The sequence below is a fragment of the Lycium ferocissimum genome, chromosome 1 (genome assembly GCF_029784015.1).
Source record: "Lycium ferocissimum isolate CSIRO_LF1 chromosome 1, AGI_CSIRO_Lferr_CH_V1, whole genome shotgun sequence".
NCBI classification, from domain to species: Eukaryota; Viridiplantae; Streptophyta; class Magnoliopsida; order Solanales; family Solanaceae; genus Lycium; species Lycium ferocissimum.
The window spans coordinates 16,818,672-16,890,760 of NC_081342.1; the positions used below are offsets into that span (position 1 = coordinate 16,818,672).

A 72,089-nucleotide genomic window follows, 5' to 3' on the forward strand; every position below is an offset into this window, starting at 1 on the left:
CCGTACAATTCAATCGTTCCAAAAGCAGTTTTCGGCCAATCATTAACTTGAAACAAGTGATGCAACAAAAATTGATAAAAGAAAGCAAGTGACTTGGTGATTTCCTTTCTTCACTTTTTAATAAGTCGGCCATGAAGGTGGCCGAAGTGATGGCAGCAGAGGCAGAACAGTGGAAATGTAGTAGCAGTCATTCTCTTGCACAAAAAATTGGGTAGGCTCGTGGGTTGTTACATGTAATCCACAATAAGATTGTGTGCTTCATGAATGTATCTTGGTCTTGAAAATTATCCTTTTCTCTTTATACATTACTATTCTACTCTCTTATACCTATTAGTTGAATTTCGGCGGCTTGCATATTCTTCTTCTTTGTTGGTTGGATTTATATGGAAGAAGGTGGTGAAAAGTTAAACATGATTTTCGTGAGATGAGAGTAGTTTTAGGATGTTTAATCTGTATTTTAGAGGAAAAGGATTTTGCCTGCATTTATAACTGTAACTTCGGATTTTGCTGAATAAGTAGTGGGTAAGGAGGAGTTAGAAGAACGCGAAAAGAGAAAGAAAAAGAAGCCATTTTTTGATCTTTAGTTTGGAGAAACTCTCCATGGAACTAAACGTATGATTTTGTGTAATATATTATCTTTAGTTTTAGCTGGAATGCAAGGTATTATATTATAGTATAAATAAGAATGGATTTATATATGGTACAATTTTAAACTTTTAATTATTAGGAAAAATAGTAAATGACAATTTTGTATATTGCAAAGTCCTTTGACGAAGGGTAAAAAGTTCAACAACATTTCTAAGCTCTTTTGTGCTTTTAATATATGTAGATAGATATAGATTATGGTCACATGAGTAGTTATACAATAATTATTTAAAAAACAATATTCGGATTTATAGTAAAATAGATGCATTGATATTATACTTCCATTCCAAACATTTTTTTTTTTTTTTGGAAAAAGGGTTAAATTTGTTCATGCACCATTCAAAATTATAACTTTATACTCTATCAAACTTTTGGTCAAGTTTTACTCCTAAGAAATTAAAACCTAATTGTAGTTAGTTAAAAGTTGAGAAATAAATAGAAATTGTTTTTCTCGAAAAATTTAACATACTTACCTATTTCAGTTAAAGTTCATTTAATGGTAAGCCCAAATACAAGAAGATTCACTATTACTTGGATGTGAATGTGCATTTTAAAGTTTTTTGTTAAATGACAAAAGAGAATTTTGTCTGATATTTTAGATCTTTGAATTAAACTATTTATATCTTAATATCTATCAAAAAAAATTAAAAACAAAAATGAAGGTATTATATTGCAATAAACGGCTAACATGTTATTACTTGAAAGATCCTTTCCCAAGTTATATAATAAAACATGCTATACAGACTTTTTACATACAAATCTATAAACTCTAAATATGTAGGAATGACTAGTTTTATAATGTTTTTTAGAGCCTTTGACTTGTGAGAGCATAAAGCAAATGTTTTAGTAACTTTTACTTTGAGCAACCTATTTAGGGCAATTTGCAGGATTGCCTTTCACTGGGGGTAGTTTTTAATTTTTGCCTCTCAAAATGGTGGTTTTTAACTTTTGCTTTTTAGGTAGAATTTGTACATGGGTAGAATTTACAAATTTCTGCCTTTGCTACAGAATTCTGCCCATGCAAATTCGGGCAATTTGCAGGATTGCCCTTCGCTGGGGGTGGTCTTTAATTTTTGCCCCTCAAAATTGTGGTCTTTAACTTTTGCCCTTCAGGCAGAATTTCGTTGAGGAAAAATTTAGAAATTTCGGCCTTATGGCAGAATTCTGCCCATACAAATTCTGCCTTGCATGGAAAGATTAGGCAGAATTTTGCAACTTCTGCCTTGCGGATTTTTATTTTTTTTTTACTGAGCTGGGGTTCGAATTCACAACCTCGGGGTATTAGGCGAAGGGCAAAACTTAAAGACCACCAATTTGAAGGGAAAAAATTAAAGACCACCCCAAATGAAGGGCAATCCGCGCAAAAGTGCAAATTCTGCCTTAAGACCCAAGGCAAAATTTGCATATACATAATTCTGCCTTGCGATTTTTTTTTTTTTTTTTTTTTTACTGAGATAGGGTTCAAATCCACAATCTCGGGGTATTAGGTGAAGGGTAAAACTTAAAGCCCACCAATTTGAAGGGTAAAAATTAAAGACCACCCCAAATGAAGGGCAATCCGCGCAAAAAAAAAAAAAAAAAAAAGATCCATTAATCCATGGCATCGGATGTGTACGGCCCACAATAATTGAAAGAAAAATTAAAAAATTGAAAGAAAGAACTAAAAATTATGAACTTAGGCCAATAACTTATATATTCATCTTAATTCCGACTCCAAAGGACCTTCAACTAATGATATCAATTCTTCAGCAATCCCTCCAGTTTCTTGACTGAAAAGAATCCATGGCACCGGATGTGGATGGCCTCATCTTTTCTTGGGTAGTTGTGTGCAACTCCAAGCATTCTTTAATAAAGCTCCAATTACCTTTGTTTTCAACTTCTTGAAGAATTTTTTGAGCTCCTTCTATGTCACCAACCTCAATCATGACATTAGCAATTTCAAGTTTGACATATAGAATGGCATAAAGATCTTGTTTCTCATTCATTTCTTTCCCCACCATTCTTTCCAAAAACTTGATAGAAGCCATTTTTTGATCTAATTCTTTGTTAATCCCATTGTTTTCATATTTTTTATATTCATGGACCAGATTTTTTGCCCAATGACAATGCTGCCATAGTTCTTTACTTGATTCTAACTCAGAAGGACCTTTGACTATAGAAATTAGTTCTTCATCAATAGCTCCAATTTCTTGACTCAAAATATCCCTCTTAATTCTTCCAATAACCATTTCAATTTCTTCAACAAAAAATTGTTTAGCGACCGGATTCATATTACTCCACCTTTCACGACCCTTTTCATCGATAGAATTATACGAGCGAAATTCATCTTCATCCATAATGGCCTTTGCAACATTGTGTATTTCATTGTCACTCAACAATTGACTCATCAAAATTTCCTTTACCTTCTCAATAAGAACGTCTCTTTTACCAATTCTTTCTTCAAATGTTTTAGAAAACCTTTTATGCATTAGATACTGAAATTTAGTGGGAGAAATTATTAGTTTCGCCATGAAAGCAGAGAAAAGAATGAAACAAAGAACTGAGAAGAGAAGTGTTTGCAGAAGAAGAAAGGAATGATCTTTTGTTTTCTTGAATACAAGAAAGAAGTGGGAGTTTTTTGAATGACCAACTATATGAAAAAAAAAGTAAACATTATATCCGGATATTATTTGTGTTACTATGTATATTATTGTTTTTATAGCTACTTTATACGTTAATTCAACTTTTGGAAGGAAAAAATATCAGCTGAACTTTTTTTCTTTTTCATTTTTTTTTTTTTCAAAATAACACTTTTTTTTTTGGAAAGCGTTAAATTTGCTCATGCACCATTCAAAATTATAACTTTATTAATATTTTGGTCAAATTTTACTCTTAGGGTGTGTTTTTATGGAGGAAAATATTTTTTAATTTTCTCACATTACATTGGTCAAAATTTTCGTAACATATTTTATTTATGAAAAGAATTTTCTTAGAAATGAGGAAAATACTTCTCTAATGAAAGTAGGGAAAATAAGTTTATAGAAACTTTACCAAGGATTAAAGTTTTTATCGCGTGCGACACTCTCTCTCCTTCGATGTTCTCGGCGCACGTTAGTTAACCTGCGCCGTCGTGACCATGGCAAAGAGGGGAAGAGGACGGCCGAAAAAAGGAACAAATTCAAATGTTTGGTAGTGCTGCAAGAGCGATATTGCAGCAGAGAACGGAGACTCGAACCAACATTAAGAACTAAATTCTTCGAAACCCTAGCTTGGAAGCAGGGGCGAATTTACCCATTAAAAATGGGTCACGTGAACACATGGTCACCCGACCAAACTCGGTATATAATGTATATAATCCCTAAAATATATCTAATATTAACTGAAGGAACATATGGTCAAACTAAACTGAGTGGAGCACTAGTTAAGTGTTAGGTTTAATCCTTCAAGGTTGTGGGATCAAACCCTACTAAATGCACTTTTGCGTCCTTTTTTTTAAAAAAAAATTGAAGGTGAACCCATCCTGTCAAACTAGACCTAGTGGAGCATTGTTAAGTGTTGGGTTTAATCACTTAAGGTTGTGCCTACTAAATGCACTTTTGCGTCCTTTTTTTAATTTTTTTTTTTAAAGATGAACTCATCCTCTTGAAATCCTGGATTCGCCTCTGCTTGGAAGGATCGTCAGCGATAATAAATGAGAAGAGAGCAGCAACGCTGGAGGCACCAGCTACTCCACATAAGCAGGCTACGCCGGAGCCAATGAGTGCAAGTGCTAGTGGATCAGGAGTGCAGATAAATGTGGGTACAGTGCCGATGACTAATGTATTCGTGCCTGAAATGAGCACGGGGACAGTCGTGGCTTACATAATCCGCCATTCTCAAGAAATGGGAGTGGAACGCCTGAAAGTGAACCATCCACAACAAAACCCACCCCAGCAGAAAAAGGAAAAATGGTGGAAAATGATGAGACGACAGAAAATCCTTGGGTGAACCTCTTCACGAAGAATGAGCTGCTGAAAATGGTATGTTTCTTGCTTATGATACTCCAAAATTAGTGAATGGTAGCCCAGTGGTCCAATTAGACAAAGAAGAGGTGGATTTAGAAACTGAGATTTGAATGAAAGCGCTAATCGTGTATGTAGTTGGGGAATTACCTGGGTATAATCCTATGAAACGTTATGTGGAACAAACACAGTCTAGCGTAAAATGCCCTTATCTCTATCTTCACGAGGAATGGAACTATATCGTTAAGTTCCATACTCTGGAGGATATGTTTGACATACTATACTCAGGACCTTATGCTTTGAATTACAGACCAGTTATTCTTAAGCAATGGTCCCCTAATGTTGCTTTTACTTAAGAATTTTTGGTGGAGATCACACTATGGGTAAAATTCCCTAAATTGCCAATGAGTTGCTGGGGCCATGTATCATTGGAAAAATAGCAAGTGCAGTGGGGGTCCCTGTATATGTTTATGAGTGTACAACAAGTCAAACCAGAGTTTCTTTTGCAAGAATGTTCATAGAGGTAAATGTAACAAAATCCCTTCCTCGGGAGATAGTGGTCCAGAATCCAAATGGTAGAACTTTGGATTTCCTTGTCAGTCCTTTAATGCTGCAAAGGACTGAGATATGGTGACCCTACGTCTCCTTTCCCTTTTTCCATCTTTATGGAGTACCTCAGTAGAAGTTTAACAGGACTGAGGAAATCCAAAGAATTTCAGTGTAACACCTCGTACCTTTAATGAAAGTTTTGACCACGATCCTAGACTTAGAAAATCAGATAAAGAATGTGGGAATTGAGATTTTTCCGTTCGGTCGTGATATGGTGGTTTACGCCCATGAACAGTGGTCGTATTCCAATTTACGCCCATGAACGATGCCGTAAACTGAAACCAAGAATTTCTGAACATTCTGGAATTTGACATTTTGAGGTCATATGGTTAAATACGGACTGTATTTCACTTTACGGCCCGTATTTCAAAATTTCTTTGGAATTTGAGAAAACTTCCTTGATGAAAGTTGTAGAGCATTGAAATACCTTTCCAACGGTATCTTACGGTCAAACGGACATCTTGTGCAAAGAGTTATGGCCATTTTACTGAAGAGACGCAAAGCAGTCCATATCGCAAAATACGACCCGTATGGCAGGTTTACGACCCGTATACTGAAAAATACGGCCAACACAGTGTTGGACGTAAATTGCATTTTCCCAGGACAGATATATTCGTCCATACTAGTTCAAATCATTATTTTCATTCCTTCAAGCCCTAGAACGACTTCCTACCCTCTTCCTTCATCAAGAACACCAAGGTAAGCCTATTCTAATTATTCCAACTAAATTCTAACACTTATCCTTATAATCTAAACAAGATATTATCATTCAAAAACTAGGGTTTTCAAGAAAACCCATCCCAAGGTTCAAGCATTCAAGATTTTGGAAATCCTCTTCCAAAGCTCAAGTCTTTAATTCAAAGTTTTGGAGCGACTAAGGTATGTAGAACTTCCATCCACATGTGGGAATCTCTACGTTCTTCCCCATGCTCCGTTTCTTGATATTCATGAAGTACAAACCCTAGGGCATTAAACCCAACATATTGGTAGCCTATAGTTATGTATTTATGTACATGAATTTTGTATCTATATTCGTCATTGTATTCCTAATCTTCCATTATGGTTATTAGGAACCACTAGCTTAATCCATGAATCATGAATTCTTCCTCATGTGTTCTCATTATGTTATATGAAAATTTATGATTTTATGTAGCAAGTCACATGCATGTTTTCAAGACAATTACTTATATAATTATGAACTATTGTTATTACTCATGAATCAAGAACATGTTTGCAAGACTACGACAAGTTATTTCATGAAACCATGTTACAAGTTATTTCATGAAACCATGTTACAAGTTATTTCGTGAAATTATGATTACAAGTTATTTACAAGTTATTTCACGAAAATCATGGGCTTCTTAGCCAACTATATCATGTTCATGTTTTGGGATTGCTTAGTTAACCGAGAAGGCTCAGATAACTGAAACTACGTTGCCACCGTAGGATAAGGGTTGTCGGCAAGAAAGGCAACACCTTCGTTATGCGGTTTGGATCCTTACATGCTATTATTACTTAAATCTCATATCCCTTGGCAAGGTGTGAGTGTTCTCACAGTAGGGCGCAAGTACCGAGATCATGTTGTCGGTTACACTAGCATTCCCACGTTACAAGAAGTTTTATATGCACGTATTTTTATCGAATTACCATTTTTAGACTTTACTCACGTTTCATGCTCATGTTGAGTTACATTCGGTTTTAGGTTCATGTCTGCCCCATACCTATGTTGTGCCATGGTCTTCATTTCGACGGTTTTTACATACTAGTACTATTCACCATGTACTAACGTCCCTTTTGCCGGGGCACACTTCGCGGTGCGAATACCGATTTTCGAGGAGCATACGCACTGCGCCGTGGGATCACCTCGGATTATCGCCTTATTGGTGAGCCCCACTCCCTCGGGGTTCAACATGGAGTCTATATTAGTATGCGGTTTATGGTAGTCCGTGGCCATGTCACAGGTAGTTAGTATTCGGACATGTTTTAGAGGTTTCATAGACGAGATATTAGTTCACGAGAGTCGATTATGCTTTCATGTTTGCGGACTATTACGTTTTCATGAATTTTCATGCTATGAGATAATTTCAACTTTATTCCGCAAAATATATTTTCATGATTTATTTAAATTGCATCACATAGATATATTGTTTGATGCCCATGTTGACAAGCAAGCCATGAGGTTCGCTCGGACACATGCAAGCAAGGCCCGAGTGCCGTGTTACGCCCAGGCCATGGTTCGGGGCGTGACATTCAGTTTCACCCTAAATGTGCTGAACTTAAGATCACTCATTTATATTTTGCTGATGACCTCTTAATGTTTTCTAAGGGTAAACTAAGCTCTGTGTCTGAATTGCATAAGAGTTTTGATATGTTTTCTCAAGCTTCTAGGCTACATGCTAATTTGGGTAAAAGCTCAATCTATTTTGGTGGTGTTGATCATAATGAGCAGGAGAGAATTCTGCAGAATCTTGGATACTCAAAAGGTTCTCTGCCTTTTAAGTATCTAGGAATCCCTTTATCCACAAAAAAGTTAACCCTTATGCAATGGCAGCCTCTTGTGGACAAGAGCACTGCAAAAATAGCTTCTTGGACTGCCAAAAACTTGTCATATGCAGGTAGAAGTCAACTTGTACAAATAGTCCTTTTTGACACCAATCTTGTTGGGCTCAAATCTATATCAATCCTTCTAAGATTACAAAGATGATTGAAGCCTATTGTAAAAGCTAATTATGGCCTGGGGCAAACACAGTAACAAAGACGACACTTTTTGCTTGGAGTAGAGTATGTGCACCTAAATCAACTGGAGGACTGAATCTTAGCAATATGCAAATATGGAATATAGCTACAATCTCTAATACCCATTTGGACCTCTCCCATAAAGTGGATAGACTATGGATCAGATGGATCCACTCTTACTACATTAAGGGGAAACAATTCAATACTATGCCAATCCTCTAGCAAGCTTGCTAGATGATAAGGCAAGTATTTGCAGCAAGAGGGAACTTGGAACAAATAACCAAACCAATCAAGCCTGCCAAGAGTATTATCAGTCAATTCTATCAGCAATTGCTAGGGGATTTGCCTAGGGTGACTTGGAAATGTCTCATGTTTATGAATGATGCTAGGCCCAAGGCTAGGTTTACTATGTGGTTACAAGTCCAAAACAAACTCCTCACAACTGAACAAACTTGTAAAATGAGAAATGGAAGTGGATAAAAAATGTGTATTGTGCCAGCAACAAGATAAAACAAATGATCACCCTTTCACGGAATGTGAATGTGCACAAAGAGTATGGATAAGGTTGATGAGATAGATTCATAAACAGATGCAGTGACAACATGTTGGGATGAGTACTTGCAGTTCATTATCACAAACAGTAAGGAAGAGACTCAAGCTGCCCAAATTTTACGAATGATATTTGCAGAGTATGTACATGGCATATTGATTAAAGGAAACCAGAGGATTTTTTAGAAGCAAGCTCGAGATTGGAATAGCATAACAAGAGAAATTGTCATAGTTTGTAATGTTAGGGCTTCATTTAGAACTTATAATGTTACTAGTAAGGTCTTTTTCTAGTTTAGATGCTCTAGAGTTAGCATAGTATGTGTTAGATGATTGCAATGAGATAACAGACAGTGTATTAGCCTAGTTATGGTCCTTTGTAACTGGTTTTCAATTGGTGATTAATGGAAAAGTTAGTTACAAAAAAAAAAAAAAGTAGGGAAAACAAGTCACACAGATGACATTCCATATTAATTGTCCCGTCCTTATTGTCGAACTCACCTCTACCCGTAACCACCACCTCACTATTTAACCCCACCCACCACCCCACTGTTTAACCCCACCCTACCCAGCTACCACTCTTGAATGCACCTTATCTACACCACCCCATACCTCCACCAGAACACACCTCATCTTCAACCACCTCTATCCCCACCATCCACTCCACCCCCACACCAAACCTATCCACCCCCTCCCGTATTCCCAACACCCACCCCACACCCACCATCAACCTACCCCAACCATCCTATCCCTCTTCCAATTTTTCTATCTCATATATTTTATTTTACTTTTATAAAAAATTATTAAAAATGAGTATTTTTTACCCCCACGTCTTGGGTGGTGGTGTGGGGTGAATAGGTAGGTGGAATGGGTGGTGGGTGGTAGATAGAGTGGGGGTTGAGTGTCCAGAAAAGTGTGGCTGATTTGTTCTTTTACTATATCTGTCGCTCTCTCATTTAGTCAATCTTGATAGTCCGAACACAAGAAGTGTCTTAATTTTTCTACTCTCATAGTTGATGAGATCCAAATGGAAAAAAAAGAAATACGACTGCAATCACGAAATAAATTTAAAGCAAATGATTTTCTTAATCAAACTTGTGAGTATAACTCTGTGTCTCCCATGATTCTTGTCTCTAATTTCTTTTCCTTGATTCGAGGGCTGAAGCGACATATGATGAATTATATCATTCTTTGAAATCTGGGAAGACTAACTGACCTAATCAATCTTCTTTTACGAGACTTGGCCAACTCAATCAATATTGAGGTCCTAAGGAACGAGTCATTCGCTTTTGTTTGATCAACCAATGGCTATAATGACCCTCGCGAATTGAGCCCATCAGGATTACGCATGGGCGAGCCTCGATTGGGCATATTGATGAAAAAATAAAAACTTTCCCGTCGCATCGTTAACTGGTGTAGGATTGAAGATCAGGTCCGTCAAATCCCAAGTTACCTCTCCTCTCCTCTCCTCTAAGGCCGATCACATCCATTTTTGTAGTCCCTCGTCTTAGAGTACAACACCAACCCAAACATAGACCGAATTAGGGGTTGGATAGTAGGGTTCCATTGATCAACCGACAGGGGTGGATTTAAAGAGGGCTGAGGGTGTTCACCCGAACACCCACGGCAAAAATTTACAGTGTATATATAGGATAAATTTTCTGTATTTATGTGCACAGATTAGCTTTTGAACACCCTAAATAAAAGCAAAAGACTTTTTTTTTTCGAACCACCTGAATGAAAATCCTGGATCCGCCATTGTTAACTGAATATGAGAAAATAAGTAAGAAATTCACTTATTTTTCAAAAATACATTTTCCAGGAAAATATTTTTAATCAAAAACTTTTTATCCTCCATACCGAACGCATCCTTAATCAAAATCAAACCTACTCATAATGTCAAAGTATAATGAAAATTTGAGAGATAAATATAATTTTTTTTTCTCGAGAAAGTCGAACACATTCATCTATTTCAGTTGAAGTTCATTAAATCGTAATCTAAAGTACGAGAAGGTTCACTATTAACTAGTACTCTCTCTATCTCAAATTATTTATCGTGGTTATTAAAAAGAGTTATCTCAAATTATTTGTCATTTTAAATGTTCAATGGATGATTAATTGTTTTCGTCCCATTACCCCTAGTATAATTCTGTCATTAATAGAGATGACACATAAATTGGAGTAAACATTTAATAAGGTTAAAGTTAGTCAAATACCCTCTTAATTAATATTTCTTAAGGGCGTGTAAAATAAAAAAGTAACAAATAATTTGACACGGAGGGAGTAGATGTGAATGAGCCAAAAGTCTAGTAGCTAAAAATAAAATTGAGTAATTTCGTAATACTCCCTCTGTCTCAAGTTATTTGTCGTGGTTACTAAAAATAGTTGTCTCAAATTAGTTGTCGTTTTAGAAATTCAAGACATAATTAATTATTTTTTCTCCATTTTACCCTTAGTAGAATTTTGTCATTAATAGAGATCATACATAAATATATTAAACATTTAATAGGGAGAAGTTAAAACTTTGACATAAATACCCTTCCTAATTAATACTCCCTCCTTCCCTAAAAAAGTTGTCTTACTTTCCATATTAGTTTGTTCCAAAAAGATTGACACATTATTATATTTAGAAACTATTTAATTTTATGAGATGATTTATAATCCCACAAATACTTAAAGCTCGTTCTGGACTACACATTTTTAACTTTTTTTATTTCTTAAATTTTGTGCCTAGTCAAATTAAGATAATCTTTTTTGGGACGGCCAGAGTATTTACAAGGATGTATAAAAAAACGACAAATATTTAAGACGGAGGGAGTAAATAAACGGTCAAAATTGTACTTTTTGTTTTGGTTTAATAGAGAGATAGCAGCCAGCCAGCCACCATGAGTCCGTGAGCAAGAAGGCAACATTGAAAAGTTTCCAACTCCCAACAACACCTGCAGTTTAGTTCCATGTGAAAAACGGAAATCTCCAAATTATTCTTCTTCTTCTCACCAATGAGAGGAGGACACGTGTCGTTCGTCGTCATGAGTGTGATCATCGTCGTCCTAGGCAACAACGTTTGTTCGGGGGAGTTCGGAGGAGATTACTCGAAGCTGTCGGGGATAATAATCCCAGGCTTCGCGTTCACACAGTTGAGAGCATGGTCAATAATAAAAGATTAAATTAGGCTAAAGTAACTAAAACACCCCTAAAATTAAGCGTAATTATGAACTTGGTCAAATTATTCTTTGTCTTGAACCCCTAAACTTAATCGGGTTTAATACACCCCCAAATTGCTACATGGCACAACAAGTGTAGTCACACACCAACAAGCGCGTGAGAGGTACCACATCAGTTTTTTTTTTTTATTTTTTTAAAGAAAACTCAATTTTGAAAAATTCATTAAAAAGTATATTTTTTTAAAATCAGAAAAAACTAATTTTTTTAAAAAATGTGAAAAACCCATTTTTTAAAAATAAATCTGGACTGGTATTTTATTAAAAAATCTAGAACTTTTTAAATCTTGAAAACTGAATTTATTTTAAAAAAAAATGTGTGAAACCTGTTATTTTTGTAAAAAAATCTGGAAAATTGATTTTTTTATATTAAAAAACCTGGACTTTTTAAAAATCTAGAAAACTAAATAAACCCATTTTTCTAAAAAAGAATATGGAAAATTGAATTTTTGATTAAAAACACGACTTTTTAAAAATCTGGGATACTGATTTTTTTTTTTTTTTTAAGAATAAAGTGGAAAACTGATAATTTTTTTCTAGATTTAAAAACTAATCTAATTTTCCGGGATTATTTATTTAAAAAAAAAAATGAGTTTTCCACATGCTAAAAAAAATAGTTTTTCGATATTTTTATAAAACTCCAGTTTTTATCCACTGTTTTCCAGTTCTTTTTTAAGTGTCTTAAAAGAATCATGAAAATCTGGATTTTTTAGGACACTTTTAAAAAAAATATCAAGTCCATTTTTTTTACAGATATTTTAATTAAAACTCTAGTTTTTCATTTTTTTTAAATCAAATTTTTCAGATTTAAAATAAATATTCCATTGTTCCAGATTTTTTATAAAAAAAAAAAATTAGTTTTACATTTAAAAAAATAATAATTTATCTATGTGGAGGACACATAGGATGAAAATGCCAAGTGGACGGGGAGTGCATTCCACTTGCCATGGCATGTCTACTCGGGGGTGTATTAAAACCCAGTTAGCCAAGCTTAGGGGTGTCTTGAAGTGCAGCAATCGTTTGGGGACTGAAGTTGCTATTCGTGTCAAGTTTAGGGGTGTTTTAGTTACTTCAGCCATTAAATTATTTGTCATTTAAGAAGTTTAAGGCGTAATTAATTATTTTTTTTCCATTTTACCCCTAATAAAATTTTATCATTAATGGAGATGGCACACAATTAAAGTAAATATTTAATGGAGAAAGATTACAACTTAGACATAACTAAGGGTAAAATTGGTCAGATACCTCTCTTAATTAATACTCCCTCCGTTTCAATTTATGTGAACCCATTTGACTGGGCACGACATTTAAGAAAGAGTGAAGACTTTTGAAATTTGTGGTTCAGAATAAGTCTTGAATATTTGTGTGGTTGTAAATCATTTCATAAAGTGAATTTGTTTCCAAATTAGGAAAGAGGTCATTCATTTTGACATGGACTAAAAAAGAAATAGGTTCACATAAATTGAAATAAAGAAAATAATATTTTTTAAGAGGCATGCAAAATAAAAAAACGATAATAAATAATTTAAAATGGAGAAAGTAATAAAGAGAGAGCAGCTCCTACTGTGAGTCCACGAGCAAGAAAAAAGGCAACATTGAAAAGTTTCCAACTCCCAACAGTCGCCATATAGTTAGTTCCATGTGAAAAACGGAAATCTCCTAATTGTTCTTCTTGCCAATGAGAGGAGGACGCGTGGAGTTCATCGCCACCGCGACACGTGGTGTTGGTCGTCGTGAGTTTGATCATGGTCCTAGCAGCAACGTCGCTATTCCCTCCGATTCAAAATAAGTCTCTCCTTAGTTTTTTCACACCTCTTAAAAATAACAACTTTAGAAAAAAAATATGTATTTTAATTAAATTATCCTTAATTAGGAAGAATTTTATTTATTCTGGTGCGGATGGCAGGCCTATATTTTTTGGTTTTAATAGGACTCCATGCAACGTATTTCTCGAGCTCGGATGATGTGGACCTCCTTTACTTGATCGCCAAGAAGAGTTAATAGCGCTTCGAATTGATCACTCTTGTTGAAGAGAGCGCTTCGGATTGATCACTCCATATTTTCTTCAATTCGAGGGGCGTTCAACCACTTGACTGTAAAGTAAATACGAGTAAATCTGAAAAGTAAAGTTAATTCCTTCTTGATTACCTAAGGGGACACTTATTTTGCATCAAAATAAAAAAAATAAAAAAATTCAGTTGACACTTATTTTTAACTGGATAGAGTAATAATTACTGTAGATGTGAATGAGCCAAAAGTCTAGCTAAAAATAAAATAGAGTAATTTCGGATAATAAACGGTCAAAATTGTACTTTTGTTTATTATCCGTGAGCAATAAAAAAGGAAAAAGAAAAGGCAACATTGAAAAGTTTCTACCCCAACAACACCTGTAGTTTAGTTCCATGTGAAAAAACGGAAATCTCCAAATTCTTCTTCTTCTTCTCACCAATGAGAGGAGGACACGTGTCGGTCTTGGTTGTGAGTTTGATCGTCCTCCTCCTAGGCAGCAACGTTTGCTCGGGGGAGTTCGGAGGAGATTACTCGAAGCTGTCGGGGATAATAATCCCAGGCTTCGCGTCCACACAGTTGAGAGCATGGTCAATATTAGACTGCCCTTATTCTCCTCTTGATTTCAATCCTCTCGATTTAGTCTGGCTTGACACCACTAAAGTAAATCATTCTACAACTCGCACTGTGTTCCTTTTATTGAGATAGTGCTAGTGTTCACTGTTTATTTCTATGCAAGGCTTAGTACTGAACTCTCACTACGATTGGAAAAATTCCATGCATTAAGTAGAAATAGATTTAATTAAGAGCACAACACGACAGAAGCAAATCCAAAATAAATTGGGATTAGTCTGATAGGTTGAGAATTTAATTTGTGGTAAAAGACAAATTATTTAGAGAATCGTAGTCACGGTGTTGATTTAATTGGTTGTCGAGATATTGCTATGGTGTACTGTTTATTTTTATGCAAGGCTTAGTACTGAACTCTCACTAGAATTGGAAATTTCATGCATTAATTAAATATATTGAGTAATGGAGGTTTAATTACGAGTAGAATATGACAGAAGCAAATAATTGTTTGGATAAATGTGATGTTTGGATAATCTAATTTGTGGTAAAAGACAAATTATTTAGCGGGCGTTTGGCCATGAAAATTGTGAAATTTGTAAAAAAGTAGTAGTATGTGTTTTTCAAGTCGGAAATGGTATTTGGAAATTGGAGTTGTGTTTGGACATGAATACATATTGGAGTTGTTTTTTGGATTTTTGTGAGTGATTTGGAGTGAAAATTGTGAAAACAGCTTTTTGGAGTTTTTCAAATTCCGGAATTCAACTTCCAACTGAATACCGGAAAATTGTAACAATTCTATGTCCTAACAGTTTTGCGGAATAATATTCCGGAAAAAAGTGAAAACTATCCATGGACAAACGGGCACTTAGTATTGAACTCTCACTATGATTGGAGATTTCATGCATTAAGTAAAAAAAATATATTGATTAATGCAGATTTAATTAAGAGCAGCACACGACAGAAGCAAATAAGTGTAATAGGTACTACCAAATAATTGGGATTAGTGTGATATTTAGATAATCTAAGTTGTGGTAAAAGACAAATTGTTTTGTATTGGAATGAAATGGACCAGAATAACTAGAATGGGTACAAGAGCATTCATGCAGTAGACTCCAACTGACAGCAGTTGATTGATTGCATGAAGGAAACATGATATTCAATTCAGAGTTTTATCATACACTATTAGTCTGACGATACCAACTTTTTCATCTTGTAGTTTTAGACTAATGACACCAACTTACGAAACTCATTCAGATCAAGACTAAAAGTGTTTAATTACTTTTGGTTTTGCGTTATACAACATTGGAAGATATGAACGTGATTTGTAATTTTATTTGGGGAAATACCCGTTGCAGCAAGTTACTAGATATCATACCAGTCATGAGATGTTGCTTCTTCTGCAGTCATAAAAAAATGACTATCTGCAGTCAGGATCTTGCTTCCGTGATACAAAAGTACTAACCTTTTATATTAACTTATTGTAAGTTAATAATTTGTCTTTCTTACAGCTTCTTTCTGCTGTGAATTGCTGGCTGAAGTGTATGATGTTGGATCCTTACAATCAAACAGATCATAGCGAGTGCAAGTCTCGACCTGACAGCGGCCTTTCTGCTATCACAGAGCTTGATCCTGGTTATATTACAGGTGTTCTTGATTTATTCTCCTTGCATTGTCATTTGCACTTCTATTAAACTGGAATAAGGAATTCATAATGTTAGGTCCCAATTAGACGGAAGTGAAACTGAACTGATATTCCACTGGTAACACCTTAAGTTGACTGTCTTTTTTTTTTTTTTTTGATAAAGGTAGCTAAGTTGACTGTCTTTAATCCACATGAATCTAGGTGCAGAACTGGCTGGGCACTTTGCCTCGCTTAGGCAGCTCTCAGTAGGCACCAAGTGCTAAAGCGTGTGTTGGCAAAAATCACTGAACTAGCTTTCTTTTTCAACAATCTAGAGAACTTACGATACCCCTGGGTTTTTTGTCTTGAGCGACACCAAACGACAAAATATACAGTGAAGCAACCTCATGAAGCATAACATGAGAAATAGAGATAAAATTGTATATATACACACAGTGCAGAGAGTGGTCATTTTCTTAAAGAACTAGTTAATACTGAATATAAAATTGCAATAACAGAGAGTGGTCAGTGAAGGTCAATTTTTTATTGATATTGTCGCTACTGTAAGGGCTATAAGTCTTGTGGGATTACACTGGGTATGTTGTTGTTGTTCTAAGGGCTATAAGTGATGATTCTGTTACTTGTTTTGGTTCTATAATTGATCCATATTCCATTCCCGATCAGGTCCTCTGTCATCAGTGTGGAAAGAATGGATTAAGTGGTGCATTGAATTTGGTATCGAGGCTAATGCAATCATCGCAGTTCCATATGACTGGAGATTGTCTCCATCAAAGCTTGAGGAGCGAGACCTTTACTTTCACAAACTAAAGTTTGTATTTCGAGATACTGTTTGTGCCTTAAATTCTTATATATGTGTTATGATCTCACAATATAGTTTTTTTCCTCAGTGCAAATGATAAGTTAATTGGTAGAAAAGTCTGAACTTTCCAGTTCCTTTTTCCCAGGGGAAAGTAGAACTATGCATTTCTTTCTTTCATTTTGTTCCAATTTTTTTTAGCTGTGAGCTCTATTTACTTTATTACAAATTTACAATGGTTGAAGATCTGGGCTTGAACTCAATACAAGTTTTTCTTGCTTACTCTTAGGCCTGGGGATTTTTTTCCCTGCATCAAATATCTAAGAATACATGGCCATGGAAAACAAGGGACTTTAATTTACAGTTTTCTTTTCCTCCCTTTTATCTCTGAACCCCAATCGCCCAAAATTTGTGTGGGTGTTTTTTTTTTTTTTTTTTTTTTTTTTTGTACTAGAGATCTATTTTCAGTACCTCTTCCAGTGAAGTAATATTTTTCTTGGTACAAATTATGCTTGGCGTGATTGTTTGCATAAAATATGTGTTCAATTTTACACTGATAAGTGATAGCTAATATTTTCACCAGGCTTGGTAGGATGGCATGTTCAGAAAATAACATAGACAATTCCAAACTCATTTTTGTGCCACAAGTGTCTCAATTTTGTGCCTTATTTAAGTACCTCCATAGCTTTTAACCACTTGATTTTGCATCTCCCTCTCTCACTCACCCTGCCCATACTATTGCATAAATCCTTACAAAACTTCTGTTTTAGTGATTTTTCTGTTCTGCTCTTTTGAGTGTTAAAGCATGTTCTTTTGTATTTTTTCTGGTAAATGTGCTCTATTTATGGAGGGTTTTGATCTCTTTTTCCTTTCTGGCAGGCTAACTTTTGAAACTGCTCTTAAACTTCGTGGTGGACCTTCTATAGTTTTCGCTCATTCATTAGGCAACAATGTCTTCAGATACTTTTTGGAGTGGTTGAAATTAGAGATTGCTCCAAAAGAGTATAGACGATGGTTAGACGATCACATTCATGCCTATTTTGCTGTTGGTATGCCTATGCTAACCAAAACACTATTTGACCTCCGGTCTTATCTCAGAAATTAGGGAATGGTACTTATATGGAATTGCTACTTTTGTGTGGCTTCAGGAGCTCCTCTCCTTGGTGCTATTGAGACAGTCAAAGCAACATTATCGGGGGCTACATTTGGTCTTCCTGTTTCAGAGGTTTTATTTTTTTAATCCAACTTAATTTCTAATGCTGTAGGCTACCTTTATGTATGTTTTGGACCTTTAGGTTGCATAGTTCAGACATTGAAATTCTAGGTTGCTAAGGAACTGTTAACTCCTTGGAGAGCTTTAGAGACGACTTTTTTAATCATCAAAGAAATGTGAATTTGAAATTCTTTTGTTCGAAAGTTTCTTGTATTTGTATTTGTATTTGTATTTGTATTTGTATCTCTTTCATTAACAATCAAAAGAAGTTCTAGTATCTGTTTCATAAATTATAAACTTAATAGAAGGTGTAAGTCTGGATATTCTTATTAATTCTTAAAATTGGATAGTGAGAGCCTCTTAACCCTCTAATCTCTAGCCGGTCACATATACTGGTAGATTCAAGAAACTACTTCTTTGGGAGATTTTTAAGGCTTGTTCTGTTTTCTCTTGGCTAGCCTCTATCTGCCTGAAATCATGAAGCTCCAAAATTTGCTGTACTACCTTTTAAAATTTACGTCAGAATTGTTTGTAAGAGAAGCAGGATGGTTGTGATTGTTACTTTGTTAGTTCAAATACTTCTGGAATCTAAGTTGTGATGTAACTGGCAAATTGTGTATATACACACAGTGCACGCATATACATATATGTTGTGTTTGTGTGTGTACATATGTTGTATTTTTATATATTCTTTGTACTTATAATTAAGAACTGGGCAAATTGTGTTATAGAACATTTTCTTCCTAGCTTTTTAGATATGCACATTTATCTTCACTTCAGAAGAATTGTCCCAAAAAATGGGAGCTCACCTGCGACTCCATTTCTGTTTGGGCAGAAAAGAGTTATACCGGTGTAGGTGACAGCTATTTCAGCATTTTGGTGGTGGACAACCTCTCCTTTAGTGCCTATGTCACCATATTGTCTACAATAAATTATAAGAGAATGAGAGCACATTAGAAGGGGGAAGGAGGGCTCAAACGGCAAGTCAGCGCCTGGAAAAAGGGGTCTGGAATCTGGATGTCATGACTGCAGAGGATGCTCCTTCCACTCTGTTCCAGTGCTCCTGCAGTTACTATGCATTGCACTTGCCATTTTTGCCCCCCTCTTTCTCTGTGTACGCTTAATTTGAATGTTTCCCGAACTTTTTCTTTCTTTTCCTGTAATATTTTGAACACAAGAGGCAGGATGTAAAATAGCACATAATACTTCTCCATTTAAAAAAAAAAGATGGAATCTGGGGAGGCCCCATTTTTTCACAATGTTTAAGTAAAAGTGACATGGTCACAATAAAAAAGAAAAGAAAAAAGTTGGAATGTACGACTCCCATAACTAGGTACCAAATATGTCATTTTCTCTTAAAGATTTATTACTCTTTGCTCTTTTTATTACAAGGCCTTTTGTACTTCATAGAGTAATATGTATGATACCGTTCATTATCTTTGAGTATCTAAAGATTATACTTTGTCTTATGCTTTTCAATATCTGCATTGATATGACATCTATGTTTTCCAAGTTATCAGGGAACAGCTCGCCTGATGTTCAATACGTTTGGATCTTCTATATGGATGTTGCCATTTTCAAAATATTGTACAACAGATAATGTATACCAGAGGCATTTCTCTGGTGGAAACAGAAAAAACCATCATGCCTACCATTGCAATGAGCATGAACATCGATCAAAATACTCTGGCTGGCCAACAAACATAATCAACATTGAAGTTCCTTCAATTCGAGGTATTACCAAAGGCCAACAAGTGTGTTGTGTCTTTAGCATAACTTGTGCTAACAGGCTTTTATTATGTCTTAGCAGGGAATGAGGCTTATCCATCATTTGTAGAAACTGCCCAAGCCAACTTGTCTGGAATGGAATGTGCATTCCCGACGCAATTATCCTTTTCTGCTCGTGAAGTCTCTGATGGAACCTTTTTCAAAGCCATAAAGGATTATGATCCTGACAGCGAAAGGCTTTTGCAACTTTTAAAAAAGTGAGTATAACATCAAATCCTTTTATGCCATGCAACATTTTCAGATAATGTGATAAGAAGATAGTGTCCTTGATGTTTCTAATGTAACATATTCAATAAATTTAAATTATAGTTGATCTTCTTGTTGAACGAAATGAATTTTCTGTACCTTCCATGAAAATGTTGAACTTATTTTATTCCTTTTTTTCTTTCCAGAGGTCGGAACATATGAAAAAAATAGATTTTCTCCCTTGACTTCTCCATGGATGAGCGAGGTGTTGCAACGCTCACACAACTAGAATGTTTTTGCTAATTTTTGTTTTGCTTGTGTTTATAAACTGCCTCTGGTCCTTAATAAGTGAGCTTTTGGCCTTTTTATTTTGGTCCAAAACAAGTGTTCTCAAGAAGGAATTAACTTTATTTTTCCAAATTAGCCCTTGTTTACATATCCCTAAGAAGTCTTTAAAATTATTCCAATATTCTATGATAACATTAATTAAGGGTAATTAATCAAAATACCTATTCTTTTCTAGGAGTTAGTATTTTCGTAAGGGGTGTGCCAAAGACCAAAAGGTCACTTATTATGGACCGGAGGGAGTATTTCTTTGTCCCAAAAAGAATAACATGGTTCTATTAACAAAGGCAAATTGGACATTGTCCGAACAAAGATTGACATGATTCAATAAACTAAGGGAAATTGAACATATTCCTAAGTTGATTTCAGACATTTAATCTCTATTTTAAAACTACACTTATTTTATTTAAAAACAACGTAAATTTAGCACTGGTCACATATCAAACTAAAGCTGTAATAATACCCCCTTCATCTTGTTTTATTTGTCATACTTCTGACTTAGTCTGTCTTAAAAAGGTCTTCATCTAGAGAAGCGGTAAAGTTCAACATTTTGAAGTCTTAACCGTTAATAATACAATTTTTAATGTTATATATTTTAATTTTGATGTCATATGTTCAAACTTTTTTCACATGCAAATTATTATCTTAACACATTGTAATATATAGAAGATCCATTTAAACTGAACCCCCTCTCCTTTTGCCATTATTCAGAGGACATCCCCTCTATCTTCTGTGTGAGAGAGATGATTTTTAGTTGGAAGAGCGTGAGGAGAGAAGACGTAGCGCGTGGAAGGTTCCACTTCAAGCGCTAATGTGGGTTGTTTGAGAGAGAGAGAATAGGAGAGGAGAGCTTTTGAAGGTGTAGAGTCGAGTTTCTCTCAGTTGAGGAGTAGTCTCTGTTCCCTTATTTTCTTCGGTGCACATAGAAAATTCCTTGTTGTATAGACAATTGGGTGGAGTTCGTAGAGAATCATATCATTTTGTAAATTCTCTACTTTTTTGGTATATCTCTTGCATACAGCCGTTGTGGCCATGTTTATGAATGAAAATACTCTTGCTTGATAAAAAAAAATCTTGGCAAAATTACACTTGCAACTACAACAAGATACCCAGTGTGGTCCCACAAGTGGGGTCTGGTGAGGGTAAGATGACGCAGGTCTTACCTCTACTTTTATGGGGTAGAGTGGCTGTTTCCGATAGACCCTCGGCTCGAAAGGAAAGACAGTGCTGTGACAACAAGTATCAAAGTAAAAAGCATGGTATCAAGAAAAATATGGCAACAAAAATAGCACGATAGTAAGACACATTGAAGAAACGAAATTACACGACTACTACCTAATACTTCTGCTACGGAGACCACTAGGCTACCTTCTAACCCTCTAGCCTTATTCTCGATCTTGACATCTTTCTATCTAGGGTCATGTCCTCAGTAAGCTGAAGCTGTGCCATGTCCTATCTAATCACCTCCCTCTGTTCTTTTTCGGCCTACCTCTCCTAATTCCTGTTATAGCTAACCTCTCACACCTCCTCACTGGCCTATCCACACACTTCCTCTTCACATGCCCGGACCATATTAGTCTCGCCTCCCTCATCTTCTCTGCCGCGGAGGCCACTCCCACGTTGTCCCGTATAACCTCGTTACCAACCAAATCCCTCCTAGTATGCCAACACATCCATCTGAGCATCCTCATCTCGGCTACACTCATCTTCTGAACGTGGCTGTTCTTGACTGACCAGCACTCTGCACCATACAACAAGGTCGGTCGAACCACCACTTTGTAGAAGTTACCTTTAAGCCTTGGCGACACTTTCTTATCTCACATTACCCTATGCGAGCCTCTATTTCATCCACCCGGCCTCGATATGATGAGTTACATCATCATCAATCTCCCTATGTCCTTGTATTATGAACCCAAGATACTTCAAACTATCTTTCTTGGGTAGGACTTGTGCATCAAGCTTCACTTCCGCCTCAGCCTCTTGTGTTACGATACTGAACTTGCATTCTAGATACTCTGTCTTAGTCCTGTTTAACCTAAACCCTTTAGACTCTAGAGTCTGTCGCCATACTTCTAGCCTATCGTTAAATCCGTCACGCGTCTCGTCAATTAGTACTATGTCAGATGCGATTAACATATACCATGACACCTCTCCTTGAATATGCCGCGTCAGTTCATCCATCACTAATGCGAATAGGAATGGGCTAAGGGCTGATCCCTGGTGCAGCCCCATCAAGTCCGGGAAGTGTTCTGAGTCACCCCCAACTGCCTAACCCGGGTCTTGGATACATATCCTTAATTGCCCTGATGTAAGCCACAGGTACACTTTTAGACTCCAGACATCTCCAAAGGACCTCCCTAGGGACTTTGTTGTACGCCTTTTCCAGGTTAATGAACACTATGTGTAAGTTCCTCTTCCTATCCCTATACTGCTCCAACAATCTCCTTACAAGATGAATGGCTTCTGTAGTTGATCGCCTCAGCATGAATCCAAATTGGTTCTCAGAGACGGACACATCCCTCCTCATCCTCTCTCGACCACTCTCTCCCAAACTTTCATACTATGGCTTAGTAGCTTGATACCCCTATAGTTGTTGCAACTTTGAATATCACCCTTGTTCTTGTACAATGGAACCATTGTACTCTACCTCCATTCCTCTGGCATCTTAGCCGTCCTAAATATGACATTGAACAACCCAGTCCGCCACTTCAGACCTGTCTCACCTGTATTCTTCCAATAATCTACCGGGATCTCGTTTGGACACGTCGCTCTTCCCCTCCTCATTTTATGAATAACCCCCTTTACCTCTGCAACCTTTATGCACCTACAATACCCAGAATCTCTACGACTCTCAGACTACTCTAACTCCGCCAACACGATATCCGTGTCTCCTCCTTCATTCAAGAGCTTGTGGAAGTACGTTTGCCATCGTTGTCTAATGTGCGCCTCCTCCATCAACACATCGTCATTCTCGTCCTTGATGCACTTCACTTGATCTATGTCGCGAGCCTTCCTCTCTCGCCTTGGCAAGCTAATATAGCTTCCTATCGCCTCCTTTACGCTCAAGCTGTTCATACAAGTGCTCAAAAGCTGCTATTTTAGCCGCCGTGAACGCTAGTTTCGCTTCCTTCTTTGCCGTCTTATACCTCTCCCTATTCTTCTTCTTATCTTCCTCGTCTAAGCTTTCCGCTAAAGCCTCATAGGCAGCCTTCTTGGCTTCCACTTTTCGTCGGACCTCTCCATTCCACCACCAACCCTCTTTATGCCTACCTGAATTACCCCTCGAGACCCCTAACACCTCTCTAACTGTTTCCCTGATGCAGCCAGCCGTCGTAGCCCACATACTTTCTGTGTCCCCACTAATCCCCCAAGCCCCCATAGCCACCAATTTCTTCTCAAGCTCTTGGGCTTTGGCCACAGTCAGGCCTCCGCATCTAATCCTTGGTCGATCATAAGTGACCCTCTTCTTCTTCCTCCTCTTAATATCTAAATCCATAACCACAAGCTTATGTTGAGTCGTAAGACTCTCACTCGGGATGACCTGGTAGTCCTTGCATAAACCTCTATCATCCTTCCTAAGAAGCAAGTAATCTATCTGGGTCCTAGTCACCGCACTACGGTAGGTCACCAAATGCTCCTCCCTCTTCTGGAAGCTCGAAATAGCTATGACCAACTCAAAAGCTTTTGCAAAGTCTAAGAGCGAAACTCCTCCTTCATTCCTATCCCCAAAGCTAAAACCACCATGGACATCGTCATACCCTCTAGAAGTGGTCCCTATGCCCATTGAAATCGCTTCCCACAAATAATTTCTCGGTCTATGCGATACCTCTCACAATCTCGTCCAAGTCCTCCCAAAAGCGCCTTATGACCTCCTCATCCAAACCCGCCTGGGGCGCATAAGCATTAATTATGTTAAAGTTAGCACTTCCAAAACTAGCTTAATGGCAAAATTACACTTGCCTTCCCTGTTAAACTTATGAACCAACAATGATAGATTCAAAAAGGTGGTTAAGTTAGTTTACTTTCTTTCCATTAGAATCCTATATGTTTAGATAGAATATAATACATCAAAATAAAGACAGCTAATTTATCATGAATTGCATAACTACAGTTTTAACCTAAACACACTCGATGCATAGGTGTTCTACTTTGCCACTGTGAATTATCAGAACAATATTTAAAGTTAATTTTTTTTTTTTTTGATATCGGTAACTACTTGTATTCACAGTAAAATTCAGCTTCAACTGAAGCTGAATTGTAATCTTTACAGCAAAAGTATAAGGAGCACCCAACAAAAACTTACACTTGTCCTATTAAATCTACCAGATCTCCTATCTCCCCTCACAAATTTTGTTTACACCAAAAATAGAAGAGATTTAGACAATTCATCCTAATTTTCTGGATAGAGCTACTAGTGCCCTAAAAAATTCTAGCGTTCCTTTCCTTCCATATTGTCCACCAAACACAAGCTGGGATGATCTGCCACCAATCTTCTTATCCACCTCTCTTCCCTACACTCTTCCAGCATCTGAGAAGCTCAACAGTAGTATTAGGCATAGTCCAATTGATACCAAGGATACAAAAGAACATGCTCCACAGATTTGTAGTTGTCTTGCAGTGTAAGAAAAGGTGCTTATTGGTTTCACCATCTTGGCCACATAAGAAACATCTTGAACAAATCTGAAAACCTCTTCTTTGTAGTTTCTCGTGGGTCAGGCATGCTCTCGCAACCAACCAAACGAAACAAGAGACCTTGAAAGGGATTTTTACTTTCCAAATGAGCTTACAGGGCCAAATCTCCATCAGGGTGGTACTATGGTTGAGATTCCAGTAAACAGACTTAACAGAGAAAGTTCCTTTGTTGTTCAATTTCCATCTTAGTCTGTCAGGATAAGCTGAAGTTCCTCCAAAAGAGGCTAAGAGTTGGAGCATATTGGTTAAGCTTTTAATTTTCCAATCATTGAGAGCTCTTCTGAAAATAAGATCCCATCCTTGAGGGCTCCAAACTTGACTGATTTGTGCTTGAGCTTGGAGGCTTATAGAGTATAAGTCAGGGAAAATCGATTGAAGGTTGTTATGGCTAATCCACTGATCTGCCCAAAAAGTAGTTTTTCTGCCATCGCCAACTATGATATTTACATTAGCCCAGAATTCATTCAAGTGGAACCTAATAGATTTCCATACACTAGTACCATAAGGGCCATTAACTTCTTTAGTAATCCATTGATCTAGCATCCCATATTTCTGGGAAATGAATCTTTTCCATAAAGCGTTGTCCTCTGAATTGAATCTCCATAGCCATTTCTGCAACAAACTTTTGTTGTGCAACCCCAAGTTCTTAATGCCCAGCCCACTCTCCTTCTTGTCAAAATGATTGAGTCCCATTTGACCAGGTTCTTGGATCTCCTTTCATCATCAACTTTATTATCTTGCCAAAGAAAGTCTCATCTCAGTTTGTCAATCTTTTTCTCTACTCCTCTGGGGAGTGGGAAGAGAGACATCATGTATGTAGGGAGGGCATCCAAGACAGAATTAATGAGTGTAACTCTGCCACCCAAAGAGAGGTATTGGGTTTTCCACCTTGCCAGCTTCTTGTTACATCTCTCCAAAACTTCATCCCAGATTTCTTTGGATTTGTTTTTGGCACCTAGAGGCATCCCTAGGTACTTAGTGGGGAGGGAGCCCACTTGACAGCCTAGGTTCCATGCTACATTCTGAAGATCATCAACTTGATTAATTGGATAGAATGAACTTTTGCTCTAGTTGACATGAAGCCCAGACAGGGCTTCAAAATTGGTCAGGATTGCTTTGAGATGTCTGATCTGCTCCACTTCAGCATCACAAAAAACTAGTGAATCGTCAGCATATAGTAAATGAATGATCTCCAGGTGGTTGCTAATGGTGGTTTGAGAGTCGAAGCCCCTAATCCAACCATTAGATTTAGCTGTCCTAACCATGTGATTAAGACCTTCCATAGCAATCAAAAATAAGAAAGGTGACAATGGGTCACCCTGTTTGAGACCCCTTTGAGATTGAAAGAAACCTACTGAACAACCATTTATCAGAACAGAAAATCTGACACTAGAGATGCAAAATTTGATCCAGTTTATCCACTTGTGCCCAAAGCCCATGTCTTCCAGGATCTTCAGCAGATAGCCCCAATTTACATGGTCAAAAGCTTTTTCGATATCCAATTTACATAAAATTCCCGGCCTTCCTTGTTTGAATCTAGAGTCCACTAGCTCATTAGCTAGTAAGGCTGCATCCATAATCTGTCTCCCTTTCAAGAAGGCCATTGGGTGTTCATCGATCAACTTCCCCATGACGGTCTTCAGTCTTTCTGTGATGATTTTAGAGATGATCTTGTAAACTCCTCTGATAAGGCTTATAGGTCTGAAATCTTTAAGTTCTTCTGCCCCATTCTTCTTTGGTATCAATGCAATGAAAGTAGCATTGAAGGATCTCTCAAAGAATTTATTGTGATGAAAATTAAGAATGGTTTGCATTAGGTCTTCCTTTAGAATATCCCAACATTCTTTAAAGAAACCCATTGTAAAGCCGTCGGGGCCCGGAGCCTTGTCGATTGCACATAAATTGATGGTATTTAGCACTTCTTCTTCAGAAAAAGGTCTTTGCAACCATTGACTTTCCTCCTCAGTTATCTTGGTACAGCTAACATAATTCAGAGAAGGCCTCCATGATTCGGTTTCTGAATACAGCTTTTCATAATAATCAACCATAACTTCCTTGATATCAGCCTCAAGTACCACTTCTTCACCTCCAACTATTAATCTGTCAATTGTGTTGTATCTTTTGTGTGATGTTGCCATTCTTTGGAAGAATCTAGTATTTCTATCACCTTGTTTTAACCATAAGACCTTGGATTTTTGTCGCCAACTTGTAAAGTTAATTTTTTTTATTTTTGATAGATCTATAATACTGATTTTTATTACCCCTCCATTTCAATTTATATGCAAAATTTGACTGGGATGGAGTTTAAGAAAGAAATGAAGCCTTTTGAAACTTGTGGTCTTAAACATGCTTTAACATTTGTGTGACTATAAGACTTTTGAAACTTGTATTCTTAAACATGCCTCAGCATTTGTGTGGCTATAAAAGCTTGTCTATATCTATCTTATAAAAAAAAAAAAACTCGTCATTAAGGGTGAAATGGGAAGTTTAAGTTAAACTATTTCCAAATTCAGAAAGTTGTCTCTCTTCCTGGAACGGGTTAAAAACGAAATGCTGTCACATAAACTGAAATGAAGGGAGTATTTAATGATTACTCTTTACTTCAAAACTATCCGCAATCAGTTATGTAGGTTGCTGTACATCCACTTTGGCGAGAAATTATATGGAGAAAATTGAAAATCAATTCAAGATGCTATAATAATTAAGTTAACGAGAAAAATTTGATTAACTAAAAATTGGAATGTAAAGAGAGAGAACCATTTACGAATAGCAGAAATTTTCTAGGATAAAGAGTTGAACCAGAGTTTGTGGTTGTAATTTTTGAAGCTGAACGGAGAACTTTGACATCCGAGGGTGATATCAATGTTATTATGCTAATTCAGTTGTATTTATTCTAACTTCTTTTAATCTTTGAGCCAGCCAAAGTTGTAAATATCAGATGGACTCAGTAACTAAATAAAACTTGGTCAACGATTTAGTTGTCTTTATTTAAAAGAATGTTGTACGATGGAAGTTGTTTATGCTAGCTTATCATGTGTATACCTTTTTTTTTCTTTTTTTCTTTTTTTCCATGAGTTATTGGCTATTGTGCTTATTTGTTCTTTAGTTCTTTGCTAACTATTCCTAGCTATACCATGTTCTAACATCTAAAATTCAGGTCTTACCATGCTGATCCGATTTTAAATCCTCTAACACCTTGGGAAAGACCACCTCTCAAGAACATATTCTGCATTTATGGCGTAGATTCGAAGACTGAGGTATTCTTCTCTTCACAAGTGTCTTTTATGCTCTAACCAGTTTAGAAATTCATTATGTTATTGTGCATATGTATTTTAACATGGATGATTTGGCTGTAGCGATATGCTGTTATTGAACTCAGCATTGCTTGTTTTGCACTAATTAATCGGCATATACACTAAATCAACTTTTTTTGTGCTCATTTAGCAGCGAGTTCATTATGTTCTCATATTAATTTCTGAACTTCTTCAAAACTTAAAAGTAAAAAACTAGTTCTCTTGGTGACCTTTCATCTGAAGTTGATAGGATAGCTAGAAAGCCTCGATTAACCTTCAAACTTTGCGTATTACGTTACTTGGAGGTGGAATGGTACTATGCATTCATGAAACTTACAGCAAGAAGGTTGTAAGTCTGTCTGTTGTTGATCAACCTAGGCATGTCTATTATAATTCTTTTGTCCGTATTGCTTTCACATGACAACTTCTTGATGAAAGTATCTATTTGGATGTGGAATTCTTTTAAGCATTCAGTTGAAATTTCCAACTTGAAACTTTTTAAGAGGACTCTTCTGATCTGTGGTTTAAGAAATCAGAAACAGAAAGTCCACATGTTTATATACAACCATGTCATGTTATATGTGAATGAGAAACTGCTATAATGCTTGATTTATTAATTTTGGCTGTTTTGTTTTTTTCCCTAAAGGAAGAGCTTGTCTACCATAACCATATCCATCCGTTGTTTGCGGCAGAAAAGTAAAGAAAAGCAAGAAAAAAAGTGATGATTGAAGAAATAGTGATATGGAAAAAGAAAAGGAAAAGAAACAAGTGGGTTATAGTGTTCCCCCAAGTTTGGCTGTATTTCTCAATTCATCAACCTCTATCTCACTACTAACCCTAGCCTGTGAAAATGACTTGCATAACTTTTAGTCTTCTGTCCACGCTATCATAACTTGCCTCTATGTGATTATATTCCCCTCTTCTAGTTATTTTCTTCCTTCAATATGTGATCCTGAATATTTTTCTGGTTTCTTCATGTTGATAACAGGTTGGTTACTATTTTGCACCAAGTGGGAAGCCTTATCCTGATAATTGGATTATAACAGATGTGATATATGAAATTGAAGGATCTCTGTATTCACGGTAATTTGTCTTCTGCATCTTGATAGCATATTTTGAAAAGCTCTCTCTAAACAGCACACCTGAATATTGTTTTTCACTTATTGTTATTGCTCTTACTTTGTCATGTTTTTTTCCTCATCCGGGTCCTTCACAGCTTCACTGAGACAGAGTTGTAAGGGTTGAAAAAACCGAAAGAGGATTAGGTTGCATGATTTGTTTTGTGAAAGTATGTAATTTTGAAGTATGCATGCAGGACATTGTATCCTTCATTTAAAATCCGTAAGCTCCAAATATTTGTCCTAGTATTTAATTTGCATACAGACAATATGGAGTATGATACTATGTGTGTGATACTAAATCAATCATTCTTCCTATAGAATATGAAATTATTCTCTGCTTGTACATATTAATCAAAACATTTTGAGTAAGAAATTATTCTTCCTCTTCTTATGCTTCTTAAACCTCGTTGATTGGATACTGACTATTTGGACCTTTGAATCCCTCACAGTATCTCAATTTTTCTCCTTTTAGGTCAGGAAATCTGGTTGAAGGAAACCCAGGCGCAACAAGTGGGGATGAGACGGTATGATGAAGGATAAATTCATGCATGTTTAAGTTTATAATGACTTTGGTTTATTGAAATGACCTCCTTCTGAAACTTTAGATGTCGTTACAAAGCTCTCATAAGTCAGATATACTGTAACAGACCTCCCTTTTTTAATGTGCAATTAGAAGAAATAACATAAAAGACTCATTGGCTTGGTTGATTGACAATGTACGTAAGTGACTTCTTGTATAGGAGTATCAGGCTACGTACATATGGTAAGTAAATAATCTATAATTAAATGCTTAGTGTCTAACATATCCTATAGAATTTTCTATATTCTTTAATCAAGTTAAATGAAGCTAGATATTTGTGAATCTAGACACGTATTCTCTTGATATTCAACACGTCCCTCAAATGCAATGTGATAAAACCAACTTGGATTAGCTTATTCTGGGAACATAGAAAGTTGCCATTGAAATACAAGTGGAACAGTGCGCAATCACCAAAAAGAACCGCAGTGTTGGATTCTTTTCTTCGGACTGTTGTTGGTAACTGCACATCGGGAAAAAACACTTATTGCACTACGTGCGAAAAGGAATTTATTCTCAGTCACTCAAAAGAGAAGTTTTGCGGGTCGCCAAAGCGAGGAGCGGCGCTAGTTCCTAATCGCTAGAGAGAGGAGCGGTGCTGGTCGCCAGAAAAAAGAAGAGAGTAGAATAATATTGGTCAGGCAGGCGACAAAAAGCTACCAGCTGGTAAGTGGGAGCTACAAAACAACTCTACAAGAGCGTTGAGGCTTTGATACCGTGTGTAAATAGAAGAGATAAAAGACAGAAGCTTCTTGGTGACTTTATTGATTAGCAATGTAGAAGAGGGGCTCCTTTTGTAGGATTCTTAGATAATGTAATCATCCTCAGGATCCTAGTTGGAAGTCGAAGCACTTAATCCCTTGTTCCATATTTAGAGATGCTCCTTCTCGCCGCGAATACTATCGAGAAAGAAGAGGCATAAGTATCGCCTCTGTGTATAATCCAACTTCCTTGGCCTCCCAAACACACTCTTGATACGGCAAAAACCTTTCCATACAGGAGCTTGTCCTAGTCCATGCATGTCTGGGAACTTCTTCACTTCATGTTCACATCTTCAACTCCCTCTTTCAAGTGTTCGGCTAGCCATTAGGGCCAGAAAAGATCTCACTCTATGCCTAATAAGATATGTAAATTTTCTATAGTTGAATACAAAATTTTCTAACATATCCTGTAATAATCTATTATATTTTGCTTATTCAAGTTCAATGAATCTAGACACATATTCTTTTAATATTCATCATAGCTGTTGTAGACATAATCAAGTCAATAAAGTGTGCTCTCTCCAACAACTTAAGCTTTTAGATGAGATGGTCACACAATTCAAGATGGTGTCAGAGCAGACAGAGGTTTGACTCTTATCGCCACCCATTATCAAAAGGAATTTTCACGTGCTTGACTAGTAAAAAATAATCAAGCATATGCACGTGACGGGCGTGTTGATGACATAATTAAGTAAATAAAATTGTGCTCTCTTTAACAATGTAAGAAGTGTGCTCTCTTTAACAATTTAAGCTTTTAGATGAGTTGGTAGCAATTTAACGATGGACAACAATTATTTCGACAATCCGTCATTTATGACCTACTAACTAATGCTTTTAAATGCTCATCACCTTTAATCGAACTCAATGTAGCTTTTATAAAAAATATATTGATTCCTCTGAAATTCAAATTTTAGTAATATAACCATATACAGAATTATTTGTTGGTAGGAAGTAGCATGTGCCAGTGGATTATTGTGGTGCGAGCTGGTCCCGATACACTGATGTTGGGAAAAAAGTAGATAATATTATTAAAATCAGTGACTGCATGTTGAAAAACAATGGCTGCACGTTTGAAATGTTATTTCATCTGTTCATTCCACTAGTGAATAGATTGACTTAAAATGTTGCATTGGTTACTTAATAGAATCTTTAAAATGAACTTTACATAATTGTAGTCTTAAGATAAGAAATAAATTCACTATATTATGCGTGGTTAGGGATAAGGTTTATATTATAACTATGAGTTAGCTGAAAAAATCTGACAGTTGAAGTAATGTAATTTTTAAATTAAACGGGTCCGTTTGTTTATGATAACTTTCATATCTATGACTATGAGTACAAGCAAGGGATTCTTTTTTTATTAAGTAAAGCAGATTCGCAGGTTCCATACCATTCCCTCTCCTGGTGCAAGAATTGGCTGGGGCCAAAAGTGAACATAACAAGGACACCACAGGTATTCATAAGCACTGACATAGATATAGATATTTAAGATACCACTGTTCCCTGATCAGTTCTATTTTATGACTTTGAAACTGATATTTTTTTGGAGTTCGTGTCTGACAAAATCATCTGTCTTCCTTTTTGGTATCTGATATTTTGTTTGATCTCATTCTCAGTCAAATTGGAAAACCACACCATTATTACCACCTTTACTAGTGCTAATTATGGGGACGGCTTCTAATCATATTAGCATATGAAAACAGCACCAACACAACTTCACCATCCCACACAAACACAAAGAAGAGCTTCCTAAAAGATTATGATATGTCTGACAATCATTAGCGATTTCTCAGATACTTGAATGTTTGATGCAATACATTTTAAAGATTCCCACCATTTCCTACAAAACAATCCCCTAGCATTCATCTCAGTGTTAGTTTGGCCTAGCTGCCATACCTTTGAGTGCGGTTAGAATACACCCACTTTTTCCCAATTCAGCGGTTCATCTGGTCTTGGGTTGGACAGTCAGGGTCGGAGAAGGGCTTTCTGCCAGCTACACCAACTGAATGATTTGGGCCCTCGATCCGAATGAATCGTCCTTTGTGGAACAAAGATTGACCTCCATGGAAAGGGGAGATTCATTCAGATCGAGGGCCCGAATATAACCAAGCTATGCAGTGTTATTTCGTTAGATCCCTTTCACTTCATTGGCTTCATGTGGGAAACATGACATATTCATGAAAATTTAGTCACATGACCTCATACTCTCCAGTTTTCTGCTAAGCTTGCTTATGAATGATTGTAGCATTTATATTGGTTACTCACTGGCAACTGCAGCTCTATCTTACTCTCTGTCTTTGACAACATCAGTCAGAGCATGATGGCTCCGATGTACAAGTGCATCAAAATATAGAGCATCTACATGGTGAAGATATCATTCACAATATGACAAGGTTACCTACGGTGAAGTACATAACCTATTATGAGGATTCTGAAAGTTCTCCAGGAACGAGAACAGCAGTTTGGGAGCTTGATAAAGGTATCTGAAATATCTCAATTTCCTTTTTCTTATTTAAGTTTTCCAAATGAATTTCTTGGTTATTTAACCCTCTTTCTCACTTTTTCCTGTTGGCTAGAATATATACTTTCCTTTCTTCTGGTTCACCACCTGATTTCCTATGTCTCATTTGTGGCTGTGCTTTACCTGTTTAATACCCAAAAGCTGCGGAATGCAGTTATTTTTCTTCTTTATGATATGAATTTTCTCGCCCATTATTTCTTTAGTTTCCTCTCTGTTTTCCTAATTCTTAGGGCAAAGAGCCAAATTTGCCCCTGAACAATGCGAAATTGAACAATCTTGCCTCTCCGTTAATTGTTGCCACCTGTGCCATTGTTGTTGCCACATTGGCTCATCTATGCTCTTATTGACTAAGACACGTGTCCCAATTAAACACCAAAGACACGTGTCCCAATTAAACACCACCCTTTTTACCATTCCGCCCTCCCCTCTCACCAACCCCCATCTATTCTTTTTAAAACCCAACCCCAACTCCACGTAAACTTAACACTAATCCACCATAAACCACCACGAAAAGCCACCCCTCCCCAGATTTTACCCACATGCAACTTCGTTACTAACTCCCATTTCTAAGTCCACTGAACCATCAGAGTCAGCCACATGTGAAACTTTCTTTGACTCTATATGTCACAACCCAACCCGTCGTGATGGCACCCACACTAACCCCCCTGGTGGGCGAACCATCCCTTAACCGATTAATCATTCATTTATCCAAATACAACCGAAAGAACAACATAATCAATAATAATATGGCCAAGTCATGCCATAGATAGTAAATAAATGCGGAATACTACAAATTACAACCCCAAGAAATGAAAGTCATCGTACAAGGACTCTAACCATAAGTATTGTCTAAGAAATACATAAGTGTCTGAATATAACAATAATGTCTGGAAATAGGATAGACATCAAATAGGAGAGATCTCCAGGCAGCATGGCATGGATAGGACGATAGGAGCTCACCCTCGCATCTGGTCGGAGAACGTGCTATACGCGAGGTGCAGAAGACGACCGAATGCAATCCGCACCAAAAAGAGTGCGTAAGTGGTAAGACGGTACAAACACTATGTACACAGCATATCATAGGCCGACTAAGATTAGTATCATGCATACATTCGTAAAACCAGCAAGATAGACAGATAGGCACAACAACACCACAACAACAACAACAACAACCATTCAACAATGAATCACAAGAAAGGATGAGGTCTAATGCAATGCAACCAATGATAAGTATCTCCACCGTACACACATGCTAAAGGCCTTGTTCACACGATAGACATGACCCGCGAGGGACCTATAGTGTCCATGTACCACTCGCTCCGAAACTGACCTCGGATCACGAGCCCATAACTAGGCCATATCCTCACCCCCTGTCAAATGTGTCTTATATATATATATATATCCGTACACAAGATGAGTCTCAAGATATGGTTCAAGTGCCCAGACCCGATATGAACCACACCAATATAAGATGATCAATCAATAATATCAATGCCAATGAAATACAAGTCACAATGCCATAAGTCACAACAAGACCCAGATAAATCAACCCAACAATAGCATGAATCATACGAGTTATCTCAATCAACACGAAGAGTATATATCAACCCTTTCCTTCCAAAACACAACAAGTACACCTCATGGTTCAATACATAAAGTAACGGCGACAAGCCCACATAATCAGAAGTCATACCATCCTAGGTAATATCCAACCAGACGTCGTGTTCAAAGACCTAATCATGCTTTCTCCCGTCAATTCTACTATATATACAATCTACTAATCAAAGTATAACTCAAGTAAACCGTAACTTACCTCAAAGAATCGGGACCGACAAATACTCCACCCCGAGCTTTCCCTTAAGTATGCCTTGGAACGCTCGAGTTCTAGAATAAAGAATGCTAAGTAAGTAATAGACCATCTAATTGGAAGAAGATCGATTTTGGCAGGAATACCCAAAATAACCCTAACGAATCATATGGGTAAAACCGGAAATTAAGGGTGAAATTACCCTACCCTTAGTCCCAAAAATCATAATCCTCAATTTCATGGGTTTCTAATCACTTTAGACCCTTCAATTCCATAAATTAGTCAAAACTCCCAAATTTGGGTGAAACCCTAAGTCTCATAATTAGACTCTTGAACTATAGAACAATTCCATCCTAGAATGTGTTAATCTACACTTCTAGGTGATATAAACAGTAAGTTAATCAACAATAAACAATTTATACTAAGGGTTTCATGATTAAAAGTCTAAGTCTCAACACCCAACACTCTAGGATCTTAAACCACTATGGAAACTCAAGGCAAGGTAGATAAGCAAGATAATGGTTTAGAACTTACCCTCAAAGATGATTCCACCAAGTCTCTTCAATATTCACCTCCCCAAGCTCTTAGAATTAGGTTTTAGAAGTGTTGGACTAATGGTTCGAACTTAGGAATATAAAATGAGTTTCTGGTCCCGTCGATCCGCTACAGCGGTCACCAGGATCGCCATGGCGATCCCGCCGTAGCGGTCAAGCCTTCCGCTATAGCGGAAATCATTAAAGGCCATCCCTCGCCGTGGCGGCCAGGATTGTGCCATAGTGGCCTCGCCTATGGCGGTCAGACCATCCGCCGTGGCGGAATCAAGGAAAGTCCATGCCACCGCTATGGCGGTCAAGTCCCGCTACAGCGGCACCAAGCCCGTCGTGGCGGTCACACAAGAACCAGCAAAATCTGGTTTTTTGCAAGTCTTTCCCGAAATCCCAACATCAATCCAAGGCCTTCCGTACACAAATCAGATATGCACACACATAAAACCAAGTCAGCCCCCGCAAACGGATAAAACCAAGTTTCCAACCACGTACCCAAAACACAATCAAACGCCTCGGGAACCGAAACAACTGCCCCACCAAGTCATAAACGACCCTTCGGACCTCACGGAATCGACGGAAATCCGAAAAAGGTCCGTTTACCCAAAAGTCAACAATTGGTCAAATACTTTCACTTAAGGATTCTATATCCTTCAGTTTTCACTGGAATCGCTTATAGTCGCAGGAATTGGTCAACAGGGGTAAAATGGTCAAAAAACACATAACGACCCGTTGGGTACAAACTTTCAGCATTTCCTTCTTGTGAATTGATCATAACTTGAGTCCAGTCAGTAGCTTGTTATGACTGTCAAGTTAAATCTAGATAACATCCAAAAATTTGCTGTATTTTTAATGTTTAAAGACATAATCTCCTTTTAGATTGAAACAAGCAAAAGCTTTTTCCTTTTGAAATCAAGACTGATATAAACACATGCACGTACATACATGCATCCTAGGTAAGGGGTTGGGCAATCCATGGCTGTAGTTATTTGGACTTTTGGTAGTGCGTTTGTAGATGAACAGACAGGTATTTGAGGGGATAGAGGACGACTGTGTTTATATGAGGAATAGCCTCTTATTCCAAGTTTCTTTTTGGCGCACTAATGAAATTCCAGTTTGTATAGAAGATCGAATGTCGTTCATAGAGAATCATATTATGTTGTAGATTCTCTACTTTTTTGTGTACAGCTTGTATACTGGAGAATCTTCCCCGTCATTAATAAAATTATTTTTTCTTATCTTAAAAAAAAAAATAAAAAATTGGTAGAGAGAAAGATCATCATTGTAATGCATGCCCAGCCTTATCGTAATAGTCAAACTTCGTAGAAGATCATCCTAAATTTATTCCTGGATAAGATTCTTTTGGGAGAAAACTTAATATTAGTTCAAAAAGCAGACATTGGAATTTCCAGCTTGCCCGAGTAGCATGTTTTGAGGGCTTGTCCAATTCCATAGAATAATGATTATTACTTTTCTTGGTTTCTTCATCGGTTTAAGACGGTTCCAAGCTCTGATACTGGACATAATTAAGACATTGTACATCATTTTATACCTCAAACCAATCTTGTGTATAGGATGTTCAGTTTCCACATGATGCTAGATTGAAGATCTTGTACAATTGCATAGAATAAATTTGGTAATGTTGAGTTGTTCCAGATATAAGATATTGAATCAACCTTAGACATCTTACACATCGTAGCATTCTTCAATTTGATGACTGTAAATTTTCTTGGGTAGCAAATCACAGGAACATTGTCAGATCTCCAGCTCTGATGCGGGAGCTGTGGCTTGAGATGTGGCATGATATTCATCCTGATAAAAAGTCTAACTTTGTTACAAAAGGTGGGTCTGATTCCTTATTAACTTCTTCTATGAATGTTGAGTTTCTATTGACATTGTAAGTATTGCAACAAAAAGCAAAGCGTGGGCCTCTGAGGGATGACGACTGCTATTGGGATTACGGGAAAGCTCGATGCGCATGGCCTGAACATTGTGAATACAGGTAAGAATTTTTCAATTAAATTTTGCAAAATAATGTTCTCCTTTTGTGTAGTTAGGCCACCTTTCTCCGGTTACATTGATGCAGATATCTATTCGGGGATGTTCACTTGGGACAGAGTTGCAGATTGAAGAATTCTACATCTGATCTCCTGTCGCACTATGTATGATTTTTAAGGTGTGCTTCTTTCTTTCTTTGTTAGAAGGGATAAGAACAATGCAACAGCTGATTATCCTAAGGAAGCCTAAAATTAGAACCAAAATATGCGATAACAGGACCGAGACTTGCTAAAATGTACTTTGTGCTTCAAAACTAAGGGATAATCACTTGTTGCCCATTTACCTTGAGATTTAGGAAGTACTTTTACATGCCTCAAATGGTCAAGGAATAATCAGCTAATTTCTTGAAGGGAGCAGAATAATGATGGTCATTTTATTTTATCACTTTATCAAAAAAGGTGGTCATTTTATTTTTATGATGTATGATTTTGTGATGTTTCTTGGTGCTTTGAATTCTTTAGTTGTGGGAGGCAAAAAGCGGGAAATTTTTTAAGTGATAGTCCAGTGCTTTCCCTCGAGTAATCGTATATGATGCTCCTACCTATCTTTCTGAGAGATGAAAAAAAGTTTGGATTGGCAGCTGTAGAGTTGGGTTTTCCTCCAAAATAGGAGTTTCCAGATTTCAAGAACCTAAAACACAAGGGGGACTATTAATAATAATTAAAAGATATTGAGCTGAAGCTGGAAAATTCTCCAGAAATGATGCCTAGTCTGCAAAAAGGAGTCAAGTATTCACTGTTGATAATGATGTGGAAGACCAACTTCCATTGTATAACTGTGATACTTCAGCAATTTCTAAGCACCAGTGACAGATCTTTTTGCCATAGAAATTTTGTTTTGAAGGAACAAGTTTTCATGTGATTTGCAGAAACAGATGTACATTCCACAAACATTAGAAGAACAAGGCCAAATGATTCAGAGAGCAAAGACTGGATGTTCGTCCGGACAGCATCACATCCAACTTCGTCTGTGTATCATAAACTTGGAGAGCATCTGGACCACCTGTACGTCCAAATGGAAGAAATTTTGTAGAGTATTAATTAAATGTATAACCAGAACATGTTCCACATCAGAATGTAATTACAGCTTAGAATAAGATAAGCTCTATTCATTTTAAGGAAGATTCTGATGATCCTTTGTATGCATTGGTGATTTGACGCTAATATTTCTGAAAATTTAATCCATATATTGAGACTTCACTATCACTGGTTAATTTTGACTAATATTTAGATAATGGAAACGCACAATCCAAGACTTTGCATGGATGACTTATTTGGGTTCAAGCACGAGAAGTGAATTTTCTCGGGTGAAAATCATTTACACTCCCAACTATGCTTTAAAAATCAAACTCTCCCTTAACTTTGAACAATAGACATTCTAAAAACATTCTAATGGACTTTTTAAATGCCTATTTTACCCCTACATTATCAACTTTTGTCTTCTTCTTTTTTATTTTTATTTTTATTTTTATTTTTATTTTTATTTTTATAAAGCATGATATTTTTTCATGTTTTTAATTTATGTAAAAGATTTCTTGTAAAAAATAAATATTATCTTCTAGGAAAAGAAAAATGGGAGAAATACTAATTAAGTATATAAGTTAATGATGTTTTATAATAAAATAAATTATCAGAATAAACAAAAAAATAATTTTATTAAAAAACAATCAAAACTTTAATATTTTTTTATCAAGTGAAAAATAAAGGTCATAGTAACTTTATAAATATATTTATATGCAGGTAATGCAAAAACAATTATATAATAGAGGTAAATTTTTAAAATTGATTTATCTATACTGTAAATGAATTTTATTATAATTTAAGAAATATTCCATTAGTGGCAACCAATTAAACTTGTTTATTTATTAAACAATAGAGAATAAGAGAGAAGTAAAATTTTAATATACACACATGCATGTACATGCATATATACATACTTACTGCATATAATATTGAGATAACAATCATAAAAAATAGCATTAGATTTTGTTACAAATTCATAAAAGTATTATTCTACTTATAATGTTAATGAACTTAAATAAGAATCTATAAATATCTAGATTAAAAAAATAATTAATATATAATAATATAAAAATGTATTACATAAATTGAGGATTGAAAAAAACAAGGGTAATAGTCATTGCTTAGGATAAAGGGAAGAGAATGTCTATTGTTCAAAGTTGAGGAGGATTTTAATTTTAAAATCAAAGTTGGGGTTCACCCTTTTTTCTCCGTAATTGGTCATCAACAACAGATAATTGGAGAAGTTATGCAGAATACGACCAAGTGCTGATGCCAAAGCCACAAAAGGACAGGTTTGTTAAATACGCTAAAACATTTCTATACACCTTTTTTTTGGTTTGATATGATAACTTGAAAAGAATCAACAGTTCGAATGAAAAATTGGTGATGCATGAAAATTACTAAAGTTGCATCTTTGATCCTAGTAATCTAAATTCAAAATTAGGCTTTCCTACTTCTTCCAAGTTCATCTTGGTGTGATTTGAAGAAGTTTTTACAAGTTTAAGATGAATGTTTTGTGAATTTTTTCTCTTTTAATTAGGTAATGCAATAAAATATCGTCTGGTGCATCCTCATTTACATCCTATAGAAAAAAGAAAAAAAAAATTTGCTTTGGATTTTTTTTTGGTTGAGAAAGGTGACATTGTATTAACCATCAGCACAATGACTCCGCTGGTAGCTATATTTAGAGATTCAAAAAAAGAAAATAGTATGTCCTTGTTCATCTTACAAGGATTCTATTATTTCTTGTAAAGAGTCAACTCACCTACATAATTTCTTTACACTAAAAATGAAATAACAATTAGCAATTCATTGTCTGGAAACAAAAAAAGATCAATATAAGAAGGTGAAAAGCCAGAAAATTAGTTTCATTAAGAGGTAAATCAAACTGGGAACTAGGAGGCACTTACAAAAAGGATCGGAGGGATGATATCATCAAGTCTTTAAAGCTACATAAGGTGAAGCCTTTACCCTGACGAGCAGACAAACCTTACATGCATATGTAGATGTGACATACGTATTGCGGAAAAGAAACATCTCATAAAACATTTTGGTGGTTCAATAAGCGTGGAATTATAATTATAATTACAAAATAAGAGCATTCATATGAGCAGTGTGAGGCTACATCATGCCAAAACGAAACATGACATGATAATTGTTTCTATGGAGGCTCTATGCCTAAACAAAAAACATGCCGGTGTGAGACTCACCAAAAGAGGAGATGTGGGGTGTGCCTAGCTAGGATCCACACCATCAGTACCTACATCAACAATAAAGATGCAATACCCCCGACTAAGCCCGTTAACCGGTTGAAACCGGACCTGTAACCGGTTAGAAAACTAGCCGGTTTCCGGTCAAAAAACCCAAACCGGCCACCGGTTACCGGTTAACCGGTTCCAAAATTGGAAACCGGAACCGGCCAGTTTTAAACGTAAAAAAAAACCTTTTTGTTTTTGTTTTTGTATAGTATATGTATATTATAGTATTTCTTAGTATATTGTAGGTATATTTATATATGTTATATAAGTTTATAACTAAAGTTTATATATTTACTAACTAACAGCATATATGTATATATATATTAAGTTATATGCTTAAGTTATAACCTTCTATTTATAACTTAAGTATATTTATACTAGATATACCTAAAATATACTAAGAATATACTTATAATATAAACATACTTAAGTTATAAAATAGAAATTTATAAACTTAGAAAAAACTTAACTTATAAATAACTTAAGTTATAATACATATAACTTATATATATATATATATATATATATATAAAGTATATGTATACTATATATACTTATATATATATATATGTTAAGTTATATGTATATATATATACTTATATATGTTTAAGTTATATGTATACTATATATATGCTTATAAAACTTAAGTTTTATGAATATATATATATATATATCATAATAAAATCTTCCGGCTTAGCCTTATGCAATGAGATCAAGCTGAATCAGCAAATTAAGAGACATGGTTTGAATGAGAGACACCAATTAGGAGAATTTTGTGGACAATTTGGTATGGATATTCCACAAACCAAGGCACCTCATAGGCGCAAGTAAAAGAAGAAAGATTTCCAAGTATGGAAAGAGAAATGCTTGCAAAAGAAAGCAAAGCGGAAAAAAGAATTCAAGAAAAGAAAGGATTATGTTAAATCAAAGAATCCAAAAATCCAAAAGCCTATTATAAGTGTGGCAGAGTTGGTCATTTTTACAAAAATTGTAAAGTCAAGGAGAAAGTTAAGAACATTGACATTGATGATGACCTAAAAGAATCTTTATACAAGATTTTATTAAATTCGAACCGAAATATTATATTTTGAGTATGATAATTCGGAGGACTCTTCATCAAATGAAGATCTTAGAGTTCTTGAGAATGAGGATTATACCTCTGCCAGTTCAGATGAAGAATGTGCACCATCTCAAATGGGACAACCATGCACTAGCAAGGGTAATAAAGAAGAGGATGAGTTTTGTAATCTCTTCTCCCAATTCCAAGATACCAATATCAATGTTTGAGATGGTAATAGCCTTGTGGATTTGTTAAAGATTATTAAAGATCCAGAGCTTAGGTCTCAAATCATTGGTAAGGTCAATAAAGCACCCAAGAAGCCAGAAATTCAGACTGACATTCAGATACAGGAATCACCAGGTCCATACACCATGTCAGAAGTTAAAAAACTTCTTCAACAAAGGAGAAATATTATAACTACTCCAGCCATAACCCAAGATTTGGAAAAAGAGATTGATAATCTCAAGCAGGAGATTTCCACCCTTAAACAACATAATATAATTCTGGATGAGAGAATTTCTAGAATCGAGGACAGGGGGAAACAAGTTATGGAAATTCCAGCAGATAATATTCTAGAGAATACATCTGTGGAAGGAAGTACCAGTAAAGAAGGAGAATTCCTAAAAACTCTGGAATTTATCACTTCTCAAAAGTTTTTATAAAAGTTACTCTTTTAATTGATTATAATTTCAAAAAAGAATTTACTACTCTAGTTGATAGCGGAGCTGATTTAAACTATATTCAAGAAGGATTAATTCCTTCAAAATATTTTTAATAAACTACCCATAATCTTATATCTGCTAATGGGCGTAAAAATGGGCATTATTACCAAAAGTTTATATTTGCCAAGACAAAAGTCTGTATACGAGAAAGTTTTGTATTGGTAAAAGATATTTCTAATCAAATGATTTTGGGAACCCCATTTTTTCAAAAAATATTTCCTATCTAGAAATGGGATACTAAAAGCATTATAGGAATCTTTGAAGGGAAAACAATTGAATTTCAGTTTATAACTGAACCATTTTCAAGGATTATAAATGAAATCAAAGATAGGTTGATGAATAAACATCAACAAGTCAATTTTTTAAAACAAGAAATATATACTCTTAATATTGACGAGATTTTACAAAATCCTAAATTACAAGGAAAAATAGATTTTATAAAAAATCAGTTTTCATTACAAATTTGTAGTGATCATCCTAATGCTTTTTGGGATAGAAAAAAACATATTGTTACTCTTCCATATGAAGAATCTTTTTCTGAAAATAATATTCCTACAAAAGCAAGACCATGTCAAATGAATTCTAAATATTTAGAATTATGTAAAAATGAGATTTCTTCTCTTTTACAAAAGGGTCTTATAAGATTTTCAAAATCTCCATGTCATGCACAGCCTTTTATGTTAATAAACATGCTGAACAGGAACGTGGAGTTCCTCGGTTAATTATTAATTATAAACCCCTTAATAAAGTTTTAAAATGGATTCGATATTTGATTCCTATTAAAAAGGATTTATTGGATTGTCTCCATAATGCTATTATATTTTCTAAATTTGATTTAAAATTGGGATATTGGCAAATTCAAATTGCCGAAGCAGATATGTATACTGTATATACTTATAACTTAAACATATATATATATATATATATATATATATATATATATATATATGTGTGTGTGTGTTTAAGTTATAGGTATACTGTATATACTTATATATGTTTAAGTTATATGTACACTGTATATACTTATATATGTTTAAGTTATATGTACACAATATATACTTATATAACTTAAGTTTTATGTATACTATATATATTATATATATATATATATATATATATATATATATATATATATATATATATATATATATATATATATATATGTTTAAGTTATATGTATACTATATATACCGATATAACTTAAGTTTTTTCTAAGTTTATAAACTCCTATTTTATAACTTAAATATATTTATATTATAAGTATATTCTTAGTATATTTTAGTTATTTTTCAAGTATATAACTTTCTATTTTTTAATTTAAGTAGATGTATATTATAAGTATATTCTTAGTATATTTTAGGTATATTCCTAACTTAATATAAGTAAAAATATGAATACAAGTAAATAGAAGAAAGCTCAATGAGCCTTATATTGTATTCATTCATGGATAACATTTATTTGCAAGTTGTAGTTTTTTTTAACTTGCAAATAATACATTAGTTGCAAAAAAGTAGTAGAATAATAAAATCAAAAAGTGTCAATCATTTGGCTAATATCCGCCATATCATAGTCAGTCATTGAGATATCTTCAAAGTCTTCCATTTGGTCTATACCACTTGCTATCAAATCAATCTCTTCCTCTTCGCCTTCCACCGCTTCTGAGTTTTGGTTGCGTTGCTCCGATCTAATCCAATCGCTAATGCAAACTAGTACTTGCAAGCTAAATCCGGATAATGAGTGTCTGTGGTCTCCAATTTGTTGTCTTCCTTGGCTAAATGCACTTTCCGAAGCCACGGTTGATATTTGAACCGTAAGGATATCTCGAGCTATTCTTCAAAGTATCGGATGACTCGTCTTGTATTTCTTCCACCATGCTAAGACGTCCAACTCATCTAGTTGGTTGATACCCATATTTGGCTGCATCAAATAAAGGTGATATTCATCAAATTTTGCATTATTAAAAGGAGCTGGTTGTGAATGTAAAACTTTTAAATTCGACAAACCCGACAAGCCCTTTTTGCTACTTTGAGAAGTAGTAGGGCGTGGAGCAACGGGTGTAGCACGTTCTTCCAAAGTAGAATAATGACTAAATTTTTTTCTAAACTCGGAATCAATCGCGAGCTCGGCGTCATTTAAAGATTGTTCAACTTCCTCGTCAATTTCTAAATAGTTATAAATTTGACCAACCAATGCTCTAGTATAAGACATTTTAAAACAAGGATTTAAAAGAGAACCCAATATAAATAAAGTTGGGATGAGAAAAAAATACTTCTTAAATTTTATTGTCATATTAAAAATAGCCGCTTGATAACCGGATTTATCTTTATACTCATATAAAACTCTAGCTATTTTCGCTAAGTAGGCTAAAATTTCAGTTACCGTGGGATAAAATTGTCTAGAAAAAGCAAGAGTTGCATTACAATTTTTTTTGTAAAAGTTCAATACATTCTTTAATATCTTCCCAATCGGTAATATTTAACCAATCATCACTATCCGTATTAAAATGGTTGTGAACTTGTTGTATGTGAATCCTATAATCATATGCTTGTTGTAACATAATGTAAGTGTAGTTCCACCTAGTGTCAACTTCTACTTGAATTTTCCTAGGTCTAAGGCCATTTTGCACACAAGAATTCTTAAAATCTCCCATTTTTTGCTTATTAGCATTACAAAAAAGAAAAGCAACTGCATTTCTAACTTTTTCAATAGAATCTTCAAAATAGTCAAGACCATCTCTAACAATCAAGTTTAAAATGTGGCAACTACATCTCACATGAAAAATATTTTTTAGTGGAGGATTTAATTCCCTTTTTAAAAGACCAACCGCCTTTGTATTATTAGAAGCATTATCTAAAGCAATAGAAAGTGTTTTTCTATAAATGTTAAAAAATTTCATAACTGTTGACATTGAATCCGCTAAAAAATTTCCGTCATGACGACCTTTCCCTTCACCATATAAAAAAGCTATAATTCTTTTTTGCTTCACTCAATTATCATCAACCCAATGACATGTAATAGCAGAAAAAAATCTAACTTGTTAAGACTAAAACCCAAATCGGCGGTAAGAGAAACACTACAATTTAAAGAATTAGATACATGACGGAAATAAAATCTATATTTTTTATATAAATCTATAATATCCGCTCTACAAGTACTTCTAGAAATACCCTCAAACAACAGATTATAAAAACATTGAATATAAGTAACAAACCCCAAACTTGAAGGAAAGGAAAATGGTAGAGCATCAAAAGCAACCATTTTAGCTATTTCTATACGATCTTTTTTCTTGTCATAGCACCGGTTTGTGGGTCTATTATTTGTTGAACACCCCCCACATTTGAACCCGTTTTCTCTCCCCAAACATCCCTATGTTTAGATTTCATATGACCCATTAGTGTACCCATTCCACCATCCTTATTAGTTTGTTGCCTAAAAACAAATTCTTGTTTACATAAACTACATGTAGCTGTTTGTCTTTCCTTATCTTTAGTCATAAATTTCCAAATTCTAGCGGTTGGCCTATAAGTTCTTGGCGGTTTGTCTTGTGTATGTGATTGTGCAGGACATGTATCTCCTATGGGATTTTTGGGGCTTGTGTTTCATCATCATCATCATCAATTTCATTAAAAGTGCCGGTATAGTGTTGCATTACCTCAGGATCTAAAAGTGGATTATTTCCACCAATATCAATACCTACATTAGGTGTTTCGTTCACAAATGTTTCCTCATTAAACCCACCCCTAACAATACCACTACTATTGGCACCACGTCTCAATCTCTTCGACATTATTAAATAGAATTAATTTAAATCACAAGAAAATAAATTGCAACAAATTAAATTGCATAAATTAAATAGCGGAAAATAAAGATAGAGTTGGAACGAAGGTACCAAATTGCCGGACTAATTTCCACCAAAGTGAAGGCGGCTAGAATTGCAAATCCACCAAAGCTTTGGAGCTACTTTGGATTGTTTCAAAATCACCAATTCCACCAACAATTTTTTTTATAATTGCAAAATTAATAATTGAAACCAGAATAAAACTTTATAATATTTAATTGAGAGAAATTTAAAGTGGCTAATTGTTGCAAAGTAGCTATAATTGAGAGAAAGAGAACAGTGAATTGGTGTGGATTAAAATTGAAAATGGAGAGGGGTTTATATATGGGTGGTGGATGGGTTAAAGTGTAAAAAAAAAAGTTCGGGGGGTTTAGGGGCCAAAATGGACGTTTGGAGCCGTTGACAACGACCATCTTGCAAAATGGACCGTTGCCCAATGGTCCAATCCACGCAGGCAACCAGCATATAAAAAAAAAAAAAAAAAAAAAAAAAATTGACCGGTTAACCGGTCCCAAATTTTGAAAACCGGACCGGCAGAAAAACCCCGGTAAACCGTTAACCACCGGTTAACAGGCTTACCCCCGACAAAAGATACATGGATACATAAGGAGTAGTACTCGTATGAATCAAAGTAGCCGTATATGAAATGGGACGAAAACATTGTAGATATATCATGGAGAAACAAAAAGAAGTGTCAAGGAAGACTACCAACCGTACAACCATAGTTCTACACCAATACGTGTTACATAAGGCATCTTTTCCCGGCCCATTTCAATAAATCGTGTCATTCGGCTCATTAGTCCATAGTAGTCTTTCTGTTCATAATCATTTAGCATCATCAGTCAAAAATCTTAAAAATCATGTAATGAAAATTGGAAGGCTCACTCCCTCTATCTTTATTTTTTGTCTTTTATAACGGATAGTGTATCAGATTTTAGACTTATATTTATTTACTCTTAGACGCTATTGGCTTATTTCGCCAAGTTTTGAGGTGTTTTATATTATTCCACGCTTTTGTTATTTCAAGACACATTTATGATTTATATTTATTTCGTATGGTTATTTTCTACATTATAATAACAAAAATCTTATAAAACTGAATTGGTACGCCTACCGGCTTGGTTGGGATGTTGGTTCTATCATGGCTGAGGTGATTGTAGGTCAGTGACATTTTTTAGCATTAAAGTGGAACCTGTCAAATATTTCTACAGAACGTCGATAACTTAAAATGTAAAAGCACAAATATTATAGAGAAATGAATGATGCGCTAATATGATCCTTCAATCACAACTATCAAATGAAATTCGAAAAAATACTTATAGATCACTACCCTTTATTCTTCACATGAAGAAGTTAGAAATACATACATCAAAATCCATACTCTCCACATGAAGGAATAAGGTGAATTTATTAAGAATATATTTTATCGTGGAAGGCCAAAATAGGGGATAAGGAGCTATTTGAAGGTCCATTATTAATATATAGAGTTAGAAGAGTTATTAGGAGAGACATTTGAAACCGAGTCGTAGATTACCTCAGTTCCATATATCGACTTAGAGGTTCAATAGTAAAATGATTGGGTATGACTAATAATAGTACGTCTCTCTACTGTGCCCCCACATTCCTCTATATATAGGAGTTATCTATGTAGCAATTTCTTCTATGTTTTTGACATAATAATAGTCTAGTTAACATAGGAAAGCTGAAAATTTAAAACCACAAACATGATAAAGAAATGAAAGATGTACAGATATGATCCTCGTTTTACTATCAAATGAAATTCAAATAAGTACGTCTCCACTCTCCATTTATTAGATATTAAACATAAAGACATATCATCTTTTCTACTCCATATGAGGAATAAGGTGCATTTATTTAAGAACATAAATACATCACAAGATTTATTCAGTCAAAAAGACATTATTTAAGGAGTGGAGACTAAGCTTGACTGTGCCATCAGCATGAGCTTACTCGAACAAATGGCCCCATAACTGTGTTCATGATTTGACCAATTACAGTTTGAATAATGTTGCCAGTAACCATGATTGGAGCTACAATGACTCCTTCGCAAGGAAGAACAGGACAATTAGCAATTGGTGTATCAACTATACCAGTGGTGTACGTAGGAATTTTTGTAAGCGGTATCGACATTTAAAAAAATAAACAAAAAAATAAATGATAAATAAAAGTATTTAATTTCTAATATTTAACCTAGGTTGAATCTCAGTTGGTCTGGTTTTGTTTCTCCTAACTATACAGGAAATTGCAGGTTCGAACCCGGCTAGGCGCTAGCAACCTTTATTTTTTAAGTACAATTAATATAAAAAAACCGAAAATAGGCCAGATTAATGCACTTGCTGAGGCTCAAACACGGGTAGATCGCTGAACAATCCAGGCAATAAGCCAGCGAACCAAGGCATTCCCTTTGTTTAAGAACTGTCATTTATTTTATTTGCACATGTATTATGGTTTTTCAGATTATATATATATATATATATATATTTCGACGAAGGGGTGTCGAACGACACCCTCGGGCATAGGGTGGGTCCGCCCCTGACTATTACTTGACAAGGAGTTATAGTATTGGTAATGATAACCCCCATTGCGTTTAATGTACCAGTAAATGAGCCAGTAGAACTTGTGGTCATTTGAAGAAGGGTTGTGATACCCCCATCACAAGAAACCCTGACATCTGCTCCAGCAATTCCAGGGCCTGGAGGATTTCCTGTTACGGTGCAAGCCACAGTTCCATTTATTTGTAAACCAGTGTTCCCAAGGATTTGTGATTGGCCATGGCCTACAAGATTGGTGGTGATGAAAAACTGGCTAATGAGGCAAACAAGAGACAATTTCGAAGACATGTTAGACGATTTTTCTAATATTCAAAGTACTAGCTAGTAGATAATTTAAAGATAGAACTTTTTTCTGTGTTCAGAAAGGTTTCGAATAACCATTTTTATATTGGTGCATGTTAAGACGATTGGAGAGAATACGCAAGTACTACGTAGATTTGTTTGTCTTTTCTCCATGGCTTAAGGTCAAATGACAACTTGCCCTCACATGAGATTTTATCATGAGTTTGGCTGAAATGATCAAGTTAAAGATTGGGACCTTAATTAGAGAATTGACTATCATAGGAAAGCAAGAATATCAAAATTTTATATGTTTTTGTGTTTAATCATTATGCTAATAGGGGAAATTTTTAAAATTTATGTGTTGTATTTGTTTTTATTGTTCTTTATATATATATATATATATATATTTATAGTGTTGACTTCACTATGTAAAAAACTTGATGCACCATTGCAACAAAAAAATCAAATTGGTGTTATAAACCTGTATCCGAAAATATACTTAAACCAGAAACTGATTTTTTTTTTTAGAAGAACAGTATCTGAAAATGTATAAGAATTAAATCGATCCTACTGAATATACAATGTGTCCTTAGGAAATTATTCCTTTCAATGTACCCGAGGTTGTGGAATATATCCTCTCAGGATAGAACGATTTACTCACCGTTGTAGCGGTACTGCAAACTCCGGTGACAACGAACTCACTCGAAGGCTGTAAATCACACGAAAATTTAATGTGCAAGAAAAAGAAGAGATGACAAGATCAGAAAATTCGTAAGGAATATCTGAAGATCAGCAGGTTATATATAGTCATGGAAGCGTTGGTTCAGAAAGGTTGTGTCTAACGGATGGCGGGAACATTTAAATTGATCCGGAAAAAAAAAGTGTCAGAAACGGATTCGGGTCATAATTTGGATTCTAATTAATCCGAAAACCTGGGTCATGATTTGAATAATTAATTAATAACTAAACAATTAAAATTAATTAAATTTGGTCCAAAAAACTATCAATCAAATCATTTGACCAAATCCAAATCCTGAGCCCAAAGAACAACAACAACAACAACAACAACAACGCGAGAGGAGGTCCTCTTCTCAACTCTTTATAAGCTAGAAGATGTGCTTCTACATACAAACACAAGATAAAGTGTTACTAAATAAATAAAATTAATCTCCAGGGATCCTAATATGATTGGAAATGGTCAGTTGTAATTTATCTTCTTTAGCTCGTACCACTTTATCAATGATCATCCCCTCTTTTAGAAATATGATAACTGACATTACTTTTTTTTTTTTTTGGCTGCAAAAAGATGCATTAAAGTAAAGATTGAAATTAAGATTTAAGAGTCATTACAAGCCGACGAAAAGATAAGATCCCTAAAGAGTCTTTGCCTAAATGAAATGATAGCGGCTTTGGGTTAGGGGTGTATATGAATCAGGTTGGTTCAGGATTTGCAAATATCAAACCAAATCAATTGTATTGGGTTTTTAAATTTATAAATCAAATCAAACCAATAAAAGTCGAGTTTTTCAATCTCGGACTTTCTCGGTTTATTCAGGTTGCTCGGGTTTTTCAGGTTTTTTCCTGTAAAGTCTTCATACAAAACATATACTTGTACTTCAACTATTTCTTTAGTTTTATTAAGATACAACTATCTAATTAAGATATATTTTTTTTAAAAAAAAACAAACACGAAAATGTGATATGAGAGATGACAATGTACTAAAATACTCAATCAAAAAAGTTTACCAAATCGTATAAAATAAAATAATTATAATCTAAAAGTACTAAGTCGTGCTATAATAAATAAGGCTGATTTATAAGGCATAAATGATCATAATCTAAGTACTAAGTCATGCTAAAATAAGTACAGCTAATAAGGATTAATTACATGACTAGATTTTAAAGAAAAAATAAAATTAAGTTATGTATTTTTACTTTCTAAAACAATATAAAATGAAAGAATAGATATCCAACATTATTGTCATTCCTAGTGTTAGAATTGAATATCTTTTGTACAGTAAGTATTAGAATTGATTTGATTTTTGTTGGGTTTTGCTTGAGTTACTAACATCTATGGGCTATAAAACTTATTGGACCATTCAAAATTCTAAATCCAAACGTAAAAGAATACGTTAAAAGATAAAGAACTATGAAAAAGTTTAAGAAATACTTATAAATTACATTATAAATAAATATTTGTGTTTATAAAATATTTTTGAAATTATATAAACATAATATCGGGTTGGTTTGGTTCGGTTTGATATTTTTTACTTAAAATCAAACCAAACCAATGGCCATCGGGTTTTACTTTTTAAAACCAAACCAAGTCAATCAAACCACTAGTTGAATTTTTTTTCGGTTTGATTTGGATTATCGATTTGGTGCGGTTTGCCGGTTTCTTTTGTACACCCCTACTTTGCGTAAATGAAATGATAGAGTCTTTGCGTAAATGAAATGATGGAGGCTGAGTTGTCCAAAAATGGATAAAGTATTCAGAATTGATCTCAACTCATCCAATTCTATGTCTAGGAAGGAAATGTCCACACCAAGACGTAGTGAGCAACAACAAATAATGAAATATGAGGAATAATGTATTCATTTGCGAGATAGCAATTCTCTCAATTAGTCTGTAATACATTGTCTCAAGCATACTTTAGATATTGTTGAAGTATAACGTTGATTTTACATTATCAAAAAGCTAAGTACCAAGAGAAAGTCTGGTGCACGAGTTAATTTTACAAAGTATTCACTATTCATTAATTATAACAGTAATATTAATACAAATAATTAATATCTTATTTAATGGCTCAATAATTGGATGAAAAGAGATTCTAACTCCTTAAAATTAGTTTACTTAGTAGGCGTTTGGCCATGAAAATCAAATAGTTTTCACTTTATTTGAAATTTTGAAGTTGGAGTTGAAGATGGAGTTATGTTTGGTTACAGTTTTTGTAAAGAACATTTGGTTGTTTGAATGTACTGAAAATGAAAAAATTGAAAACAGGTTTTTAGGTGTTTTTCAAATTCCAAATACAACTTCAAGGTGTATTTGGAATTTTCATGGCCAAAAGTTTATTTCTAAATAAAGTGAAAAAAAAAAAAATCGGAAAAAAGTGAAAAATTCTCATGGCGAAACGGGTCCTTACTATAATTTTTTTTACTCCTTCAAATTCTCAACCGGCCTAACTCAGGACCATTAGAGATTACCTTCATATTTCTCTATTTAATGCCTTGACATATAACCCCTATTATAGCCTTGCCAAACAAAGCTTTGATGACCACCACTAGTAAAAAAATTTCCCACGCCTTACATTCACATTCATTATAAAGAATCTATATCTATATCTATATCACATCTATCTATCTATCTATCTATCTATCTATCTACATATATTAAAAGCACGAATAATTTTAGCTAAATGTTGAACGACGAAAATATTCTCTAAATGTTGATCGACCTTCATACCCTTCAAAATTTAAGTGAAGTCAGGATAAAATTTTCATCACCCCTAACATACACTGCCCTTATGAATGTAAATTAGCTAGAGTCCTAGAATTTATCTACTTTGGTTTTAGATAGTTTAGGTGAGGGAGGACACGCAAAACGCACAAAACTTTCCACTTAAAAGTTCATATGGAGTATAATTCTTTTGGGATAATAATCACTGTCGGAACTCAAGTATGGCGGTACAAAGAATTTTATTTGTGTCTTCTTTGCAATTTTGAGTTTTTCTTTTAATATGCGACGGGCAAAGTTTATTGTTAATGTGATTCTTCTTAACAATCTTCTTCTTTTATGTCTGCTAAGGCTTTCTTTAGCCCTCTAGCCGATCTGTTTCATATCCTACGTTACTAAAAAGTCTCCTTAACATGCTTTATGTGATTTTGCAATTGATGTGCTTTGTGTGGTGACTAAGTTGTTACAAAGAATAGAAGATAGGAGTATTACTTCTTTGTATTATTTTAATTAACCTTAAATTGATTTATAAAGTACAAAGATTCGTACTTTTCAATAAAGATGTTGAAGATTGGAAAGGTTTGTTTCAACAAAACAAAAGTTATAAATTGCTGGTCACTCTTCCTATTTATCTGTTACAAGGAGCTCGACATGTCTTTTAGCAATTACACTAAATTAAGGAATGCACCAGCCACTTTTCGACCACGGAATTTTCAAATAATATTCAATCTTTATAAGAGGCAAAAAAATCCACCATTTGAATATTATGTGGTAATTTTCCTGATAGAATATACAAGTCCACCAAACAAAGATAGAGAACCAGGTTTTCTATCTGCTCTCTCAGGTAAAAGACAGAAAGTAAATAACACAAGATATTTACATGGAAAACTCCTTGCTCAAAGGATTAAAAATCGCGATCTACCCCAAAGAGGATTTCCAACTTCACTAAACTAAGCAACTTCAGATTAAAACCTATTGCAACCTAGGAATTAAACTCTTAATACCATCCCCTTAGAATACCTCTATTGTAAGCTCTTTACAATAAGTCTACTGCAAAGAAAACTCTTGACTAACTCTAGCTAAGAACACAAACCCACAAAGGTTCAAATCTGTCCTACTGTGGCACTTCTTGAAAGTAGTGTAGGATTACAAGTAAAGAACAATTGAATAAGACTCAACAAACCTAAGGACTTAAACATCTTCAGTTTTGGGATATGGTCCTTGAATTTGAAGCAACCTTGTTCTTGAGAGGACCTTGAGAGCAGCGGCGGCTAGCACTTAAGAGAAATGTGATTTTCAGATTTTCAAGTGTTGGGTTAAGCATTATAACATGTTGTATATATATATATATATATATATATTGGTGAGCATGTGAGAAACATGTGACCATGGATAGGGACATTTCAGCCTTAGGTTTGGCCTCTAGCAAGTTGCAGCTGTGCTGCTGCAATTCTGCTAGTCGGTACGGTGTCGCAGCTTTACAGTTGTAGAGTTGACTGTATGACGCGCAGGGGACCTGATCGTGTACCTGGTCCCTCATCTGTTCCCTCTGTAAACATATCATAAGCTTGTTGATGTGATGTTGTGCTGCTGCACTGCTACAATGTCAGCAGCTTTATAGCTGTAGAGTTGACTTTTCAATGGCCAGGGACCTAATCACATCTGGTCCCTATTTGGTTCCTCGACTTGGTTTGTGAAAGTGACATTTCATTACTGCATCTGTGCTGCTGCTGCACTGCTGCAATCGGTACAGTGTCAGCAGCTTTATAGTTGTAGAGTTGACTTGCACCTCCTAGAACCTGATCCCATCTAGTTCCTCTAAAACATATCGGGTTCCTAGAATTAGTTTGTCAAATCATCAAAATTCAAAAGATCATAACTTATCAATTTCCCTTTTTTGATGATGACAAACCCATAATTGATATTCTCCTTGAGAATTAGATTCCCATTTGTTTCCCCTTTTGATAATGACAAACACATAATTTGATATTCCCCCTGAGAACTAGATTCCCACTTGTTCTCCTTGCGGATCAGACCTATCTTTCAAGCATAATAACATGTCAACAACAGCAACATCACATATCAATTTGACCCCCTTGAACTTCCCCTTTTGGCATCATTGAAAAGAATAGTAATAGTGGTACAAGCACAAAAAGTTCAATAGCATTAACTCATGGCCACTCGGGCAACACAACATAAGCAATAACAGGAATAACTAGGTAATTTCATTGCATAAAACAGAGTAATTGCCCATGTGTGATTAAGCATAACAAAATAGAGTAGTTCCAACAACACAAATATGATAATTAAACAACGAAGAGTACCAATGTCATTAGGAAAAGAGATCAAAAGAGAACAAAGCTTAAAAGGATTAGAAGGGCCTTAAGGACATAGGGAGTGAGGAGATGAGGAATATAGTTCCTTCATGCCATGCTTTTCAAAGAATTTTAGGGTCAAATACTCTCCCCAACAAAGACTTTTTGAGACTTTAAAGTTTTCTTCCTCTCCAATTCAAATATCTCAACCTTTTGCTTCTTTTAGGAACCAGGTTCCTCACTCATACTACCCTTTCTTTTCCTAAAAGGTCGAGTCATACCCTTCTCCTTCTCAATCTGTTCACGCTCAACATCTGTTGCATCTTTCTCAAACGACTTTCTTTTCTCCATGTTACTCTTCTTTGAATTTCTTTTCATAAGGGAAGATTTTTCTTCTTCATTATCCTCATCCTCCACAATCACCACATCAGCAGATGATGCCGCTTCCTCATCAATCAACCTACTTTTCACCAGCCTCCTCCTTTTGTTGAGGAATTTTTCTCCTTACTTGCCTTCGAAGCAGACCCAAGTTGAGCCTTTTTTCCTTTGCCTGGAAGTAGGTTCCTTCTAGGCAATATGTTTTTTTTTTCCTTTACACCATCTTCTTTACTGGATCAGAGGTTCGTTTAAACACAGAGCTCAAAATAATATCATCATCAGAATCAAAATCCTGAGAAGGACTAGACGGGCCAGGTTCCTTCTCAGGAGAGAGATCTTCCAGGGGTACAACAATAGCAGACACTTTTTGGGGGTTGACATTAATATCCAGATTGGCCCTTGAGGACCCTGGTGTCTCATCCCAGATAAGAGTTGTCTTAAGTGTAGAAGACTCAGACTCTCCTTAGGTTGAAGGACCAGGTCCCTCATTCAGTTTCCCCTTTTTTATCACAGTCACCAATTCACCCTGAGTCCCTTCATCACTTCCTATAGCCTGTAAGGCTTCTACAAACCCACCAATAATTTAAGCCTCACTCTCTAGAAAATTAGATCTACCCCGTTTCTCTTCAGTTAAAGTTTTGAGTGAGACATGACTGATTTTGGTTTAAAGAAGGAGAATTTGAAGAGTTTGAGATGATGTTATGTTTAGAGAAAGAAAGAGAAAGCCAAGAATAATTCATTCAGAGTTTAAATGAGGAGAGAGACAAAAGATTTTGGCTTAAATGGGAGAGAGGGAATGTGTACTTATCTTGTTCATCGGGTCGTTCAGATGAGGTGTACCATTTATGATTCAAATTTTAGAAATGAAGGCGGGAGGAAATTCATGACATGGCACTCTAAGCAGTTCAAAAACACATAAGTATTGAAGAGACTACTAACCTGAGTCACAGAAATTAGGTTCCTTGATAGTTTTTGAAAATAAGGGCAAAAACTCTGAGAAGTGCAATGTTACTTATACTTGTTTTGTCCCAAAACTGCCATGTGCATATACCTGTAACAAAGATAAAGTTGAGTTAGATGCCACCAAAAAAACATTTTTTAGCATTGTACCTTTTCTCTTAACATAGTCAATCATTGAGGAGACTTGTGGAGGGGCAATTAGTTGATCTTAATCAAGCTCAACTCCAAGCGATTTCTTTCAAAGTGCTCCTTGCTCAGCGCCTTGGTGAAGATGTCTCCTACATGGTCCTCAGTCTTGCAGAACTTTATGCAAATCAATCTTTTTTCAACATTATCCCTTAGGAAATGGTGCCTAACATCAATGTGCTTGGTCTTTTTGTGTTGCACTGGATTTTTTGCCATATTAAGTGCACTTGTATTATCACACAACAAGGGCACACAATCAGTAAGCACACCAAAATCCTCAAGTTGTTGTTTGATTCATAACAATTGAGCACAACAAGAAGCAGCAACTACATACTTAAATTTCGCAGTAGAGAGAGCCACAAAATTTTGTTTCTTTGTACCTCATGAGATCAAGCATGCCCCCAAAAAATGTGCCATTCCAGATGTGCTCTTCCTATCCACCAGGTATCCAGCATAGTCAGTATCAACATATCCAATCAAGTCAAAATTATCTCCTGACGGATAAAAGAGGACTAGGTCTGGAGTCCCCTTGAGATATCTCAATTTCTTTTTGCAGCCTTCAAGTGAGATTCTTTTGGACTTGATTGAAACCTTGCACATAACCCAACGCTAAAGACAATGTCAGGTTTACTAGCAGTTAAGTACAGAAGTGACCCAATGATACCCCTTTACATTTTTTCATCGACAAAAGAACCAGGTTCGTCCATGTATAGCCGAGTAGCAGTGGCTATAGGTATATCAATAGTCTGTGCATTTTCTATCTCAAATCTCTTCAGCAGCTCCTTGATGAACTTTTGTTGACTCCCTTGGTTTACTTTACTTGCAGCCTCACAAAGAAATTTAGCTCACCCATCATGCTCATCTCAATTTTTTTTCCCAATGAGCTTTGCCAATTCTTCACAAAGGGAATCATAAGTGGCACCAAAAATGATGTCATCAACGTAGACTCGCAGAATCAACAAATTTCTACCTCTTTTCTTTAGAAATAAGGTGTTATCCATTTTCCCTCTTATAAAGCCATTTTTAAGAATAAACTTTGACAACCTCTCATACCATACCCGAGGAGCTTACTTTAAACCATATAGAGCCCTATCAAGCTTGAAAACATGCTCATGACTTTCAAGCCAGAAGGTTTCTTGACAAAGACTTCCTCCTTCAGATATCCATTTGGAAAGGTACTTTTAACATCTATTTGGAACAATTTGAATTCTATATAAGATGCAAAAGCAATAAGAATCCTGATTGCTTCCATTCGGGCAACAGGAGCAAATGTCTCATCAACTCAATCCCTTTTTCTTGGTTGTATCCTTAAACCACTAGCCTTGCATTGTTTCTTGTTATGTTTCCAAATTCATCAAGCTTATTGCGAAACACCCACCTGGTTCTAATCACTGTTCTGTCTGAAGGCTTAGGGACCATATGCCACACCTTGTTTCTCTTAAATTGATGAAGCTCTTCTTGCATAGCAACAATCCAGTCAGCATCTTTCAATGCTTCCTTGATATTATTAGGTTCAATTTGAGACATGAAAGCTAAGAAGGAAAACATATTTCTCGCTTTAGACCTAGTTTGAATGTTAGAGTCTAAGGGAGTAATCGTATTTGAGTAGATGAGAACCCTTATGTGTAACACCTCGTGCATTCGGGCTAAGATTTGACTAGTAAGACGGGGGTATAATGAACCCAATTTGAGTAGTGTATAAATGGTGTTTGAAACCCAATCAAGACATGAGAAGAGTCCTTGAGCAAAATAAATTTGGAAGCTACCCTACGGAGCGTGTTTTCAAGTGAGTTTGCACCATATTTAAATTAAAATGAGTATACGGAAAAATATGTAACGAATTTGGGAAAATTTCCTTCTTGGAAGTTGTAGATCTTTGAAATACCTTTCCAACGGTATATTATGGAGGTCAAACAAACATCTGTACAAAAAGTTATTCCCATTTTACTAAAACAGTATCTTGTCGATTTACGGTGGAATCTACGGGCTGTAGATTTGGGCCGTAAAACTGGTCCAGAAAACCCAAATCACTGTAATTGATTTACGGTGGGATCTAAGGTCCATAAAACTTTTACGGGACGTAAAATAAGGCGTAAAATGGGTCCGACAGCAATTATAAAATTTCATTTTAAGGCTTTTTCACTTCATTCTTCACACCCCCAAGTCCTAGAACGACCTTCTATTCTCTCCCATCATCAAGAACACCAAGGTAAGCCTACTCTAATCATTTCAAGTCAATTTTAATATATATCCTTGTAATCTAAACAAGAAATCATCATTCCTAACCTAGGGTTTTCAAGAAAACGCATCTCAAGGTTCAAGAATTCAAGATTTTGAAAATCTTCTTCAAAGTTCAACTCTTTAATTCAAGTTTTGGAGCATTACCGGGTATGTAGAGTTACTATCTACGTGTGGGAATATCATTGTTCTTCCCCATGCCTCCTAATCCGTAAAGTATGAAACTTTAGGGTTTCTATTCTATACTATGCTTATGATAACCATAGGTCCATGTCTATGACTATATTATGTTTGAATTGCTATTATTCTATCATTGTGTTCTTGATACTCATTATGATTATTGAGAATCTGTCCGTAATCCATGAAAACCCATTCTTTGTATTCCATGGGTTCTTGCATGCATGTTTTTGACTAAGAATGATTATTTCATGAATATCCTATATGTCTACAAGTTTTCATGCAATTAAATCATATAATTACTTTCATGCCATGATACAAGAAATATACATGCTAAATACAAGTTATCTCATGAAACCATGATACAAGCTATGTTACAAGTTACTTCGTGAAATCATGATTACAAGTTATTTACAAGTTATTTCACGAAAATCATGGGCTTCTTAGCCAACTATATTATGTTCATGTTTTTGGGAGTTGCACGAATTAATGGAAGGCTCGTATAGCTTTGAAACTACGTAGCCACCGTGGACAAGGATCGCTCCGCCCGGATAGGGACGATTCCTTAATTTTACACCGAATAGATCCATCGCACGTTACCACCTTATACCCCGGCAAGGTATGGGGGCCTCGCCGGGTCCGGCGAGGTACCGGACTCCACGTACCCACGTGGTAATATTATATTGCGGTTATGAAATGCTCTCCCTACCTACCATGTTTTACTCATGCTTTATATTATATATGTATTCATGTTCATGCTCATAACAGTGTTTCGAGTTTCACGTTCGCTCTTATCTTTATTATTTTATGTCCCATGTTATTTCATTCGGTTGCTTTACATACCAGTACATTCAATGTGCCGACGTCCCCTTCCTATTGCCCGCATTTCACGATGCGGTGCCGATTTACGAACGACACACCGCTCCGTGGGACGATTCGTATTAGCTTATTGGTGAGCCCCATCTCATTCGGGGTTTGGTCAACTTTTTGTTTTATGGTTAGTTATGCATCAAAGGTATGCTGGGGGCCTTGTCCTAGTAAGTATGTTTTCCAGTCAGACTCATGGTAGAGGTTTCATAGACTAGACAAGTCAGTTATGTCATGTCAGACTTTCGGAGTCGTATAGCCATTTTGGCTCATTCTTGTTATTTTCGCACTCATGTTTAAACAAGTATTTTTATTAAGTATTATGACTTATTTCGTTTTATAAAGGCTCATCATGCATTCACGTTATATTCTGCTCATGTTATGCCTCATGATGATTAAGCAAGCCATGTGGTTCGCTCGGTCATATGCAGTAAGGCACCGAGTGCCGTGTTTCGCCCAGGATATGGTTCGGGGCGTGACATTATGCTTCCTATTGGATACTTGAACTTTAGGATTTGAGGGAACCGGTTCCTCCATAATCGATCCATTATTGACATCAACCGAGGCATGACTCCTATTTCTTTATCCAACCTCAGGAGTGCTTGATACAGCATCAGCTACCCGATGTTCAGCTTCAAGTGGGGTAATTGAGGGACCAGGTTCCTCTGTGCCTTCTGGAGTTTCTGCTGCATCTTATTCATCACTCTGCTTAACTTGACTCATCAATTCAGTCTTTCCATTTGAGATTTCTATGGCTTCATTAGGAACTTTTGAAAATTCTCCATCTTCAACTTCATTATTTTGTGTCTCTGTACCACAGATTTGAGAAATACTTAAACCAATTGTGCTTTAAACCATTCACATTGTACACATTCTCGATTGCATGGGAGAGTGTGCTGCTTATTTCACGAATATAACCTTTCTTGTCATTTCCAGATGAAACACTCCTTCCTTGGAAGGCCTTGAGTGAGAGGAGATCATCCATTCTTCTAGTCATATGCTTCGAGCAGCCACTATTCATGTACCATTTTTGTACTGCTTCCTCTCACTCCAACCTGCAAACTGAGTCATTAATTAGATTTAGGAACCCAAACCAACTTGGGTCCCTTATAATGATAGAACAGGTGAATTAAGTTTCTTTTAGTCCATGCAGGCAAAATATTTTTTCTTTTTTGGGGATCAGGTCCCTCAACTCCAAACTTCTTCTCAACAAAATTCTTATTTTTCTGAAGAGATTGAAGTTTTGCTTTGCAGGTAACCTTGTAATGACCAGTCTTCCCACAGTCAGTACACAACCAGTTTTCAATTGCAGTGACATACTTACTGTGGGGATTTGATGAAGTTTGGGCCTTTTGAAAGCCTATACCTTGCCTACCACCACTATTACTCTTGTACATGGAAGTAGTTACCTCAGAGGACCAGGTCCACTGAAGTGACTTATCAAGCTTAATTTTTACCATTTTTAAACTCTCTTGAAGCTGCTTATTCTTTTCTAACTCAGTATTAAGATTCATTTTGGTTTTTTGAAGTTCACTTTCAAGCTCAAGTTGAATCTTACTAGCCTCTTCTTTTCCATTATAAGGAGTGTTCATCAATTTTTTCATTTGGTTATTTAACAAGGAATTTTCTCTAGTTAATTCATCCATTTGTTCCTGCAAATCTACAACCACCACTACTGAGTCATCCCTTTCCTATTCTAACTCACCAATTTCTTCATCTAGAACACTCTTTTCTTCAACGAGACTATGATAAGCATCAATTAATACACTTGCTAATGTCATCAGCTTTTTCTTAAAGTAATTTTTCAAGTTTTTCTGGAAATCTAGAAAATTTACCTCATCTTCTTCATTGTCGCCATCATCTTCAAATTTTGCCATTAATGAAAAGATTGATCCATATCTCGAGGGTCCATTAACAACAGCGATTGATTTATATCTCGAGGGTCCATCAACAATAGTGTCACGACCCAACTAGAGGGCCATGATGGGCACCCGGAGCTAACCCACCGAGCACCTCTGAACATACGTCTCATGATCATTTTTGGGTGGACCATAAAGATAGCTCATGGATATCATAATCTGTAAGGGCATATATCACAACATACGGCATATCTCAATATAATCGGCAACAACTATGCCCATCATCACCAGCCGATAAGGCTACTAAAATATTATATAACAATATGAACCGGTAGAGTTATGAAATGTCTAACTGTACACACACGTCTACGATCCTTTACATAGAATAAAAGTGACCATAAGGATCAATACCAATAGGCTAACGACTCACGAAGCAAATGGAGCGCTCCCCGAAATTCCGCCGATGTGAAGCTCCTATGGGTCAGATCCGTCTTCCTGTCTACTTGCGGGCATGAACACAACATCCACAAGAAGGGACATCAGTACGATCAATGTACTAAGTATGTAAGGCATGAATAGTAACATGATAAAAACAGGAAGAATAGCGTAAGATAAAAGAATCGTTTATACCTCATGATACCTTTTAAGACATTCATCATGCCTAGCTAACCTTTTTCTAGAAGAAACATTTCATATATCCATATACGTACCCATACGATACCATAAAATATAATACAATACAATACAACATAACACAATACAGTACCCAGCCATATAGGCTCGGTATTATCCGTACCCGACCATAGTAAGGTTCGATAATATCCGTACTCGGCTATAATAAGGCTCAGTCATATCCATACCCAGCCCTTTCGGGACTCGGTCATATCCGTATCCGGCCCTTTAGGAACTCGATCATATCCGTACCCTGCCCTTTCGGGACTCGATCATATCCGTATCCCTCCCTTTCGGGACTCGATCATATCCGTACCCGACCGTTTCGAGACTCGGTCATATCCGTACCCGGCCCTTTCGGGACTCGGTGTCACACATGACTATATATATACGTATATAAGAGTACATAAATAAAAGCACATCATCATCATTATCATTATTACTATATCTTTCCTTAGAGGATTAACTATCGTAAGATGAGATCAATAGTGTCGTGAGAGTATTAAGAACGATGAACTTGGATAGCATTGGAAATGAAATTACCGTCATCGTTATATCTCACCTTGAAGGAACAAGTATTATGAGATGAGATCAACAACAATGGATAAAATCAAGGAAATAATGAAGTAAGCTCAATAAGCTCGTAATAGCATCAAATCCATAAGCTTTGGAATCTCTAGAAATAGGATCATCTTTATCCTTATTATCATCATAGAAAACATCTATCTTTAGCATCATAAGAATTTTTAGAATCATGAACTTCTAGCTTTTTGGGAACAAGGATGCTATGGAAAGCATGTATGGGTTCATAAGAAAAGAGTCATGCCTTTAGAAAGAAAGGGACTAGCCTTACATACCTTTCGGTCTCCTTAGCCACTCAACGTTTATCCTTCCAAGCTCATAAATCTACATATAAACCATTCATACTATTGTTAGGCACAATGTCATATACTCATCTTAAGCCTCTAATTTAATTCCGTTTAGCATCTGTTGAAATTCGGGCAGCATCTCCCCTATTTATATGCCTAGCCCGAAATCACAATCCGACAACCAACAATACCAACATCACAACAATATTATCGACACCAATAGGCTCCATAAAACATCCCGCACGATGTTGTCCAAATTTCTCAACTAACCATAACAATATCCACAATACCATAATCAAAGAATTATATTCAATTTAATCTTAAATTAATCCAAAATCTCCTTTCAAATTCATTCCATAGTCATCATCTTCACTTTAATAATTTGCAACTTCTCTACTATGATTCTCTTCTTTTATAGGACTTGCTAAACATTTAAATCAACTTAATTATGAGAAATAGGATGGAGAATATACCTTACACTAGAAGAACTTCACCCCACTCAACTTCTTCCAAGACCAAATTCATCACAACATTAAATAGAGCCAAGAACAATCCTTCTCCATGAATTAGCTTGGGGTTTTGGAGTTTGATCCTCTTTTGTGATGGTATAGAATGTTTTGGAATGATAGAGAACCTTCAAGAACACTCTTATAATGGAGAGAGAGGTGTGGGAAATTCTAGAGGGGTGTAGAGATGTTAGGAGATTTCTAAAGGGTTATGGAGTGTTGTAGAACCTTTAAGAATTCTCAATAACTCTCTTATAGTGGAGAGATAAGTGTGGAGGGCTCTAGAGAAGGGTGGCGATAAGAAATGGTGAGGAATTAGGTGATTTAGATTACTTAAAGGGATATATATAGCAGCCCAATTCGGGTTGGGCTACTGGGCCGAATTTAATGGACCTTTTAAGAGGTTTCTAGAATTTTCGTGTAGATTCGCATCTTCTGGTAGTCCGTTTTAAATGCTCATACTCCCTATTCCAATGTCATATTGACAAATGATTTGTTGCGTTAGAAACTAGACTCGACGAACTACATTGTAAGCTCTTGAAACACCTCAAAACTCCTGATATACCTAGAGATATACCCCTCTAAAGTTGACCCAAAATTTCTGTCCAAAATCCTGCCAACTTTTTCCAATTTTTATCAAACTTATTTTCTTCGATTTGCTTGATCTCGAAACCTTTAGACACTCTCTTTACACTTGTTAAGAGTATTCCTTAAACATATAAGGGTTCCATGACCTCTTCGAACTTATGTTAGTTTACTTCCAACGCAAACGACACAATTTTTTTTCGAGATGTAACATCCTTCCCCCCTTAGAAACGTTCGTCCTCAAATGTTGTAGCTTGCGAGCTTACGATGCTGTCATTAATTTCTTACAATGGTTGTTCTCCTTCAGTTCCTGATCTCCATGATCTTATACTATGGGCTCATCAGTCTTCTTTCATATTCTCCCAATTCTTTATCTAATTCATTCATTAGTTCCATATCCTCATGTTCTTATGTATGTACCCAGTGGTCAACTAATATCTAGCTATCGACCTATTCTTATTAAGGTGGTCTCGGCTCATGATCGCTATGGCTCTCCGCCGATCTTGTGAATATTCTTAATTGTTGTACTCTTTTGCCTTGCTCCTTGTTTCTCTACTAGTAGACAAACTCTCTTGTTTAAATATGACACCTTTCCTTACTTGTTTCTCTGGTACTACTTTAGATTATCCCTTTTTGTACTCGTCGATCTTGCACCATTCTACTGGCCGTTTCATTACGGCGATCGTTTATATGGTTCTATGTCATACACTCTCACAATTGATAAAACCGGCGACTTGGAATTTCACAACTTACGAGGTACTTTCTAATCTCAGGCAGTACTGCTGTCTTGCTATCCATAGGCATACTATCTTCCTTTCCTTTTAAGATCATTAAACTTCCTATAAATATTCCTCTTTTAAAGCTTTCATCTCTTCTGGTGCTATAAGTTCTTTTTAGTAATCCTGGTAGTCCCTTATACTTATTCCTGGTCACATGTGGCCTTTCTCACTCCTTCTGCTACCCTTTGGAGTACTTTACTGCATATCTAAATGTACCTAAAATTTCTTCGGTGTGAGTAATTCGAGTCATAGTCCGGAATACAACATATCACATTGGCGAAACTTATTCTCCTTCCCATAGTTGTCTCATGATATACCTGTATTTAATTCATTCTCACTTTTCTTTAGCGCATTCTTGACATATCGGTTCATTTGGAAATTTGACTCCTTCAATCCAATATATTTCCCTCTTTTGAGCTTGGGAATATTGTAGCTCATCTTAGAACTGAATTTGTTCTTCCCCCATTTTAAAGGATATACTCATATACCATTAAGAGTTGGTATTCCACGCCATCCATTCCCTCGACTGGTCCTTTCATTAGTTTAGCTCATCTTGTCCCGTAATTCTCCTTAACTACTTGTTTGCATCACAAATATGCATCATAGTCCTTCTAGTGTTCTGTCATTCTTGTTCTTATCATGAAATCCTCACAAAGTACACCCTTTCCTTTCTTCTTTCGTCGAGTCTTCATCTTCCTTTATGATACTACAACTTGCACACACATGTATATATATATATCTCGAGTTTTCTCGGTTTTCTTCATGATCGCATCTTTGCATCTTTCACACAACCAATGTCTTATAATTCTAATTTGTTTTCCTTTGGGCAAGCCTACTGAGTCATTAACCTTCTCCTTGTTGTCGGCGACCGCATAATTCCCTTTAACCATTTCGTTGACACCTCCTCCTTCCTTTAGTCCTCATAGTTTCTTTTACTTGTAAAATGCCTGTTCCATTAGTCATTCTTTATTCCTAGCTAAGAAGACTTTGGAGTGTTTCGTTACGTGTGCGAATCCCTTTTGATGCTAAAAATCTTTTCTTGAAGTACTTTCTCCCCTTAAATAGGCGTACCAATCATGGGTTCACATCCATCCTCTTGGTTAAATCTCAGGAGTTTAAAATTTCCTCGTCACTCTCATAGGACCTATTTATTTTTTCTTAAGGATGCACCTTTGTCCATTATTTACAACCTTCTTAGTTCTAGTTATGAAGATATATAGGCTGGTCCCGGGGTCCTCACGTTCATTCTTTGTCACGTACAATATTACTTTATCTCCCGTTGATTTATCTAAATTTGATCCTGTCGTCTACTTTCCTGCTTTCATCCTAACCTTTTCCTCAAATATATATTATCTGACCCTCAATAGGTATACGTTTTCCTTGTCCAAGTTTCTCTTCCCTTCATGATATTATAGCTTTCTTTTTCCTAATGCTCGTGCTTACATATTTGATCGCGTTACCACTATCTGACTTTAATTCCCAAGAAAACCCAATCCTGATTCTTTCTGTAGCGCTTGCTCCCTCAATTTTGACATACAGCACAATCAATATTTTTAACATGTCGTAACATCAATCATAAGGGTATACATAATACTCAATGTAACCATTCGTGACTTATCTTTTTATCGCTTTTCAACACCTTTTCTTGGGAGATATCCCGTTGCCATTTGATTTTGTCCTGAATCTGTGGCTTTAATACATCTCTCCTCTCTTTTTGCCCAGCTAGCCAGAGAATTCTAATTGTAAAGCTCATATGCTCCTAATTTCCTTTGGGCTATTCTGATTTCTCATATTCTTTTTTCGTATGTCTAAATCTGTAGGTCTTCCTAGCATATCTTTCTATGCCCTAACTGTGAATCCCGGCGATATAACTTTACTTAAAAATCTTTACTCGTACTTGTACCTTGTTTATTTGTCTACAATAATCAACCTCACATCCTTTACTTTCCTGTAGCAACCGAATCGATCCTTGAAATATTTTATCTTCACTTGTACACCTACTCTCTTCTCTCCTTACACATAAACCGACATCGCACCTAATTTCTCTATCGTCAATAACCTTCACAACACCCGTCCGAAAAAATTTAAGGTAAAGCCTTCTTACAAGGATTAGCTAAAAAAAACACCACATATTCCTAAGATTGATACAATCCTTACTTCATTCGTCGGCCAAGCAACATCATATTTAGAAGTTATATAAACAATCTAGAAAACAATCATAATTACAATCCAACTTACCTAACCACTTCTCATTCTTGAGTTCAAGGTCGTCATTAACACCTGAAGTAACTTGGCCATAATGATTCTCAGAATAGTACCAACTATCAAATACTCAAAATCCCCTTGAAGTCGAATGACTGGTGACTTCTAAATCCCAATGTAAACTCACTTCATATAGGAAAGTTATATAGGAAAGTTCGATAAAATGAGTCTGAGTGCCTGTCATCAACCTGTCCTGATCTTATGTGTATATATAAAGTTCTAGAGTAAAACTTTTTTCTACTCGTTAACTTCCCTTCCCATATCAATATCTCGTCGTTATCTCTTACTCACCAATCTATAAATCGTAATACTGTATTTAAATTTTTAGTGTCAACTTTCCCTATATCTTCAATATATCTCAATTCTCCGAAATCTCAAATGCACTCATTCCAACTCCTTTAATTGCTAATCACTTTTACCCTCTAGGGTTCTTCTCTTAAATTAAAATCATTCTAAAACTTCTCTTTGAAACCGTCTCATAATGGCTCATTCAATCATGACTTACCAAACATCCGATTGTCACATTTTCCCTTTATTCTTTCTCTATAGCATAGATATTCAAACAATTTAATTTGTAAAAATTTCGGTAGAGTTTCCTCTATACTTCTCACTGCCTCATTCCTTTCGGAGTAACAACTTCAATTCCCATCAATTACCTTATAGCGGCATAATCAACTGCTCATCCACAATCAAAAAATTTAGGATTAGAATTAGGGACATCACATCCTATAATTTATCTCTACGACATGATCTAAGACGAGAAGGAAGGGCCAATCATTCCTAAATGCCCTGCAGCCTCTTATTTATAAGTGTGGCGCGCTTCACACCCATAAACAAGACTCTACTGGGCACGGCTCGTAGAGATACCCTAGGACGAACTGCTCTAATACCACTTTTGTCACGACCCAACTAGAGGGCCATGACGGGCACCCGGAGCTAACCCATCGAGCACCTCTGAACATATATCTCATGATCATTTTTGGGTGGACCATAAAAATAGCTTATGGATATCATAGTCTGTAAGGACATATATCACAACATATGGCACATCTCTATATAATCCTCAATAACTATGCCCATCATCACCAGCCGACAAGGCTACTAAAATATTATACGAACCAATAGGGTTAAGAAACGTCTAACTGTACAGACATGTCTACGAGACTCTACATAGAATAAAAGTGACCATAAGGACCAATACCAATAGACTGCAGCTCTGAAGCAAACGGAGTGCTCTTGAGATTCCGCTGATGAAGCTCCTAAAGGTCAGATCCATCTACCTGTCTACCTGCGGGCATGAACGCAAAGATCCACAAGAAGGGACGTCAGTACGAGCAATGTATTGAGTATGTAAGGCATGAATAGTAACATGATAAAAGCAGGAAGAATAGCGTAAGATAAACGAACCGTTTATACCTCATGATACCTTTTAAGACATTCATCATGCCTACCTAACCTTTTTTCTAGAAGAAACATTTCATATATATATATATATATATATATATATATATATATATACAATATATATATAGGCTATATATATATAAGGTTCGGTAATATCCGTATATATATAATAAAGCTTGCTCATATCCATATATTTTATACTCGATCATATCCGTGCCCGGCCATCATATCGGTACCCGGCCCTTTCGAGACTCGGTCATATCCATATCCGTCCCTTTTGGGACTCGGTGTCACACATGACTATATATATACATATATAAGAGTACATAAATAAAGCACATCATCATCATCATTATCATTATCACTATATCTTTCCTTAGAGGATCAACTATCATAAGATGAGATCAATAGTGTCGTGAGAGTATTAAGAACAATGAACTTGGATAGCATTGAAAATGGAATTACCATCATCGTTATGTCTCACCTCGAAGGAACAAGTATTATGAGGTCAGATCAACAACAATGGATAAAATCAAGGAAATCATGAAATAAGCTATATAATCTCGTAGTAGCATCAAATCCATAAGCTTTGGAATCTCTAGAAATAGGATCATCTTTATCCTTATTATCATCATAGACAATATCTATCTTTAGCATTATAAGAATTTTGTGAATCATGAACTTCTAGATTTTTGGGAACAAGGATGTTATGGAAAGCATGTATGGGTTCACAAGAAAAGAGTCATGCCTTTAGAAAGAAAGGGATTAGCCTTACATACCTTTCGGTCTCCTTAGCCACTCAACGTTTATCCTTCCAAGCTTGTAAATCTACATATAAAACTATTCATACTATTGTTAGGCTCAATGTCATACGCTCATCTTAAGCCTTCAGTTTAATTCTGTTTAGAATTTGTCAAAATTCGGGCAGCATCTCCTTTGTTTATATGCCTAGCCCGAAATCACAATCCAACAACCAAAAATACCAACATCACAACAATATTGTCAACATAAATAGGCTCCATAAAACATCCCACACGATGTTTTCTAAATTTCTCAACTAACCATAACAATATCCACAATACCATCATCAAAGAATTATATTAAATTTAATCTCAAATTAATCCAAAATCTCCTTTTAAATTCATTCCATAGTCATCATCTTCACTTTAATAATTTGCAACTTCTCTACTATGATTCTCTTCTTTTATAGGACTTGTTAAACCTTCAAATCAACTTAATCATGAGAAATAGGATGGATAACATACCTTACACTAGAAGAACTTCACCCCATTCAACTTCTTCCAAGAACAAATTCATCACAACATTAAGTAGAGACAAGAACAATCCTTCTCCATGAATTAGCTTGGGGTTTTGGAGTTTGATCCTCTTTTGTGATGGTATAGAATGTTTTGGAATAATGGAGAACCTTCAAGAACACTCTTATAGTGGAGAGAGAGGTGTGTGAAATTCTAGAGGGGTGTAGAGATGTTAGGAGATTTCTAGAGGGTTGTGGAGTGTTGTAGACCTTCAAGAATTCTCAATAACTCTCTTATAGTGGAGAGATACATGTGGAGGGCTCTAGAGTAGGGTGGCGATAAGAAATGGTGAGAATTATGTGATTTAGATGACTTAAAGGGATATATATAGCAGCCCAATTCGGGTTGGGCTAGCAGGCCGAATTTAATGGACCTTTTAAGAGGTTTCTAGAATTTCCGCCTAGATTCGCGGCCTCAGGTAGTCCGTTTTAAAATGCTCATAACTCCCTACTCCAATGTCGTATTGACAAAAGGTTTGTTGCTTTGGAACCTAGACTCAACAAACTTCATTTTAGGCTTTTGAAACACCTCAAAACTCTTGATATACCCAGAGGTATACCCCTCTAAAGTTGACCCAAAATTTCTGTCCAAAACCCTGCCAACTTTTTTCAAATTTCCGTCAAACTTATTTTCTTCGATTTGCTTGATCCCGAAACCTTTAGACACTCGCTTAACACTTGTTAAGAGTATTCCTTAACCTTATAAATTTTCCATGACCTCTCCGAGCTTACGTTAGTTCACTTCCAACGCAAACGACGCAAAAAAAATTTCGAGGTGTAACAAACAGCCATCAGGGATGCATCTCCTTGATCATCTTCATCCTCAGACTCACTTGAGGAATCTCCCCATGCAGCAAGAGCCTATTTTGCCAAGTTGTTAGCTACTTCTGTTCTTTTGAATTTTTTGTCAGGAACCCAGTTCCTCTTAGCTGTATTTTCAGAATCGTTCTTGTAATAGTCTTGTTTTTTAAGAGGACATTCTCTGATGAAATGTCTAGGTTTTCCATATTTGTGACAACAGTCATTTTCTTTGGGATTATTACTAGAGCTTCCTTTGTTTGAGAACCCACCTTTTTTCGAACCATCTTTTGAAATCTTCCAGTGTGGTAAGCCATGCCTGAATCATCATCATTGGAATCACTTTTAGCAGCAGCCTTGAGGACCAGGTCCTTCTCTTTCTTTGGCTCCCTTCTTTCTAAATCTTGTTTTCTTTTCAGCTCATAGGTTTTGAGGTTTCCAATGAGCTCATCAATAGTCAGTATTTTCATGTCATTGGCTTCATTAATAGCATTGAATTTGCTTTCCCAGGAATTTGGCAAAACCCTAAGTAACTTAGGAACCAGTTTGTTGGTGGGGATGATTTCACTAAGAGAATGGAGTTCATTGATCATAGAGGTGAACCTGGTATGCATGTCGTGAATGGATTCACCATACTTCATCTTAAACAATTCATACTCAGTGGTAAGCATGTCTGTTTTGGACTGCTTTACCTGGCTTATTCCCTCATGAGCAGTTTGAAGAGCATCCTAAATCTCCTTTGAAGATTGACAAGATGAGATATGATTGTACTCATCAGGTCCAATACCGCAAACAAGAATTTTCTTTTCTTTTTAATTCTTTTCTGTAGCGTTCCAATCAGCCTCATTGTACTCCTTCCTCGTCTTTGGATCTATTTTGACACCGGCCGGATATGTCATCATAGGAACATGAGAACCGTCTAAGACGATGTGCCACAACTGAGATTCCTCAGCCTCATATAGTCATGCATCTTTGTCTGCCACCACCCAAAATATTTTTCATTAAATCATGGCGGTCTTGTTCTAAATTGTCCTTCCTCTAAGTTTGG

The 72,089-nt window shown here is 35.8% G+C and overlaps 1 protein-coding gene across 4 annotated transcripts; it reads left to right on the plus strand.

Annotated features, from left to right (window-relative positions):
- Positions 1-14,185: 14,185 nt before the first annotated feature.
- Positions 14,186-38,864, plus strand: LOC132050511 (phospholipid--sterol O-acyltransferase). 4 transcript variants are annotated; one of them, XM_059441782.1, is made up of 16 exons: positions 14,186-14,407; positions 15,823-15,958; positions 16,620-16,764; positions 17,632-17,801; positions 17,901-17,977; positions 19,486-19,699; positions 19,773-19,950; positions 28,134-28,233; positions 29,258-29,352; positions 29,863-29,914; positions 32,110-32,181; positions 33,039-33,207; positions 37,339-37,443; positions 37,519-37,603; positions 37,688-37,777; positions 38,528-38,864. In XM_059441782.1, the coding sequence occupies exons 1-15, from the start codon at positions 14,186-14,188 to the stop codon at positions 37,767-37,769; spliced, it is 1,902 nt and encodes a 633-aa protein (XP_059297765.1). In that variant the 3' UTR covers positions 37,770-37,777; positions 38,528-38,864. The 4 variants fall into 4 exon arrangements, 3 of the variants coding, with proteins under 3 accessions (XP_059297765.1, XP_059297772.1, XP_059297778.1); XM_059441789.1 differs by having other exon boundaries at positions 38,534-38,864; XM_059441795.1 differs by having other exon boundaries at positions 19,776-19,950.
- Positions 38,865-72,089: the final 33,225 nt, after the last annotated feature.

Coding starts and splice junctions, on each gene's coding strand:
- LOC132050511 (XM_059441782.1), top strand. CDS start 14,186: ATGAGAGGAGGACACGTGTCGGTCTTGGTTGTGAGTTTGATCGTCCTC. Junction 17,978..19,485: donor TTGGTCTTCCTGTTTCAGAG/GTTTTATTTTTT, acceptor CCAAGTTATCAG/GGAACAGCTCGCCTGATGTT. Junction 37,444..37,518: donor GTCTAACTTTGTTACAAAAG/GTGGGTCTGATT, acceptor TGCAACAAAAAG/CAAAGCGTGGGCCTCTGAGG.